At 32.2% G+C, this 72089-nt stretch overlaps 3 protein-coding genes across 4 annotated transcripts in view; 2 read left to right on the top strand and 1 right to left on the bottom strand.

The window, feature by feature from the left end:
- Nucleotides 1-26518, top strand: part of LOC132752542 (chromosome-associated kinesin KIF4-like) — a 30687-nt gene extending 4169 nt beyond the window's left edge. For both annotated transcript variants that reach the window (XM_060742874.1, XM_060742873.1), the window contains exons 2-27: nt 372-600; nt 942-1135; nt 1553-1636; nt 3536-3702; nt 3932-4026; nt 4999-5118; nt 5959-6187; nt 6532-6628; nt 7846-7982; nt 9151-9259; nt 10226-10279; nt 10991-11182; nt 13016-13119; nt 13954-14098; nt 16652-16762; nt 17061-17144; nt 17538-17654; nt 18685-18831; nt 19410-19513; nt 21786-21835; nt 22059-22138; nt 22384-22566; nt 22938-23012; nt 23537-23605; nt 24223-24336; nt 25095-26518. In XM_060742874.1, the coding sequence (XP_060598857.1) occupies nt 378-600; nt 942-1135; nt 1553-1636; nt 3536-3702; nt 3932-4026; nt 4999-5118; nt 5959-6187; nt 6532-6628; nt 7846-7982; nt 9151-9259; nt 10226-10279; nt 10991-11182; nt 13016-13119; nt 13954-14098; nt 16652-16762; nt 17061-17144; nt 17538-17654; nt 18685-18831; nt 19410-19513; nt 21786-21835; nt 22059-22138; nt 22384-22566; nt 22938-23012; nt 23537-23605; nt 24223-24336; nt 25095-25745 (3735 nt within the window). In that variant the 5' untranslated portion in view covers nt 372-377 and the 3' untranslated portion in view covers nt 25746-26518. The remainder of the gene's footprint in view (nt 1-371; nt 601-941; nt 1136-1552; nt 1637-3535; nt 3703-3931; nt 4027-4998; nt 5119-5958; nt 6188-6531; nt 6629-7845; nt 7983-9150; nt 9260-10225; nt 10280-10990; nt 11183-13015; nt 13120-13953; nt 14099-16651; nt 16763-17060; nt 17145-17537; nt 17655-18684; nt 18832-19409; nt 19514-21785; nt 21836-22058; nt 22139-22383; nt 22567-22937; nt 23013-23536; nt 23606-24222; nt 24337-25094) is intronic.
- A 3128-nt stretch (nt 26519-29646) lies between these two features.
- On the bottom strand, nt 29647-34209 carry LOC132752547 (potassium channel subfamily K member 2-like). The gene is made up of 5 exons (XM_060742881.1): nt 34036-34209; nt 33446-33607; nt 31585-31917; nt 30463-30638; nt 29647-30025 (listed from the first exon to the last, which is right to left on the bottom strand). Exons 1-5 carry the CDS (start codon nt 34175-34177, stop codon nt 29984-29986), a joined length of 855 nt encoding a protein of 284 aa, XP_060598864.1. The 5' UTR covers nt 34178-34209; the 3' UTR covers nt 29647-29983.
- A 5948-nt stretch (nt 34210-40157) lies between these two features.
- LOC132752541 (uncharacterized) lies at nt 40158-71813 on the top strand (the record flags this gene model as incomplete). The annotated part of the gene is given in 6 exon segments (XM_060742872.1): nt 40158-40246; nt 48584-50599; nt 68882-69006; nt 70634-70677; nt 71118-71196; nt 71751-71813. Coding segments are annotated over 5 exon segments (2301 nt in total), but the record flags the coding sequence as incomplete, so codon positions are not given.
- Between the last annotated feature and the right edge of the window lie 276 nt (nt 71814-72089).

Here is a 72089-nt window from a genome sequence, read left to right as displayed (position 1 = left end):
ATTTTAGGGGGAAATATATACATGTATATTTTAATTTTTTTGGCTAGGTGAAACAGCCTTTATTTGGCTGTAAAATATAATCGATAATATAAAATAAATATAAAACGATTGCTAACTGATGAAAGTTGTAATTGTTAATACTTAAAAATTCATCATTTTTATATACAAATTTATTTTTAGATAACCTGAATTTGGATATGTAATTGTAGTAATTATTGAGAAGTTCCCTTTATTTCTCAAAATTTGATAACTGCTGTCTCTATTGAACTTTGAAGGCAAACATGAGTTTCATTTAAAAAAAAAAAAGGATATGTAAGTAGCATTATTATAGAATTTTCTAAATTGGCAAATTTGTTCCTTTTCTTTTTCAGAACACCATGTCTGTGATTCCTCTTAAAGTTGTGGTAAGAGCACGGCCACTCATTCAAAAAGAGATTGACGAAGGATGCCAGACTTGTCTTAATTTCATTCCATATGAGCCACAGATTATTCTTGGCAAAGACAGAAGTTTCACATATGATTTTGTCTTCAGGCCAACTGACCCCCAAATCTCAGTGTATGAAGATGCCGTCAAACCTCTCATCCAACATATTTTCAAAGGTTTAACAAAATGTTGATAATTTACTTCAAGTTAATTTTTGTGTTTTATTCTAACATTATATGTTCATAAGTAAAAATTAAAGCAACAAATTTTACAATGCTGTAAATTAAGAGTATATGTTACGGAAGAGTTATGAAAGTATTTGTGGTACATTTTTTTGTCCCCACATTGAATGATTGATAATTTGAGGTGGGTCACATGTATGTACATATGTATTGTAATACATATGTAATACAATGTACCTAATAGTAACAATGGATGCCAATTGTGATTTATTCATAAAAGTTTGCGTAAAATATTTTTAGCACTCATTTAAATGTTGTCATTCTTGCTGTTTCAGGTTATAATTCAACTGTTCTTGCGTATGGACAGACAGGAAGTGGTAAAACATTTACTATGGGTGGTGGTTATGAAGATTCCCTGAAGATGGACCCTGACGGTATGGGTATTATACCTAGGATTGTACAGGAAATCTTTAATACCATCAGTGAGAAGGAGAACTACAAATTCAAAGTAGCAGTTTCATATTTAGAGGTAAATTATCAATATTGAATTGTAACATCTTATATTGTGTATTGCCTTTGAGGAAGAAACTTGCATGGTACAATGGTCCAAGTCCTCCATTGCTTATTCAAACCAGATATACTATTTGTTTTTTCTCATAGTAGAAATAGACCCAGGGACAAGGGCTCAAGTCACTGGCCTTGAACACTTCACTTTATCCATTGTACTTCTGAGAGATTGTATTCATTGAGGTTAGGATGCTATCCAGCTAGGCAGCAAGTCTATAGAACTACAATAGAAGGTTTGTACCTGTGCTTTGCCTGTTCCAGAAATAAACCACAAAAAATATGTGGAGAAGTCTTTCTTCATCAGTGTAAGTCTTTATGCAGTATGTAGACACCCACCAAAAATCCAGGATAATTTAAGAATTTTTATTTTTAAATTCAGATCATTAATGAGGATTTGCAAGATCTGCTTGTCAACAACAAGAAAGACTCTTTAACAATAAGAGAAGAAAATGGAGTCATAAAGGTATGTGAAAACAATTTCATCTGCATCTAGCCATTTTGTGAAATTTACTCATTTTCAAGAAATGATAGTTTCTCTTGAACTGATTGTATGTTTTCACTTTGTATACTGGACTCACCCAGGCGTCATTGTAACACTGGTTAGAGTTTCACATGAAACTTCTTGAAGATATTTGCTTGTAGCGTAACACTTAATTGCGAAAATATAAGGTTACTGTCCAAGGCATGGATTTTGACAGAATTTTTGCCCTATTTGATCTTGTAAAATTCTTGGATAAAGTTTTGCAACCAATGCAGGCAAATATCACTCTTAAAAAACTGCTGAACTTAAAGTTATTCACTCATTACATGTCTTCAGGACACTGTCCAAGATCCATAACTGACATGGATTTTGACAGAAGTATGACTGTGTGTAAACTTTGAATATTCATGGTGCTACATCAATCTTCATAATTACTGAAGATGTTCACTTAAAACATGGATTTGAAATCATAATTGAAAGTCACAGTTCAATGCCCATAATTCTAGCATGGATTTTGAAATAATTATGGCTCTGAGTTGTACTTTGAAAAAATATTTGATTTGATAATGTTTTGCACACAACATTACTCTTCAGTACTACTGTATTCATGTCTTTGGGATCATAATTGGAAGTCACTTCCCAAGGCCTATAACTGACATGGATTATGACTGAATTATAACCCCATGTGAACATAGAAAATTCATGGTTCAGGTTTTCATACAACATACAAAACTGCTGAAGATATTCTCTTAAAACTTAATACAGTAAATTCTCTCTATTAAGACCACTAACGGGACTGACTCAAAGTGGTCTTAATAGTGAACTGGTCTTAATAGTGAATAAGTCACTTTAACAGCTAACGAAGTCCAACTTAACTAAATGTATACCTTGTATAGTTTTGTGCACATAGTAAATGTACTTAATTAAATGAGTAACAAGAAACACATTTTTTTTAAACAAAAACATTTTTAATGTATGATAATATGATACATCATTAATACATGTATAATGAAAATATTAATTTACGGCTAGTGTTTCAAGTTTCCCCTTTAGAAGAAAAAATATGAGGTATTAAATATAGTTATGACTCTCATTATAATTAGTACATCAATTACATATCGAAATAAAGCACACATGAACTGATAATTTGGTGTAATTACCAATTTTTACCATACTTGATATAAATTGTGATGCACAACAAACAATTTTAAATGCTATTCACCTGTTTATTACATCCTAATTACGCCGACAAATTAATCGTTTCTCACACCATAGCTGCTTAGATTAATTAGCCAGAAGTGGTTTAAACTGATCATGTTGACGCTTGAATGCTACAGATACATTGTAAAGCAAGCGTCTAATCAATCGATATATATTAATGACCTCATTTGACCCGGTGTATTTGTTTACGCCAGAGGGAAGATTACGACAATTAATTGGGGGGCAATAAACACCAAGTGATGTCTGGCCATTATGTTGCATGGTCGTACTACAGGTTAATGTTTTGATAAGAAAAACACACAAATGTCTGACAGAAGTGGTCGTTATGCCGGATTAGAGACGTGGTCGGTATACTGGTCATTTTTCTCAATGACTAAAGAAGGCAAATATTTTGTACTTTTAAAAAGTGCCCGTAATAGTGGCGTGGTCCTATTTGTGGCGTGGTCGTTAGATGGCATTTTACTGTACTTGTCTTTTGGAGTCATAATGTTTTTATGATATGAAGCAAAAATAAAACAAACAAACAACAAAACATGAAAAAACAACAAAACTCTGTGTTATTCAAAGAAAATCATGTAATTTCCTAGAAGTTAATAAATATATGGAAACATGTTGAATGGAATTATAAAGAAAAATGCTATATTTGTATGATGTTTTCAGCTTCCTGGTTTACGAGAAGTGCCAGTAAGCAATACTGAGGAGACAATGAAATATTTAGAGCAAGGTTGTAACAACAGGACCACAGCTGCTACTGCCATGAATAACACATCCAGTAGATCACATGCCATCTTCTCTGTATATATAGAACAACAACACGAGGAAGATATGTAAGTTTATGTCAGCTAAATGTCATATCATCCCTGTTAAATTCTGGTTTTATACTTACTTCCATTGTAATAATATTTTTATCTCAACATAAAAAACCATTTACAAGTGAGTTCTACAGGTATGTTCTGAAAATCATTCAGGATTTATCCATGTGTAGATATAATTCTTACTCAGCATGGTTTTATGACTTGTATTCTACATATATCTATATTTATATTTTTCTGTTAGAAATGACTTCTGGAAGGTCAAATTACAGCTGGTGGATTTAGCAGGGTCAGAGAGGGTCAAGAAAACACATGCAGAAGGGGCCAGACTTAAAGAAGGTACAACAAAATTTTTACAAGTTTAATCTTTGGACACTAAATCCTGTATTATGTACCAAGATGTTCTCTTTTTCTACTAGATCTCTTGAATTAAGGTTGCCTTGCATTTTTTACTTGTAATTTTTGACTTTTTATTACTTTATGACATTGTCATATATTTGAAGCCAGATGAATGATGTAAATAATAAAACTACTCATTTTGATATTAAAAGTTGGTTCTAGTCAAGGTCTAGTCATTATGATGGTATAACAGATAAACATTTATAAAACAGAACTATGGTTTATTTGGTATTGAATTAGAAAGACTTAAGTATTAAAACCTTCTTTCATTTTGTCTAAAATGTATGTAACAATATTGTGGTACAACAAAGATACTGTGATAAAATATTGATTTATAATACATTTTCAGCTGCAATACCAAACTTTAAGTCGAATAGTCCAAGATAATTTTAATTCAGAAAATGCCAACCTGTTTTCTGAAATCTTCTTTTACTGAAATAGCCCTATTATCCCTACTTTTTTTTTGAAGTAATGAAAAGATGAAAATTGATGCTTGAAAAAATATTACTTCAGTTGAATTTTCTGTTCCTTGTGATTAGTAATTATAGTTAAAGAAATAATTGTTTCATTTTGTCAGTTATTTTTCATCCAGGGCATGTTTTTCAAGTATGAACAAATATAAAAGTACACACAACCTGCTGCATTAGTATATTATGGTTATTTCAAACTAATATATAAAGAAAGTACCTTCTTAAAATCAAATATCCCTACTGTGCCCTACTTTGGGATAAAGTGACACTACTCTTTCCTTCTTTTTGTTGAAGAGACAGTTGAAAGCTTGGATCTAGGCCTAACAAGGATGCTTTGATAAAGATATGATTAAAGATATCTTCATACAAACTTGTTTTCAATGTCTGTATTTTTCCCCCAAATAGAAAAAAAGACCAATAGTAAATTGTGTCTTTTTTGTAGGTATAAACATCAACAAAGGGCTATTAGCTCTAGGAAATGTTATAAGTATTCTTGGAGACGAGACAAAGAAGATATTACATGTACCATATAGAGACAGCAAACTTACCAGGATATTACAAGGTGGGTGTTTATATGTTTTAGTGTTTTACTTGTTATGAAACATTGAGAGCATTATTGCATGTGCTAAGTTTTTTGAAGAGAAAGTTGCATTTGGTTTTCTGTATAAAGTGTATTGTTTCCAATTAGTTTCTCTAGGGAGTGACAGTGAATTACTAATATGTAAATATATAATATATATTCAGGACGATTGTTGCTTCTAGGACAAAACATAAGGGGGACACTAATGTTTATTATAGGTTGAAATTTTGAGGAAGAATTGAGAGACACATAATATTATTGTTAAAACTTGCCTTGGAAACAGGTTATTGCATAAAACTGCTCCTTACTATTAGGCACACTTCAAAGCATATGAGAGTGTTTCACAAAGTTTATAGCTTGAAAAATTTGTTTTTCACTTCTTCTTGGATCCTTAAGGTTCAAAAGGAGATGTAGATTTTGCTGATATCACTTGAGAAATGTTTTTCATTTGCGAACTGTATTTAGATCCAATAAACTGGGTCAAGTGCATCTGTCTTTGCCAATTTGTTGAACTAACATGGTACCAGTTCTTTTAAAGGAATAATGTGTACAGCATAGTAAGTCGAAGCAAAATCACCAGAAAGGCAGAAAGGCTCACTACAGAAAAATATGAAAAATTAAGGGATAAATTGTGTGCATGGCCCCTGGGGTCAAATTTAAGTGGACACTAAACATTGTATAATTCCCAAGGCCAGGATCCTGTGCTGTAAAAGCAACAGTGCAGGATAGCCATTAATATTACATTCATTACTTTATGTGATAAACATAACTGTATGTTTAGATTTTAACAATTTTTGCTAGTTTTGAAAGTTCTGTCTTCAGATTCACTGGGTGGAAATAGTCATACTTTAATGATAGCTTGTGTTAGCCCAGCTGACAGCAATATGGAAGAATCATTAAATACACTAAGATATGCAGATAGAGCTAGAAAGATCAAAAATAAGCCAGTGGTGAACTGGGACCCACAGACTGCAGAAATAATGAGGTTGAAAGGACAGGTTCAACAGCTGACTATGAAGTTAATCAACGCAGGGCTCACAGAGCTTGATAGGTAATATAAGATACTGGTCAAACATTAAAAAATCTATATGTCAGTGATTAGAACTCATAACTTTAACATTGATTTTACCTAATTATTGCCATTTGTAGGTTGAGAAAAAAATAATTTATGGTTTTAAATGCAACTTTATAACAAAGGAAGGTCTTCTCAGTAATGATTAAACGTCAAACGTCACTTGTTAAGACTCGGGCATGTACTTATGTCGGTGATTTTTACCAAATTATTTCAAATTTTGACTTGAGAAAATCCCACCTGGCTTTTGTTTTACTATCTAGTTTTCAGGTTAGCTAAATGTGCTGCAAATGTGACCTCATATTGTAAATGATATATTTCAGTGAAAGTGACTTGAACATAGTTAAACCTGATTCACCTACCAGAGAAAAAGACGCTCAAGCTCTACAGAAATGGATAGATAAATGTAAAGAATTAGAGGTATGTACATGTTGTTGTGCTCTAATTCTTTCACTGCTGATGATATACTATATAAATAAAATTGCAAAACACACTAAAAATATATTTTGAAAGTTTTGTTTGGTTCAGTATATCATATTTTCATGAAACTGGAATTTTGACATTTAAAAGAATCATTTGTAGATATTTTAGCTCAGGAAAATTATCTAAAATAAAGACTAATTTTTTGTGCAGTTTTATGTCATTTTGTTCACTTGCATTTATAAAATTTGCAAATGATAGCAAGCAAACAAAATGTTATTTTAATTGTCAAAATTGTCATATGATCAGGAAATATACAATATATTTTAATACTGCACATTTGTAATGTCATTTTTCATTGGATAATCGTGACTTTTATATATATTTATATACACGGCTGCTGTCGATTTATGAAAAAAAATTTACTTTTTTCTCTAAAAATGATGCTTGCTGTATTATTACTTCATTATAAAGATTGTTGACAGGTTATATGGCCGTATATAAAGCTGTTTGCAATATAACCTGAGTCGTTATATTTACAAATAGTCGTTTATATAGGGCCATATAACCTGTCAACGATCTTTATAACTAATAATATATAGGAACGTACATAGTTTTGTATGGTGTATAATTAGGATATGAATTCACTTTTATAGGCATTGATGAAAGTGTTTAAGATGTTAATAAAATCCTTGAATGATGTTAAATTTCTACATATGTTTTGTGTATAAAAGAGAGCATAAAGTTTGATTTAGCTGGTTACATAGCCAGTCAGCACAATAACTTACCTCAACATGTCTTTGAAAACATGTAGTTAATTGCAGTACAAGTTTACAAAAGTACATTTAAAATATACTCTAGTTTTCCACATTATAGTTTATTTTATGCATACACCAGTGTTAAACATGTTTTGATACATAATTTTCCTTAAAGAAGTAAAGAAAAGAGTTGCTCAACCTTTACCATGCTAAATATCTTAACAGGACTTGTCCATCTTTCAATCTGGACAAAATCATCATTTTGAGCGAAATTGTCTTCCAAAAAATGTAGTGAATAAATAAGGAACAGTGCAGATCAGATTGAGAATTAGACAGCACAGGTAAGCCGGCTGATCTTGGACTTCACTGGTAGCAAGGGTGGAATCTGTTGCCACCAGCAAGCTAGGAGTTAAGACTGCTTTTCTTTGTTTTCTGAACACGATTATAATTATTGTATAGGAGGAGGTTATAAACCTGCACAAGGAGTTAAGAATATCAGTTGACCAGGCAGCTACAATGGGGGAGAAGGCATTAAGATGGGAGATGAAATGTGAAAGACTAAAGTCACGTCTAAAAGAGCTGGAATCTAATATAGGGTAGGCAAAGTCTTCCTTACATGGCTATCTTATATTATTTATGTTTTATATTATAATATTTTATTATTGCATTATAATCTAATTCTCAGTGTACTCTGTTTTGACTGATTTATTAGTGTTAGGAATGAGATATTTCATTTACACTTAAACTTAACACACTTGTGACAAAACAAACATGTTGAATAGTGCAAATACGACATTGAAATGACCATAACTGTCAAGGTCAAATTATAGAAATTTGATAAAATTGCCAAAACTATTAATTATTATTATAGACAATACTGATTCGTACTATAAGGAAACAAATCATATGACAAAACCTACAGGTAATTTAAGTATGACTTTACTGTTACATTTGTCTTGTAATTTTGCATAATTTGCCATAACTGTTATTTGTATACAAATTTGATACAGACTTTGACAAAACAACACTTGACAAATTGTTGAATCATTTAACTTGAGCTGAAAATAATGTTGACAATAAATGATCATCAAGGTAAAGTTATTTAAAAAATTAAATTATCCTTACTTTGTTATTTTTGGACAGATGAAACTCATTCTTTAAAGAATTAATAAATACTTATGGCAGAATAAACATGTTGAATTAATGGAAGTTACTAGTATGACATTTACATGTAAATGACCGTGACTGTCTAGGTCACATATGAAATATATTCTTCAATTCTGTAAAACTTTCCTGATAGTCATTGACTTAAGTTAATATTTTGACCAAATACCATGTTTAACATCATCATAATAATAAATGAGTTTGACCTTGAATCTTTATTGACCTTGACCATGAAGGTCATGTTTTAAAAATTAATTAAATTTAGCAATAACTTAGTTATTAAATGATAGATTGAATTCATACTTTGATAAAACAACAGTTAAAGCAAACAATGATATTGAGTACTTTAAATATGACTTTTACCTATGAATGACCTAAATCCAATAGAGATTTTTTAGTAATAAAAAGCCAAGATTGTGACCTGCTTGGGGTGGCTCTTGTTGAAAACTAGTTTTCGTGTCATCACAATGTTTATTGTTTACTCATTAACACAAAACAATGTGTTGTGAAATTACATGTTTCAATGTTGAGTTATTATAATTATGTAGAAATACATATAATTACAATATTATGATGATATTAATATTATGATATTTACAGTGTAGACTTTGATTTGCTGAGTTCAAGCATTGTTGATGAGAACAACCCTGCATTGGCTGAACAGCTGGAGAAATTAAAAGCTCTTGCTAGCAAACTTAATGATTCAGTGGTATGTGCTTTTTAATAACAGATTCAATATTTGCTTTTTTTAACCATGAGAAAGGTTAAACATATGTGTTCATAAAGTGAAATGAATGTACACGATAACCTTAGTTCTGACTACAAGCTCACCTTTTTAGATTTATTACAACAAACGATACGTAGCTGTTTCTAATGTATTTCTGTAGATTATTAGATTCTGTCATTTCTGTCATATACTTAAGAAATAATATATCCCAAACAGTGATTTTATCGCTCAATAACATCACTGTTTGGAGTTCTAATGCGGAGAATTATATCTCGAGGGCGTAGCCCGAGTGATATAATGATGCGCATCTGAACGACAAACAGTGATGTTATCAGGTGATAAAATCACGGATTTGGATATATTATTTCGATTCTAACACAACACAAACAAAGAAATGCTGCTGTACCTGATACTCGGCTAAATTGCGCATGATTTGTTTCCGTACTTATTTTCAGCGCGTCGCATTTCTAGTGGTTACGTCACGTGTATAATGTTTACGTCTCATGTTTAAAAATAGAACGTCAAACTGTGATTTTAAAGCATAATAACACACACTTTCGGTTCTTCTATGTTCAATGGGGGAAAATGCGGGTCGTATTAGAATTGCTGTTTTAAAGTATTTCCCAGAAAGACAAAGGAGGTTTTTATTTTCATTCATCTGTAATATCTTGGAATCATGAAAATAACACAGAGAGTCAGTTAACAGTTAAAATAGAAACTGATTCCCTTTCAAGAATGTGAAAGCTAAATGCTGATTGGCTGATTAAGAAGATGATAACTATTGGTGATCCTAATGGCTTAGTGTTATTTGATAGGTGACTTGTCAGACTGTTTGAATGGCCTTCTTATGATGTTTAAAACAGTGATGACTGGAACACACATTACTTTGTTTGATCATGTATATTTATTATCAGTATGTTTGTTAATTTGTATATTTGATTTATTTAGAGTACAGAGAATACAGCAGAATCTTCTGAAGACGAGGAAAATGCTGAAACTGAGGTAATTAAACATGATGATTTTACTTTAAATGAAGGTCTAGTGCATAGATGTATTAATAAAACTGTCAAGGGTTTGTTGTGAAGGATAGAACTTAAACAGGGTAGTCGGGTGAATAGACTGTAATTGCTTGATATGAAAGATTTATTATTTAATGGATGCACTTAAATTTCACTCTCCTTTGATTTTTATAGCCTAATCAGCTATGATACAATGATAATTACAAGTGAATGTTTGATTTGAAATATTTGTTTAAATATGAATATGTTAGAAGAATGTATTTAAAACATTATAAAGTGTCTTTGGGGAGCAAAGCTTGAAAAACTTGTCTGCTAAGTACAATGGGAAGAGCTTCTGATTTGTAATCAAGGGGTCACTGGTTCAATCCACGTGACAAGTGATTTTTTTCTCAGTAACAATTGATTTCAGTGAGTAATATGGTGATTTGTCTCTCACCACTGATTCAGAAATCTTATAGAATTAGTTGTCTTTGACTAACTTCATTGCCGGTTAGTTGTCCAGGAAAGCTGGTTAGGGGATAATCCACCAGGATATGATGGTAACTGTGTTCGAATCAACATAAAATAATAAAAAAACAGAAAAACTTAAAAGGACATGTAATGAGAATTGTATATGCACTTATAAGAATGTTAAATGTATATGAGTATCTGAGTTAGAAAGGTTTTGTAATGTACAAGATTTTTTTCTTCACAGGCTGAGGAAGGTCAGGATGAAATGCCGTGCACACCAGAGTCTCGTGAGATGTTAAAACAACATACATTACGACGAGCACGCATGAACAATCAACTGACTGAGTTAAACAAGATCTTAGAAACAAAAGAGAAATTAGCCAACAAATTCATCCAAAATGATACCAAGATGGTTGAAATGCAAGCAAAATATGAGGTATTCTTTCTTTTAGCTTTATTTTGATCTTCCTCCCTTTTGCAACAGGATTGTCGTAATATGTGTATTAAAATAAAATTACTTTAATAAGTTATGTTGATATACCAGATTATTGAACAGGAGATAATATGTAATGTATAAAGACACTTGTCATACAAAAGCTGGTTATTAAAATCATCTTTATACAAGGGTTGTTCAAAAGGTAATAGGATTGCAGCTCTACTGTTAACATTTTTTATTTTTAGTGCATAAATTTACAAGAAACAAATATAGGAACATGTTCTCTATATACAGTGAAAAAATCAATACAAAATGTTTTTAAAGAACAATTCTGTGAAATTTTCAAATGACAAGGGGTATAAAACCCGGCGCACGCTGACAATACAATAAATGACGTAAATGACGTCATTAACTAAATACAAAAAAAACAAGTGTCATCCATCTTTAGAGTATTCTCCCTAGTGCTCTAGTGTCTGAATCACGTGATCATGATCAGGTCTCAGATGGGGAGATTAAGCTAGAAAGAAAGAGATCACAATTTTGTTCAACTCTCCAAGAAAAATGCGTGATAGCCGGCCATTCTCCACTTTTTTCGAATATTTTGAGTAAACTGTTAACTCAACAAGCATGGACTTGTAATGTAATGCAAAAGCGCTTTATATTATTAATTTTCACATGTATGTCATTGTACGTTTTCAAAACAATATGATTAATACACTAAAATAACAATATTTATCAATTTAAAAGTATAATTTATTAAAAGTAATTTGGGGGGAAAATACTACAAATCATTAACGTTAATCATTATTATATTAATTTATTAAAACCAAGTATATCTAATGAGATACAATGAAATTTTGTTTGATAGAAAGGTCTTATATACAATCCTTTGGTGACAACTGAATAAGTAGACCCGAAGCGGACATAATAAATTTATAAGTGCCGGACAGACGTGTACCGTTTCACTGTCGATCCATTTACAGCGATTTTGCATTTAATGTCAGAGATTTTGTAATAGCCGTTTTTAAATTGATTGTACAAGCTGAAAACGAGTGTCCTAATGGCAGGCTAATTTTCCTTTCTTAATTTTATCATTTTGTATGTATCTGAAAGAATATTGCCAATTTGTTGGCACAATTTAACGATGGAACGAATTTGTGTTTGCTACAGAGTGCTGTATTTCTACAATCAACGCCATGACCACAGCTGTTCAAAACTAAATAATTATACCATTTCATGCCCAAATGATGTCAACTTTAGATATAATGTCACTTAAATATAAATAAATGTGTTGTTGGAAAATATGAACAAACAGTATAAATTATTAATAAATTAGAAGTACAATTTAGCTCAAATAACTATTTTTGTGTGCTGCGCCGTGGGTGTGTTACCATGGTTATTCAATATCACAGCAAACGCGCATTCATCACAAAAAATTTATTAACTTATGCATAAATTGTAGAAAACATTTTACCATCCCTAAATATATGAAAATATTCTAAATTGGATGAAACATGAATATGCAAGACTCTCAGTCCTATTACTTTTTGAACAACCCTTGTACTCTGATGTTACAACTGAGTTTTCCTATTTTGAACTTGCATCTTAATATTCTGTTACACACAATAATAGTGTAATAATGTTAGTGTTTACAGTTGTGATTAACTCATTTATTACACACAATTAAAGCTGAATATTGCTATACATACAGCTTGATACAGGTGTTATATCACATATGTGCGTTGTAATGAAACAAGAAATAATTACAGTAGGTTAAAAGCATAGAGGTTTTATGAAACAAACATAAACATGATTATACAAATGTTTCTATAGCAAGACATGAAGAATCTAGAGGTGGAGATAAGTTCTTTACAGAAAGAAAAAGAGAATCTATCAACAGCTTTAGAGGATGCCAAGACAAATGTTGCTGCCAGCAAGTATGTTACATGTGTATTTTTTCTCTCTTACCAATTTTACTGATCTAAATATGTAATAATGGCTTCAGATTTCAAAATCCTTATTTAATGCGTGTGTCATGAATAGATATAATGTCTGTTCAATTTATCATTGATACTTTTTTGCCAATCGATTATTCATAAGAATTATAAAATGTATATATAAATTGCTTATAAATATAATGTATAGAAGCAAGAAGCAAAGTGTCCTGTTGAAAGCTCGTGTAGTACATTACTAAGCTGTTGTTGCTTAATGGACAACTTCACTTTGCATATTTTATACCAGTAATGAGAAGATGGTGAGAAAAAAATATGCTAATGACATTTGTAAACAATATACATTATAATATTATACTGAAGTTTTGAAAACAAGTATGAACATAAAATATAGATAATACTCTATGTATAGTCAGTTTTTGTCATCCTATATCAATACATCATTGATATGTTTTGATCTGAATCAATAACAGCTCTTTGTGATTAAAATTATTGATAATGTAATTGATGAGTTTTGTAATGATATCATACATTAAAATTTATCCGGCAAACTTACGAAACAACGATGGTTCCATTTGGATGCCCTCTGCTTTATATTTCCAACTAGCTTACCGAATGTTGGTGGTTCTGCTCAGGTGCTTGCCGGTTACTAATATATAATGCATGATGGCACCTGAAGTCTTCCCTCCACCAATATAGCCTGGAAAGTCTTCATATGACCTTTACAGTCAGTTTGACTTAAAAACCAGCAAAACAACCATTAAGATATACTTTATGAGATTGAAATATTTGGGATAATCATAAATATTCATATATCAGGTTAAGTGAACAGAGAAGGAAAAGGCTACAAGAACTGGAGGGTCAAATGGGTGATTTGAAGAAGAAATTGGTAGAGCAGAAAAAAATGCTGAAAGTAAAAGATCAGTCAGAGAAACAAGTTACTCAGCTTAACACAGAAATTCAGGCAAGTTATTAGATCTAATTGTTTTATTATGCCCCCGCCATGTAATGGCCGGGGCATATAGTGTTACCCTGTTCCGTCATTCCATCCTTCCGTCCTTCCATCCTTCCGTCATTCTGTCATTCCGTCATCATTAGTTTCCGTTCATTATCTTAAGAACGGTTGCACACATTCAACTCAAATTTTACATATGGATATGTCATGAGAAAATACAGGTAAAGTTCGAATTTGGTCATGGTTCGATGATTTTTGGCAGAGTTATGCCCCTTTTACTTGTAAATATTATGATATTTCAGTTTCCGTTCATTATCTCCCCAACGGAACAACACATTCAACTCAAACTTCACATATGGATATGTCATGAGAAAATACAGGTCAAGTTCGAATTTGGTCATGGTTCCATGATTTTTGGCAGAGTTATGCCCCCTTTTACTTTGAAAATAATATGAAATTTTCAGTTTCCATTCATTATCTCCCCAAAGGTACAACACATTCAACTCAAACTTGACATATTGATGCCTCAAAGGAATGCGCAGGTCAAGTTCAAATTTGGTCAAGGTTCAATGATTTTTGGCAGAGTTATGCCCCTTACACTTTGAAAGTAATATGAAATTTTCAGTTTCCGTTTATTATCTCCCAAATGGTACAACACATTCAACTCAAATTTGACATATTGATGCCTCAAAGGAATGCGCAGGTCAAGTTCAAATTTGGTCAAGGTTCAATGATTTTTGGCAGAGTTATGCCCCTTACACTTTGAAAGTAATATGAAATTTTCAGTTTCCGTTTATTATCTCCCAAATGGTACAACACATTCAACTCAAATTTGACATATTGATGCCTCAAAGGAATGCCCAGGCCAATTTCCAATTTGGTCATGGTTCAATGATTTTTGGCAGAGTTATGCCCCTTTCACTTTGAAAATAATATGAAATTTACAGTTTCTGTTTATTATCTACCCAAAGGTACAACACATTCAACTCAAACTTGACATATGGATGCCTCAAAGGAATGCGCAGGTCAAGTTCAAATTTGGTCAAGGTTCAATGATTTTTGGCAGAGTTATGCCCCTTTCACTTTGAAAGTACATGATGTGTAAGCAAAAGCTTGCCAATTAAATTAATATGAGCAAACTTGATAAAAAAAACTACCTAAGAATGCTATATGTCAAATTTGAGTTGAATGTGTTGTACCATTTGGGAGATTATAAACTGAAACTGAAAATGTCATATTACTTTCAAAGTGAAAGGGGCATAACTCTGCCAAAAATCATTGTTTTGGAATGCCCAGGCCAATTTCGAATTTGGTCATGGTTCAATGATTTTTTGCAGAGTAATGCCCCCTTTCACTTTGAAAATAATATGAAATTTACAGTTTCTGTTCATTATCTACCCAACAGTGTTACATATTCAACTCAAATTTGACATATGGATATGTCAAAGGAATGGGCAGGTCAAGTTGGAATTTGGTCATGGTTTGATGATTTTTTGGCAGAGTTATGTCCCTTTCACTTTGAAAATAATATAGATACATCTTAGGAATAAGCAGTTTAAGTTTGAATTTGGTTGTGGTTCAATGATTTTAGACAAACTTATCTTTCCTGAATGTTGGAAAAATTTTGAACTTTCAGCTTCAGTACACCTACTGTTAGCCATTATTTTGGCTACAAATATGCAATATGCTATTTTTAAAAGGTTAAGACTGAATAATTTCAGTGCCTTGAACATTGTATGAAAATGGTTTGTGTTAACATTAAAAAGTTTTAAGGGCTTTGAACTTGAAATGAAAAAAATAATTAATGCACCATCTGAAATTTTGGCTGCATGCGGGGGCATCCGTGGCATGATGACACATTTCTAGTTTAATAAGATAATAGGAGGGTACAAGCACAAATATTGGGTTGCAGAAAAAAATAACAATTACAATTAAATCATTTAAATAATTAATAATTAGAAAAAAATAGCAAGGGCCAGACAAATAATTGGTATGCTTCTGATATCATGTTATCAAATAATCATATAAACATTGTTATTTTAACACTGATGTGACAATATGCCTATGTGTTACATACCACATAGAAATCTTTGTTCAAATTTGCAGTTATAATTAGCTTATCAAATCTTTCCATCCACTTTGGATCTGATTAACTCATGTATGATCAAAATTGTGAAAAATAGTAAACTTTTAGATAGTTATTGTTACCAGTTATTTGCAGCAAATAAAAAAAAAACCTTAGCAACACAAAATTTGATAAATTGTTTCAGCATAATTAAAATTTATGGATAGTAGACTTAATGATTTTTAATCATTTTGGAGGTGAAAAAATATCAGTAAATGTTATAGTTTCTACAGTTTAAGACATTAGTAAAGCAGAGTAATAGAGATGCAAGAAATGACACAAGAAAGGGATTTCAACACATGGATTTGTAGGATTATTTCATTAGTAATAGGGTAATGATTTTGCAAGTAACCTTTAAACAGAATACATATCGTTGAACTGATAATATTTCTTTATGATCTGATATGTTCAATGTCTGTTTTATATATATTTTATAGGGTTTGAAGACACAGAGAGTAAAGTTAATGAAACAGATGAAGGAGGACAATGACCAGTGGAGGAAGTGGAGACAAAAGAAAGACAAGGAAGTCTTACAGTTACAACAAAAGGTCAGTGATCATCACATAAAATTAAAATTTATTCTTCTTGATCACATAAAAAGTGAAGTTATTTCGCTAGGCACCATGTACGTTATTGAGTTTCTGTTTGAACAGACACAGCAACACAATTTATTGGAAATTGTACACAATTTATTGGAAATTGTATCATAAAAGCTGGATTTTTTTAACTTTAAAGTTTTTGAAAGATTTTTAGTAAGAAAATGCAGTTATCCATTATTGATCCAATCTTTTGTAACACTAAGAAAATTACTTAGTATTGTTTATTTCTTCACTCTTTTTATTTCAGGATAGAAAACGTCAGTTTGAAATCCAGAAATTACAACGTGAGAACAAGAGAACTCAAAATGTTCTTCATAGAAAGTCGGAAGAGGTACATTTTGTGATTGAAATTATTAACTCATAACCATACTTAATGTTTATAATGTATTAGCAGTGCTTTGAAGTTACAACTGCCTGTTGTAAATAATTTAAATATTTGAGTACTGTAACTAACTGTAAAGAAATCTCGGTCTGGTCAGATTAGATTTTTTATCATAACACTGGTGATTTCCTAAGTAATAATAGAAATAGTGCTTTTCTTTCAATGATATTTCACTTAATGTATACCTTTAATACCACAGAATGATTGGCTAAGTTAATTGATTGCATTAGATGGAACTATGAAGATGCTGAATGATTGGCTAAGTTAATTGATTTAAATAGATGGTACTATCCAGTTGCTATGTGACCAGGTAGATTATAAATATGTGAATCATTGTTTCAGGCTGCAGCAGCCAATAGAAGATTAAAGGAAGCTTTAGCAAAACAGAAACAAGTTATAGAGGAGAGAAACCAAAAGTTTGAGAAATGTGATAAAAATGCTATAGGAAATAGAGTTAGGGTAGGTATATGCTTTCTGTCTAGTTATGGCAGTGTTTTTTCCCTTATATAACTGATACCAGAAAATGGCACTGTTCCCAATAGAAAATAGACAGCAAATTTCCCAATTCATAACTAAAAAATTCCCAAAATAACACTGAAAATTTCCTTAAAAAATAGGCAAATTTAAAGGTAAACAAAAACAGTAATGTCATTGATCAGTGTGATATACAATAAAAAAGAACAAGTATAACCACATGAGTGATATTATTACCCAGTTCATTTCGTACTTTTAGTGTTTCACACCTTAATATTATTCATGTACAATTGTTATAACTATCAATTTTTTTTAACCTCAAGTAGCAAAAATAATCATTAAAGTTTAATAATACATGGTTTTAAAGTGTATATTATGCATAATTTTGATGTCACCCTGGATAAAAGAAATTCCCAATAAATTTTTTGCATCTTATGTAAAGTTCCCAATTTGATTCAAACCAATGGTTTTTTCCAAATTTGACCTGTACCGGCACCATCCCAAAAAAGGGGGAAAAAACACTGTATTGTTATTCTTTATATATAGAAAATATTAACGGTAATGTATGGGTTAGGGGAGGGGCAACCTGTTTTTAAAATATTGTGCTTTATGGCCCTTCATTTTGATTTTGGCACATTGGCTGCTATATGATGGGGATGTTTCTGTTGGTAGTAATTTGTTTTGTCATTTTCGATTCATAACATTGAGCTGCAAATTATACATGTATTTTATGATTGAAAATCTATTCAATTTTACAAAATTGTTAAGCAGGAAAGATTGGTGAATGTCTGCAGGCAGCTAGGTTTAAACAGTTTCTTCAAATGCAAATCTTACATTTCTCAAAGAAATTCTACCAAACTGGTACACAGGAATGTCTAAAAGCATTGTGCTTTGATCACTTTTGGCAGAGTATTGCCACTGTGTTGTTTACTTGTTGGTTTTTTTTTACATGCGATATTGGCTGAAAACTTGTGACAATGACCTGTCACTTATTAAATATAATGTTTTGTTATAGAAATGGTTGAGTTTTGAGCTAGATGTTAAAGTTGGAATAATGGAAGCCAAATACCACAGAGAAAGTCTGTTACAGGATCGTAAAATGTTGGCAGAACAACTGAAGGAGTTAAAGGAGAGTCTGAATGATGATGCTCCACCATCAAAGGTATATTTCATAGTAAACTATTGTCATTAAACGGTAACAGAATACTTTGATATTTGTAGGAATCACAGTGGTAGGAAAATCAATCGTCTGTATTGCCTAGGTTGTCTTACAGCCTGTACAGACAAGAGAATCTTTGCTGAATTTACTTAATAAATATTATACAGACAGATGAAGAAATTATGCAGATCAGACAGTGAAGGAATTGAAAATCAGATTTTGCTAGATCGGGTCACCTTACATGTTTTTCAGTCAATTGTTTAAACTGCTAAAGTTGCTATAGCTACAGTACATATAAACATATAGGCAGAATGAAAACTGTAGTACAGAGTGTATTTAAACTTTGCATGGTATTAGAATATAAAAACAGAAATATTTTTTAATTATAAGCTTTATAGCTTGATTTAAGGATCTTTTATCATAATATTATTTTATGTGCTAATATGATGTTGTGAGTTATATAAGTATAGGCCAGATGCAAAGGTGTCATCAACATACTTTTAAATTTTACTCTTTTACTGTTGCATAGATTATCTTAGTTAAGACAATTGTGTTAGGCAATGTATACTTGTTATTTATAGAAAATGGCATGGATGGATGACTCTGGAAAGAAACATGAGACAAGTTTTGAGGAGGAAGAAACTAAGAAAAAAGTTCATCATCTTCAACAGCAGATAGAATTAAGGTATTAATTATTGTCCCTTAAATGTTGTACATTTAGATCATGTTTTGGTTGATTAGTTTTATTAATCTATGTTAGTTTGATTGTGCTGAAAGCTTTAAGCTTATTCAATCACTGAAATCCACTCCTGGAACCAACAAGTAATAAGAGGAGTGTAAGGTTTTTTGCTCATAGAAACAAAGGCTTGCCCCTGGTGGGGTTTGAACACACACAGCTGGCAGTCCTTAAATTACTTGCCTAACGTGTTAACCACTTAACACTAACAGGCAGGGCTGTTGTAAACTTTAATGACAACATCTATCCATGTTGTCCTAGAGAATCTTTAGGTACAAGTGCCAAGTTGGCCTTGATATAATTTATCAGCTGATTATTCACCATATAATGTTTAAAAGGTGATGGTATGGCAAACTTAATCAAATAGGAATATAACTGGTTTAAATAATTTGTGTAAACTTATCTTTGATATTATTCTTTGATAATGTAGTCATTTTCATAATAGTGTAAAGTCTTTACTGTGTTGAATTTTAAACCTGGGGCCAGTTTCTCAAAGCTCTGTTAAATTTAACCGTCCGTTAAATCCACTAACAGACAGTTAAATTTAACCTTTGTGTTAAATTTTGTTGCTCAAAATTAACGCTCACTTTAACTGCCACTTTAACAGCTGAATATGTCTGTTAATTTAATCGAGGTTTGAACCTCCGTTAAAATTTAACAGAGGGATCATAGAAATGATATGTGTATATGTGAAATGTATTTTTATGCGTTGGCAGTCGTATTTAAATGAAACATATGCAAATTATCAAAATAGATATAATGAAAAAACAAATCTAAATTCCTTATAGGTCTAGTTCCTTTTGCTGCAATCGAGATTTCTTCTTTTACATGACATTGTTTAAGTTTTTTCACTTTAGAGAGATCTACCATAAATTATTTGTTGTTAAAAGTTTGAGTATAAGTAACACCTATGTATGTTTTCTCCGTTCAATGTATGAGCTACCTTTCCTTTTTTTCTCTTCTTTTATTTCCCTTGTGAGTTTGTTTGTATGTACATGAGTATATATTACTGTAAAAGTGTGAGGTTTTGTTGCATTGAGTATTTATCAAAACTTCACACTTTTACAATAATATATAGATAGATAGTTTATTCATATAAGACGTGTACAAAATGCACATGGTCACAAAATACATACATTCAAATATAATTAAACATCACGTAATCATCAAAGTTAACATTATTTAGTAGCAAATATATACACATGTACATAATACACACACATACAATGTACCCATGACAAGGGAAATAAAGTTAAAAAAAAATATTTGTTTTTGTTCAGCTTTAAAACACATAATGATACATAAATGAATACAGTAAGGTTTTTCAATTTTAAGTGTCTATCAAAACATTTTTGTGTGGATGTTATTCTGTAACCACATTGCATTACAATTTTCTTACTAGTGTTAATGGGCTTTCTGACATAGATCTATCGTAAAATAAAATCAATCCAAGCAAAAATTCTAATGACAATTGGTTACGACTATTTTTAAATCTATTCTTCATACATATTTATTTTTGCTTCTGACACTGATCTCTCAGAATTTAAATTACATTATATTTCCTTAATCAACTCACATGTCAAATGATCACAGGTCAAAGTTCAATGTTAATTATTGTAAAAGAATTTATGCTGACGTCATTTGGTTTATTTACGTCATGTCTGACGTCATATGGGGTCTAAGCATCCCATTTTTATGCATAAATTAATTATTAATGCACGAATAATGTAAACTGTGTCAGAATTTGAGTTTAACACATCAAAATTTCCATTTACCAATTCCTCAAGAAGAAGAGTTTTTGTTAATATTGAAATTTGTTGCTCTTATCTTTTAAACATGATTATTTTTAGACAAGATATTTGACTCAGACGCCATTTTGCAAACTACAGAATGAGGAATTATGGGATAGAATGAACCTGTTAACAGCTGGTTAAAATTTAACAGGGGTGTTAATTAACACTCCTGTTAAAAAGTTTTGAGCAACAAGTTTTTAACAGGCTGTTAAGTAACAGTCGGTTAGTTATTTTAACGGACTGTTAATTTAACAGGCAGTTAAATTTAACAGAGCTTTGAGAAACTGGCCCCTGATCTTTATTTTAATAATATTTGTTATTAATTACAGTTGAAAAATATTAATGTTTGTCACTCATGTGGAATGATTGTTATAACTTTTTATATTTCTGAAGTCAACTAAATGTTTTGTTTCTTTTTACTCTATCAGAAATGTTCAAATTGCTGACTTACAACAGAAAATCTTTGATGCAGAGCAAGGTATTTATATAATGACTTCTAATACTGAACATTTGTAACAGTGATTTTTATTGGATAATCATGTTTATGTTATTTTTTATCGTCTTCAAGTTATGTATTGGAAAACAAGTTATGTATTGGGAAAAAAAGTGGTTGTAAATTATCATAAATTAGTTAAATGCAACAAGTATGTTTTGTGTTAATTTGATAAAATAGCTAGTTTATATTTATGTATATATTACAGAGGGTAAAGGCAAATCTACAAAGGATAATCTTCATACAATGATGGAGGCTAAGATAGCTCTCAAATGGCTTTTAGATCAGGTATTTATATATAGATGATAATAAAAGCTGTAAAATTGTTTAATTAACCCTTGTCCACAATAGTATCCAGGCATTTTACTTTCACCTAATTTTTGTTGCATTGTTAAATAGAAATCTATCTAAAACAATGGACATTTTTAAATCCAAAGAAGGATATGTCCATTTATCAGCATAAAGTTATAAAGACTGAAAAGAAGTTGTGATAATTTGTATATTAATAATGTTAATATTGTGTATACTTGCAGTCGGTGTCATTTAAAGCTGACAATAATCGTATACGGCTAGAGATGGAGGAAATGAAACATTCTGTATCTGACAGGAACAATGATAATGATGAAATTCTGAGTGAACTAGAGGAGAAAATAGAGCAACTGAAGAAGAAATATGAGAGAGATATAACCAGACTACAGTCTGATCATCAACAAGAGGTGAGTTGTGAGAGTCCATCAGTAAGAACTGAATTACATGAGAATATTATTTTAGAGATGGTGTTTTAAATCAGAGTCCACACATGAGGTTACATAACAGTGTAGTCATCCAGTCTAACATACTTAGACAGGTCACCACTTTATTGTAGTTAATTAACTCCTGAAAAGATTGTTAGGTTACACACTACCATATTTAAGTCAATGCAGATGATGCATACAGCTTGATAAATGTTTCAATTTTGTAGAATGGGAAGCAATGCAAACAATATGGCCATATTTTGAACGAAAGAAATATTCACGGAAAAGCTTTGATTACAAATGTACAAACTTTACTGGTGCTCTGCTGACAAAAATAATATTTTCACTTTCAGATAGAGATCTTGCTGGCATCTAGTGCTAATGTTGCTACAACCAGTACAGACTTGAAAGATGAACTTAAATCACAGGTACATACATCTATATAAACCTTATTTATACATGCCAGGAGAAACATGACATTGAACTGCATTGGTCAAATAATTTATGCCATTGATATTGGATCACCTGTGCTGGTGGTTTCAATCATGCTGGGTTATTTATTTCATTCATATAAAGAAGTATTTTTTTTAACTTCTGAGATGTCTGTGGTTGTACATTAGTGTTATCCCATGGCAAAGAAAATACACAGAAGGGGACTAGGCTATTTCTGCCAATAAATTGAGAAAGTTTCCATATCCTCGCAGCAGTGTCCCAACAAAACACCCAGCCAAAGAATAAATCTTGGAGAAAGCATTTAAATACTGGTGTGAAAGAAATTTTCCAAAGTTGGTCAGAATTTCGATATTTTGTAGCGTAATATACTTGCAGTAGGTAGTAAGTCTTGCATAAATAATCAAAATTAGCTAGATTTAATTGTAATGTTTTAATTAATTGTAGTTGAGTAAGTACAGTGTTTGAATTTTAAGACAAGCATTTCATTTTATTATTTCAGAAAAAAGAAATAGATGATCTGAAGAAACAGCTCAAGAAAAAGACTGTGGAATATAATAAAATGGAAAAGGTTTGTTGACCAGTCAATGTGGAAATTTAGCAAATCATAAGAATACTAAGGGTTTTAGGGTGTTTTTCTAAGTCAAAAAGAATAGAATTAATAAAGTTTCTGTTTAAAGAATACCTTTGAATAAAGATCTAGTTTATTTGCTTTTTACTACAGTCATATATGAATATCAGAATTGTTTTAATATCCATTTAGAGTGCTTATCATATGTATTAGAATTTTTTAAATGTAAATTACACATTTTCAGTTGGTAGCATACTGTCAAAGTATAGACTGTATATATCTTTTACATAATCTTATACTGAGTGTTAAAGTGTTGACATTATTTATCACATAAACTGCAACTAGTGTAATAACAACTTCACACGATCTCATTTGCTAGCATTAATCTATAGGCACTTAAATGAAAAATGACTCTTTAACAGTTTGCCGTTCTTAATTAAAAGAATATTATATTCATATAGATTCCATACTAAATTTATTGAAAAAAGTTTGATAAAAGAACATAATAAAACAAAATTATGCTCGCCAGAGGCTCGTATAATATGATTTTATTCAACTTGTTCAATAAATTTAGTATGAAACCTACACTCACTCAACATCCTCTATTTATTATATAGCACCTTACAAAGTACATGTACCAAGATAAGAAAGTTGCCTTGATGCCAGAGTTAACCGATGACGAGAGTGAGATTGCAGAACCCAAATCTCCATTTCTAGCAATGAGACCAAAGGTATTTGAGCCGCGTCACGACAAATCCAACATAGTGCGTTTGCGACCAGCATTGATCCAGACCAGCCTTCGCATCCGTGTGGTCTGATCAGGATTCATGCTGTCGCTTAACAACTCTATTACAAGTAGAGAAACTGATAGCGAACAGCATGGATCCTGGATCCATGCTGGTCGCAAACACAGTATGTTGGTTTCGTCGTGACACGCCTCATTTCTGCTTGTCTTGTTGCTTATTATCATGTTATGTTTTAAATGTTAAAATTCATATTGCTTATTTATATTGTAAGATATGTGTATGATAAACTGAGAAACATTATACATGTATAGGATCTGACTTGAGAAAATTTTATTAAACAAGTTCATGAAAATATTAGCGAGTAAGTCTCTCTCATAGGAGTAAATTAAGCTAAACAACTCGTTTACATCATTATTTTGACTGTTAACAGACACTTAATATGATACAAAAGTGGTGTTATATTACATAGAAAATTAGAGAGGTCATGTGACAAATTTTGAATGGAGCAATTGACAATTTTGTTACTTGCTTTGTTTGAGACAGTATCTTCAAATTTTGTTTTAAGGAACAAAGCTAAGAAACTTAGCAGTAAAGATTGAATAAGAAAAAATACACCTGTTTATAGAAAGTTCATTTAAACTCTTAATTAATGAGAAAGATTGCTAAGGATTACCTTGGTCATCATTATTGTATACCAGTGTTAATTGTTAAGATATAAAACACAAAGTTGGTATCTTTTACAGAGTACAGCTGCTGGAAGGTCTGTGTTTGGCCTGATTCAGACGGATGAATCTATCCGAAGTTCAGATGAATTTGAGAAACCACCACGACCTCCAATGAGAAAATCCGTATCGGCAGGAATGCTGGCCAGCAAAAAATCAACAAGGTCAAGCTCTAAATTTAAAGGAGACAATGAAGGGGCAAAGAAAACTCTGAAAAAGAAAGGTTCTAAGTCTGACCTAAAAGTTGATGAAGACGATGATGATGAAATTGATGAGGCTCACTTACGAAAGTTGCGAAAAAGATCATCAAGGTTTGATTTAAAACAGATTTTAGCAGAGGAGAAAGAAAAAATGGAAGAATTGCCACCAAAGAAAACACGTGCGTTACGTAAAAAGTCATCAAAAACAGATTTGGCGCAAATTGACACAAGTAATGAAGAGAACGTGGTTGTTACACGAGGTTTAAGTAAAAGATCGTCTAAGACAAATTTAAATGAAACATTTACTAGTGAAGAGAATGAGAAGTCCTCATTGAATGAAACATTTACCACTAGTCAAGAAGATGACGATTCCCAAGATTTGATGGATGGTGGCCTTAAAAAGAAAAGGAAACTTTTCAATGTCAAGGAAAGTTTCTTTAGCCCAGTAGAATTTGCTGACAGTAATGTTTAAATGTTATTGAGTTTCCTGTAGACATATATTTTTAGCTTATATTCATGGGAGCTTTTAGGATCAGTAGCTGACTTGATGACAACCTTGATAGTTTGTCCATACAATAGCAGTTCCAATTATTTTTTTTTATGAAACCAATTTTGCTTAGAATTTACACCACAAATACATTTTACAATGTAGTTTAAAAAAAATGTGGCCTGATGGCATCCTACTTTCTTAACTTAAAGCCTATGAATTGGCGTTATCTCACATGAAATGTAAACATATATTGTTTATGAATAATAACTGGAATACTTCCACTAGTCACAAGAGTTATGTTCAGCTTGGCTGTATATGATATTTTTCTACTTTCTTTCATAGAGCCATCATGTATCTTGACAATATCCAAAAAATATTTGTATGTAGGTACACAATTGATGTTACCGAGGTCAAGGTCACGCTGTTGAAAACAGGTTTTCTACCTTTCTTCTTACTGTTTGTCGGGTGCCCATGCCTGAAATAATGCATGGAAGGAAAATTGAGGTCTTCCTCCACCAGTAAAACTGGAATGTGGCCGTATGACCTGTAATGTGTCGGTGTGACATAAAACCCAATTAAACAAACAAACAAACTTACTGTTTATAATGATTTTCCTTTTCTTAAGCTGAAGAGAAGACTATAAGCAGTCTTCACTCGGGTGAAAAATAAAATGACCATTATGGCCCTCTTGTGTAGCTTAAAGCCTTGGTTGAGGTAAATCTCTAAAGCTTTTAAAGGATTTTGATCTAAATAAATTACAGGACAAGCCAAACCTGAAAAATTATTGTACATTTTGTTTGCATGAGCTACATATTATTTTGGTTGCTTGAGAGAATAAAAGGTTCAATGTAAGCTGTGATGATTTAGCCAAGTCCTTATGTGTTGTAAGAAACAGTGTTTTTCTGAATTCATGTGTATATGTACATATTGCGCTTTATAATAATGCATTTCCTGCGGGCAAAATATGCTAAAATTAGAAATACATTTACCTTTACTTAAAATGACTTCTCATGAATCATCATTAAGTTTGATTGGCAGCAACTATAGGGTGTTCTCAATTTAAGTAACAAATAAACTACTTATGAACCCATTACAGCCAAATAACTGTACCATAAAATATCTCCTCTATAAACCATCTCCTATTATGGTGTTTTAACTTCTTAAAATTATCCTTATAATAATTCTAATCATTAAATTTGGCCATTTTAATAGGGACCTCTGGTGAAACAATGTTCCACTGAAAAAAATAAATGAATGATCCTTCAAACAAGTTCTGTTAATCAATATACATGTACCATTATTTCATTATGATGCAGGGCCATCACAAAATTATTGCTACAGAAGTACTTTCTGACATGTCTTAATTTATTGCTTCAAATAAGTTTCCATGATTACTAAATATCCTTGGATGATAGAGTAAACATTTACTTAAAAGAAAATTTAAAAAGTTTACATGATTTTTTTTGTGATCCATTTAAATAAAACCGTGTTTAATGTTCATTCTCATAATGTTGCCAGTGCAATATATGATTACAGTCTATCTAGGATTGGTTAGTTATAACATAAATGTGTTAACTTTTATACTACTGGATTTGTGCAGTAAATCTGTCCTTTAAAATAAGAATTGTTGATTAATTTAAGGAGATTCCATATTACACTGCTGCTCAAATAGGCAGGGAATGTTACAGTATCTAATTTTGTTCGCTTCAAAAGTTGAAGCTACTAATATACAAGAGAGTTTTACATTACTAAGAGATCTCTAAATACTAAATACGAGTATGTTTCTCCTAACTGCTTGCTGTCTTTCACTATGTTAACAATAATTCTTTGAAAGCTTCTGAACTACTATTTCAGTTTCCTGTAACCATGCCTTTATGTTCATGTATTCTTAATTTTTACAACAACTTGTATATTACTTCATGTACATTTCCACGTTGTTATTGTAGTCTACTCTACATGTTTGTACAGTTTTTGCTATGTGTTGTAATTTATTGACGCAATGCAGATTAGTTTTAGTCAATTACTATAGAAAGCATGTCGATATAGAAACTATCCATACAGATTGTCAACACAATGTACTGATATCTTCATTGTAATCCAAACAAAAGTTTTAACATGAACTTTTGTGCTAGAATAATAATGATCAGCATAATTTTGTTTGTTTGTTATAAGTCATACCCCACATAGTTAAAAAGCATGTTTCCAACTTAAATTCAGACATTCCGGGATGTAACTACAGATTTAGAAGCTTTACATTAACAAGGTGGTAATAATTGTTGTTGATACATTAAATACTTTATACTGGCCCTGTGTCCACTAAGAGAAAAAATCAGATCAAATGATCCTGATTTTTGTTTCGCCTGCTGCACAGTAGTGCCAACATTTAGGGATCTATTCTATATCACCGTCTGGCCGTCTAGTTGTGCATATCATTGGCATTTTCCAGTTCAATGATTTTTTCAGAGTTATGGCCCTTTGATGATTTTTATTTTACAAGTTTGTCCGGACTACTTTTCTTATACCAATGATGCAATTTGAATGAAACTATAAGATTGGTAACATGTGCATATTACATGGGTTATCCGTTTGGAAGACTACTGAGTTATGGCCAAAGAATGTAGAAGGTGTTTTTGGTCCGTTAGTTATTTTGTGTTGCCTGCTATACAATAGCTGATACATGTTGCAAAGTAGCCAGAACTGATATAGATCACTTTCCATTGCCTGTCTGCAACAAAACTTGTCCGGGTTACCCAAAAACAACTAGTGCAATTCCATACAAACTTAATAGGAATGATCTGTACCAAGTTATGTTGTACATATTGTCTAGTTCAGAGTTAACAGGTTTTCCGGATGAATGATTTTTGGATGAGTTATGGTCTATTGATTTTTGTGTCTCATGCTACAAAGTAGCCGCGACATATAGGGAATAAACTCTCCTCGATACAAGTGCTTAATTGACTGTCATCAGGCGACACATGTATTTTCATTGTTTTATAAAACTAAAAATGATCATAAAATGGCACATAAACAAAATTTGAAAAAATGCTTGTTTACAAAAAGAAACAATCCTGTTCTGGGATAATATAATAATCGGATCAATTTTAGGATTTGTATCGATTGTGTATTGCTTGAATAAACTTGAATACCTTTAGTCTAAGATGTCATTCAGTTCAAGTTGAGTTTTTTTTTATTTTTCCTGATCTTTAAATCTTAGTAAAAAATGTTATCAAAATGTGCGTGTGTGACCGTGTGAGCATAAAAATCAGTTTCGCTGTCGAGTGCGGACCCGAATCATGTTACTATGACGCCCTTAAAAATTTAAAGCACAAAGTGGTGATAATTTTCAATCCATGCAATTTCCACGGAATATTCGCCAAAGATATGAATTTTGTGCCAAAAGTAGTTTACTGTACGGCGGTCAATGAGAACCTAAATTGACAGGTACCTGAGGCAATATGAAAAGGATGTAACCCTTTAACGGGGCTGTTGGTACCAAGCTAAGGCCTTGCCTTTCAATGCACGTTTCTCTGTGCAAGGGGCTCACGCACTCTTGCACACTTGTCATCCCTGCATCCTTTGTAGGGCCACTACCTCCCCGGGCTTTAGTCAGGACATCGACAACAAGTTTGCAGATTTAAGTTCTGGTCTTTGTTTATATTCGCCATCCCAAGATCTTCATATCTCCTGCCTGTGCCTTGCGACGTGCAGGCACCTAGGGTTGCGAGAAGTTAACCAGTATTCGTACTTGACGGGAATAGTTTTGGACTTTGCGCTAAACTTCTCCGATAAATGCTCTTAGGTACCCAGCTGCCCTTGAGAAATCTACAAATGCTTTCAACGGACATTATATATAAGACGTTTTCCTTTGTCATTTTTTAATTTGATTTATAACAAATATAAACCAGTTTATAAATGTCATTCATCAACAGTTTATTTAGAAAATAATTTTGTTAAAGTGTTGAAAAGCATATTTATGCCATAACAAACAACCACAAACAAAAACGAGAAGCAGGAACACTACCTTTACACGAATCATTTGTGTCACAATTAAAATACATTTTGTATAAAACGGAATCGAGAAAGGTAACGTTTTTCTAGAAAAGTGTTTTAAGTTTATATGATGGTTAAGAAAAATAACATTGTACATGTAACCCCGTTTTGTGACGTACTGCCTATTGTTCTCTTGAGAAAGGATAACAATACCATCAATAAGAACTTAATCAAGATACTTCAGTGAGAACAGTAACATCCTTGTCATCTTTCTGAAATGAAAGAAAATGGATCATATATCATAGCAATAGAGGTAAGTCATAATAATCTAATAAACATATTTTAACAATTCATCTTCTGTAGAGCAATGCCTTTTAAGAGACAGATTAATTTGGTTGTATGTGGACGCTGAAGAGAGGTTGGGTGTCTTGTGAAGTCCTACTATAGGAAGTATTGGTACGTTTAAGAGGTTTTTGCTTTATATAGAGACAATCTGTTGAGGTTACACTATATTTCTATTTAAGATGACTTATATAAATTGTTCAAATAAAAAAAACGTATGGGAAGTACATTTTAAAAAAAAAACCTTAAAACTACAATGTTCACGTCAAACGGTATCTTACAATGACTTTCAACAGATAAGACAAAGTAATAGACAAGCATAAATAACGTGTTTTGTATACCGTTACAGCACTGTTATATAACTTACATTTTTACTACTGTTCTTGTTTTCTTTTTTGTCCTCGGCTTCGTCTACTTTACTGGACTGAGCTTTAAAGAAGTCTCCTATAAGACTTATCAACATAGAAAGCCAAGCCAGGCCGAAAAATATCCACCAACAAACCATAACCTTGTACAACCCACGAGCGTCCGATTCAGTTTGACCTATCAAATTCAATATAAATAAAATATTCAAAAAAATTATATTCGCTTCGGTCGTTACAGCCATTAAAATTAGACGTTATGTACAATGTAATGCAATAAAGAAAAATATTTTAAAGAAAGCTGGCATGTTCTCCGTTAAACGAGCGTCAACGGTTTAGTTTTACTTTGACATGGTGCATTTGTCCTGCATAGCCTCATTGCAACTTGTACTAGCCTGTCTTGCATTTGGATAAGTTGATCTAATTAATGAAATTCATGATACATGTATTCAACCAAAGTTTTATGCTAAGGAATATGTGTAGCAGCTCAGGTCATATAAGCGAACAACCGTTTGTACTTGGTCATACAATCTGTCAAGACATATAACTATGTAATGCCGGTTTTCATTGGATGATCATGACGTATGCCCTCAGCATTAACGGTTATATACTATGACATGACGCATCAGATGAAAAACAAAAAATTTAAAATGCGGCTTATAAAGTTTTGGAAGCCAGAACTATATGCACAATTTAACTGCTGAAATCCAATGAATAATGCTTTTATCCACCGCCCCTCCCCATAAAAAGCGTTGTGCTGTAGTATAAATGCTTTGGTTATATGTAAGTGTATAACCGATTGTTTACCATATAACTCTCTCCCAGCAGTTCAGGTTATATAAGTTTACTACAGTTTTCACCGGACCATAAATGAACCGTGCCATGACAAAACCAATATAGTGGGTTTGCGACCAGCTTGGATCCAGACCAGCCTGCGCCTCCGCGCAGTCTGATCAGGATCCATGCTGTTCGCTTTCAGTTTCTCTACTTGTAATAGGGTTTGTAAGCGAATAGTATGGATCCTGATCTGGCTGCGCGGACGTGCAGGCTGGTCTGGATCCCTGCTGGTCGCAAACCCATTATGTTGGTTTTGTCGTGACACGGCTCAAATATAATCGTGCATTTACCTGGTACGTAGTCACCGAAGCCTACAGTAGTAAGAGTTACCATGGTATAATACCAGGCTTCCAGGTACGTCCAACCTTCTACCTCTTTAAATATAGCCGCTGGTATCAACGAAAATAACACAAAACATATAGTGGCAAATAATGCCCTCTTTCCGACAGCTTCACTCTTTGGATATTTTGGAAAGAATTTTTTTGCCTCCAATTTCTTGTATGGAGTGGCCAATCTTTCACCAATGGCAGAAAGAAATAACGCAGTTAAAGGAATGCCAATGATTGCGTAGAAAACAAAAAATACGCGACCTCCTGTAGTAGTTGGGGATATGTGCCCATAACCTGCAAGAAAATAGACAATATTTACCAGATTTTTATTATCTCGTGTAACTTAGTCTTTTATTCTAGAAAAATGCATTATGCAGAGTTTAAATACCATTATTTATGAACATTTTAAAGTCTTTTTCTCAGGATATTAAGAAATAGAAAATATATTTTCCATATAATTACTTTAATGGTCAGATGAAAATATTATATTTATTATTTATATAGTTCTTCCATAACATTATTCTTCAATTTCCAAATAAGTCAGTTTCCTATAAATGAGCCGCGTCACGACAAAACCAACATAATGGGTTTGCGAATAGCATGGATCCAGACCAGCCTGCGCATCCGCGCAGTCTGATCAGGATCCATGATGTTCGCTTACAAACCCTATTACAAGTAGAGAAACTGATAGCGAACAGCATGGATCCTGATCAGACTGCGAGGATGCGCAGGCTGGTCTGGATCCATGCTGGTCGCAAACCCATTATGTTGGTTTTGTCGTGACGCAGCTCAAATGTATTCTCAAAATACATCGGTGTCGTAGTTATAATCCCTTAATAATGAAATGTCTGTTTTGTCTTTGCAAAGAAAGGAAATTAATTACCAGTTGTGTTATGTAGCAATTAATGATAGTTTATGCTGGCCTAATAGCTTACCTTTACAACATACATTTACTTGGATTTAATTAAGATAAAGATATAAACAAGAGGGCCCTGAACATAAAACTCTCCATGAACAATAATAATTGTGACCCTAGGGCTTTTATTTGACCTAACTTGTTAGACACCCATTTGAAGATGTTTCATGCTAAATTTCTAAGAAATAGCTCTTTGGGTGTTTTAAAAGAAGATTGTTTTAAGTTTTTACTATATTCATATAAGGAAAATCAATGACCCCCGGGGGGCGGGGCAAATTTTGACCTCAGGTTTTTATTTGAACAAACTTTGGTAGACACTCACTAGAAGATGTTTCATGCTAAATATCAAAGCTATAGCTCTGGGTTCCTTAAGCAATGACCCCGGGGGGCAGATCAAATTTTGACCCCAGGGCTATTATTTGAAGCATATTTATTAGATGATTTTTTTCAGTTTTTACTTTATGCATACACATGGCGGGGCCAATTTTGATCCCAGGGCTTGGGCTTGGAACTTGGAAGACTCACTAGAAGATGTTTCATCATACCAAATATCTAAGCTTTAGCTCTTTGAAAAGAAGATATTTTAAGGGTTTTTTCTTTTTGTTTCCATGGCAACCAGAGTTCTGCATTGAATTACATTCTTTGAACAATTTCCAAAGGTGACCGTCAAAGAAACATTCCAGTGAAGTTTGGATGTTTGCTTAGCGGTTTGTGAGGAGAAAGTCGTTTAAAGTTAAAATTAACGGACGAAGGACTGACGGGTGCCGGATGAAAAGCGATCACAAAAGCTCACCTTGTCACTTTGTGACAGGTGAGCAAATGAAAACCGGGATATAGATAGAAATTAAAATCGGGATATGCTAAGTAGAAAGAAATAATAACCAGTTGTTTAAAATAATGAAATACCTATTGTTGTTATTACTGTTGTTGAGAAAAACACAGACGGTCCATATTCCCAGTTACTAGAGCTGGACGTGTCCGAGGTTGCTATGACACCGGAGTCGTATGCTTCTATAACAGCAGCCGCGAAATCTGATAATTCACTAGATGTCACACAGGTGTTGTCAGCTTAAAATATAAAAAATACATTTTTTGTGAATAGGCCAGATATTACTTTCGGCTGCTTAACTTTTATATCCTAAAGGGATACATGAAGTAAATTTTTGACACTATTTAAAAAATCTGACTTAGGAATTGCTTCAAAAATAAAAGACATTAACGGTTAAAACAATATTAAGTTATAAAACGTCTGTGTCTAATTAGCTGATATTAAATAAGGAAACGTCTCTTACATTTTCTTAGATGAAGAACTTTAGGACATATTTATTTATTGGCTGAATTAATGTTGAAAAAATACAAACGGAGATATGTTTGAACGTATGACTTCGCTTGTGCGGATGTACCACATATTAATGCATGTATGTTAAAAATTATTTAAGCCCTGTGACATTCGCTTTTGCCTGCTGTAAAACACACATATATAATTGTAAACTTACTTAGAAACTGGGAAAATTTTGCAGATTGTGAGACAGAAATTTCCTCCTCGGTGTCCTTCTCTAGAGCCATAAATATTGCCCCTCCTACCAGTTGATATATTATAATGACAACTGCGAGAATACATAACGTCATCCAGTGCATCTTGTAACTTACATATAGTCAATGCTAGTATCATCTATAATATAAAATAAATATATTATATTCTATGGTATGATCGTGTATGTATATATATCATCTAACATTTAGTGACTGATCAACTTCCAATTTTGAGGTATATTTGTGCAAATGGGCGTGCTCTGTCGTGAAAATGGAACTTTCCCTTGTAAATGTACGGATTTCAATGGCTAAAAAGTAAAATGAACTTTCAACAGTTCAAAAACTGGCCTATTTATAGGCTGGTTGGTCTGTATCCTGGTAAGTCCCAGCAGCTAAATTGTTGAGGATATTTTTTGACTTCCCTTATGTTTCAATTATATAATCATTAAGAATATTGCTAAGCAAATAATTCCATGATGAATAAAACACATATACTTATATATGCAGTGTAAATGATATTAGTTAAATTAGATAATTACAGTAAATAAAGAAAGGTTAAAGCACATAAAAAGTAAGCTGTACAAAAGCATATTTATAGTCAATCAATAAACACGCGAATTTTATTATTTTAGGCAAACATTACACTTATATATTATATAAACAAAATCAGCCTTTGTCCGATTGTCTTACATTATAACAATTCTCAAAACATATCGAATTTACAGACAAGAGTGGTTAAAACAGTACTGAAATTTGACTTTCTGCAATGCCATAGCGTCTCATTAGCGGTGCCGTACTATATATCATATATCATATAAGTCATTATGATGAAACAAAATATGTCATGAATAATTTATATAATCTAAAACCGCATTATCTTCTTTCAGTTTTATGAATTATACTCGAGTATTTTAGCTGTACGTGAATGTAAAAATAGATATTTTTATGTTATAAGTTGCTTCGTTATTTATCATTGTATTGAAGGTTACAATAAAAAACAACAACAACAAGGGTTTTGTCAAGTGTTATATTTTTGATGAACGTCATTATCATTTCACTTCATTGGCAAAATTTGTATTTTAGAAATGAAAATGATGAAAATTATGGCACTTGTCTGTAAACTATGTTACTAGTACATAATCTTTAAACAGAACTGTAACGTAGCAGTGTTTGTATCTACTGTTGTAACAACTAATCATGACGCTGTTGCTGCTGCTGATGATGATGATGATTATGTAGATGCTGCTGATTCTGCTGTTGCTCCTGATGATGATGATGATGATTATTATTATTATGATTATTATTATTATTATTATTATTATTATTATTATATATCATGATAACAACAGTATCTTACAAATATAGTTTTTATATTTTTTGAAGTTATGATAAAATGAAAAAAAGGAGTGCAAGAACCTAATTTAATCTGAAGATTCATTATTAGAGAGTCACAACATGTTGAATTTGGATGTTTTACTGGGAATTGACACATCTTTTGAAAGTTGTAATAGCAATAAATACTCTTTTTAGAAAAAAATGATATGAAAGATAAGTCAGTTAGCTTTTATCAATACACGTATCTGATTTATTCATTTCTTTCCGTGGGGTAAAAAATAATAATTTTTTACCAAGATTTCATTGAAAATTCAGTTTCGGCTGGGAAAAAAAGGTAACTGTAATAAATAGATAGTACACATATTCCTATATTATCCGGAAATATGTAGGTAGCGTATACATGTACATGTATTATACTCGTTGTTTAAAAATATTGAACGAAATTAAAAATGATGGCATACATTTTATAATGTAATAATAATAATTAATAAAGTTCTTTTTTTCTTACATATACTAGTTTTATATAGAAATTTATAGTTGCTTTATAATAGAAATGTTGAAGATAAATGTGTTATATACATACCTATTTCAACTTTAACCACACCGTTAATATTAATACATCCAAGGTTAATTTTCCTCTTGTGTACAAAATTTATAAAATGAAATTGTATGAAACAGAAATACCAAGCACTGTCCGGAGTCTGAAACAGTATCCTAATCTGTTTAATGTACACTATCGTAGTTAAAGTGAATGTACATTATCTAAGTTGAAGTGAAAATATGAATAATAGATTAATGAATTTCAAAGTTTTGCATGATTTCCTTCAGTTGTACAATGGTACACTTCTAGTTTAAAAATCAATTGTTATTTGTACATTTTGTTGTTAATTATTAAACTCTGTGTTTGCTTCAAGTTTAAAGTAATTATGTCATGAGGGAAAACATAATTTTAAGCTTTTAAAGTGATGAAATTGAGTATTATAGAATTGAACAAGCATTTCTTTACCTAAGCTAATCAAAACTCATGATGGTGATTTAATTTTACCATTATATGGTAAACACGTAGTCAAGATATTTGATTAGTAAAACAGGTAAAATAAATGAAACCATAAACTTTTCATCAGCAACAAAAATTATTTATAAAAATCAAGACAAGAACTACCATGAAGCAACTCTGATCTGATTAGTTTAAAAATAATTTATTTAAATCATTTGTACAATAATTTATAGCGTGTACGAACTGGACAGACGGACAGACAGCTATGAAATCTTAAATGTGTCCTTTCTGTATAAGAATATTGTACATGTATATAAACAAATCATGGCATTTGATTACAATAACATGTTCATGTAAATTTTACAAAGCATAACAATTCATAATTATCTAAACAGGTCTAATAAATGAAAATGTTCATACGCACATATATGTATGTTTATATTTAATCCGAACCACGATGGATGTGCATTATAAATATGAACATAGATCTATATATATTTTTTTTGGTGAAATCTATTCAATATATTTACATAATAAACTCCGTTTAAACAACTGAACATGATTTTTAACTTAAGCCTTAAACATTTCGCTAAAGGATTATATGTTCTAATCTATTTAAAAATTTGAAATGTGATAGATCAAAAAGTTTATTATCAGGGTCGAAAATATTCGAATTGTTTTGGTTCTGTTTAGACCGGTGCTAGGGGGCGAGGACGTTGATAATGGTACAAGAGTTGTGTAACGGACTCCTTACAGACGGACGCGGGTGCCATAACAAAAAAGCACTCAAAAAGAGTATATAATTGTAAAGACGAAAAAGGTTAATCACATGTATTTAAAGTTGTATTAATTTGGCAAATATAAAGTGTCAAATGTACAGTGTCATTACGCATGGAGCTTAGGAGATAGTATTTCGACTGCAATGTATTATTTTGAAGCCAAACCTCGATAAATATTTCAGTAAGAGTTTGATTGAATGTCTAGCATCGTACTGTCGTCTGATTTCTTGAAAACGTTTTGTGATACTTTCTTTGTTTTTGGACATTATTTGGAACCCACGACGGAAAGAATACCTCCACGAATACTGGATATGAAAATCCCATACAAAAATTGGCAAATACAGTGGAAAATCTAAGGGTGAAATTACAATCAATTTCCTTAAAAGATATATTTTGCCACTGCATGGTACGTACATTATAGATGTACATGTATATACAATGTGTCGGCTTCCTTCAATGGTCCAGACATTTAATTACAATAACATGTTCATGTAAGTTTCACAAAGCATAAAAAGCATTATTATTTAATAATATTTAGACTAATAAATAAAAATGTTCATACACACTTATATGACTATATCTAATCCGTACACGATGGATGTGCATTTTAAATTTGAGCATATCTAATTAATATTTTTTGTCAAGTCTATTCAATAGATTTACATCCCCTTTGTTTAAATAACTAAACATGATTTTTAACTTAAGTTTTAAACATTTCGCTAAAGGATTATATGTTATAATCTCTTTAAAAATTTGAAATGTGTCAGACTTTAAATATATAAATAACTATCATGGTCTTACTTTACAGATCAAAAAGTTTATTATCAGGGTCGGAAATATTCGAATTGTTTTGGTTCTGTTTAGACCGGTGCAAGGACGTTACCCGACACTTATGATTGCCATGGTTACATGACTCCCACAGTCGCTAAAATGCGAATTATACTAGAACATGATTTTGATAACTCATAATAAAACAAAAAATGCTTGTGAAATATAAATTCATTTTTCTGTATTTGTTGTCATTCTTCTGATTAAATTTCAACTTGCAGTCACAGTGGCGTTATCTTTCTGTCATGGACTTAAAAATGCCACAAAACTAACTCGTAACAAAACGTTTTCACTAACTCTGACATCACAGTGATGCAAAACATTAAAGCAAACCCTAATTGAAAATTTATTGGGATTTGGCCCAAATGAAGGAATCTGCGGCAACATGTCCGTCTGAGCTTCGTATGACATCAATAGTGATCTATAAAGAAACCTATATAAAAATTTCACAGCAACAGTATCGTAGCTTACGGAAACAATATTCATTTCTGAGGCATAATACGCCTATAAGCTATGATGGTATCATGTAATTTTTTTCTTCATACTTTTGACTTACTGATCACAATGTAGTGAATTTGGGGTTTGATTATTTGAGGCTACATCGCAATAGCAGAAAAGCTATAGAGAAAAAAAGTGAGTCTTTGACATGTAACTGCGATAATGGCCTTGACGTGAGCTATATAAATATTATGCGCTGATATTTCTCGATGTGGTTAATGATTAATTGTGCCAAGTTTCTTTGAATTTTCACAATGGTATAAGAGTTGTGTAACGGACTCCAAACTCCTTACAGACGTACGCGGGTGCCATAACCCTAAAAAAACACTCAAAAAAGAGTGTATAATTGCACGGATTTAATATAAATCCGTGATAATTGTAAAGACAAAAAAGGTTAATCACATGCATTTAGAGTTCATTAATTTGGCAAATATACAGTGTCAAATGTACAGTATCAGTACAATACTAGTAAATAGCTATATTGTATTGATGTGATCCGAAATTATGTTGATGATCTTTATATCCTGTCTTTGGATCTCTTCAGCACGCATGCATGCATGGACCTTAGATAGTATTTCGACTGCCACTGTATTATTTTGAAGTCAAATCTCCATAAATGTTTCAATAAGGGTTGGTTGGATATATCTAGCATCGTTCTGTGGTCAGATTTCTTGAAAAGGTTTTGTGATATTTCTTTTATTTGTTTTGGACACACCTTTATTTGGAAACCCACGACGGAAAGAATATCTCCACGAATACTGCATGAGCACTGCATGGTACTTACATTTACATGTATCACGGATTTATAAATCCGTGCATGTATATATATATATACAATGTGTCAATGACCTTGAAAGTTATAATTATATAATACGCATAAAGATCCATGTACACGTAAGTGTAGACCTCCAGTTTCTATGTTACTTAATTCATATAAATTACACTTTAGAATAATGATTGAACCTTTTTCACAGAAATGTATACGTGTCGCAAGTAGCATCGAATCGTATCATTTATTCAGGGTATTATACATAAATACATAGTTACAATTTTAATAGTATCATATATAATTATATCAACTTGCATAGATATAAAAACACAAAAAATGCAACAAAAATAATTATAAGATTACACATGTATAATTAATTAGTATGCCCATTAAGCTTAAAGCTTATTCCAATAGGGTCCATTTACTGTAAAATTATCACACTTACTTATAAAATTATAATAATAAATGAATTATTAAGAAGTTGAAAAGTTTTGCAAAATTGTTCAACAATCAAGACACATCAATTGATTGATAGTTTGACTGATGACTATAGAAAATAGATCATTATCTTAGTCTCTCGTTTTACTGGTTAATAGGAAGAGTGTACAGTAATCTATGCGACAATTAACTTTAACAGCTACATGTATAAGAACCAGTACTCATGCCAGTACTGTACTGAGTATATGTATAATTATATAGATCTGCAAATACATTATTGTATTGTTTTATTTTACCAAATCTTGTGGTGCAGCTCTTGTGATAATTTATTTTGATCATGTAACAGATGCCATTTATCACCATCACAATTATTGATAAAGTTGCAACAGAGAAATGAAAATCAACGTTTTTCCAACAGCTATAGTGCGATGATGACGTCACATGATATATTCGTTAAACATTTTAGTCAGCCAAAAAACAAGGAAGTGAGACAAGTTGTTGCTTTTTTATTTTAAAAACATATTTTAGAGGTAATATATTTATTTTCCAAGGATTAACATGTTCAAATATTAAAGAAATACTAATTTAGACTGTGACTTTTTTCAAAGAATGTGTTTATGAATGAAAAAATAAATTAGTATCAGTTTTCGCGAGTAAAAATTGAAAAAATAATGTCAACAATAAAACTGCTTCGAAGAGTGCCAGGTAGAACATATGAAGATAAAAGTTTAAACAATAATATTTATCGGCAATCTCTATTTATCAAGTGTCGGGGTTATCTATGCATCGGAATTATCTTTCCAACCAGTATCAATTTATCGATAGTCAGACTATTCTCTCCCTTACCAGTTCCTCCCCTGACGCTTCCTCCCTCACGGTTCTCTCCCTATTTTGGGGGAGAACCGTCTGCATATTTGCAAATAAGCAGGCAGTTCCTCCCCAACTTTATTTTTATTTATACATTATCATTGAAGTATTTAGATGTTAAAGTATCTCTAAAAAATCCCAAGGGTGTTACACAGGATTGGACCTGGGACCTCAGGAGTGACAGCCAGTGTACTAACCAACTGAGCTATCGTGCCACCTAATATAAGGGTGTAATGGTATGCCATTATAAGGTTACATATTAAAGGTCTTGATACAATACCTATCACGTTACAGTTTACATCCAAACTTTCTTAAATATTATACTCAAGCATACATGTATTACTTAATTTAACTAGGGCCAGGTACATGTATTGCTCAGACATTTTTGATAAGGTAAACATGAATTACAGTCAAATTGGTGTCAAAACAGCCCCAAAAGTGTCAAATTGGCCTCAAGTCAAATGGTCTCATAAGTCAGATCAGCCCAGTTTTTAAAAAAATTCTTAAACTATTTATTTTTTTATAAACATTGCATTCTATTCTGTATAGTATATTGATAATAACCAATGGGGGTGATATGAATAATCCTTACCAGTAATATATAGTTATGGGCAGAGTTGACCCTTGCCGAGTTGGTATAGGGCTAGTCCAACTAATTAAACTTGTAAATCAGACATCAAGATAATTTTGGACGGGCAATGTCTTTTTTCAACGTTTGACAGTATGAAATTTTTTTTTTGTAAAGTAGGTCAAACCGTTCACGCCAAATTAATTAGGCTAGTATTGGGCCAAAATACATTTGTAACTTGGGCAACAAGTTATTTTTAGGGCTGAGTTGACCCAAATTCCTGTGCCACAAACCAACAATAGTCGATACAAGGCACATATTCATGGTATTGCTGATACAGTTAAACATAATAATAGAGTAACATGGAATTTGTGATTAGGATCATAGCAGTTCTGACCTACATGTATGTAAGAAGGCTAAAGTTCACCTGTATAGTAAACTTTTCCAAGGTGTTGAAAAACTTGCATAAATGAATTTGAGATTGAGAGGTCAGTGGATCAATTTGCCATATTCATTTTGATTTATGTTGCAAAGAATACTAGAAATTGAAGCTTTTGTGTTACTACTTGAAGGTTTCAATGTAAAGATAACAGTTTCACTTGACCCAAACAATAATTTGATATACATGTACATGTAAGTTTGACTTTGTATTATTACAGCTAAAACCCAATATTGAATAATCCCACTAATAGTGAAAAATGGAAAGCTGTTAAAAATGCTGTGCCAGCCCTAACTAAAATAATAAAATTTAAATGCTATTGGTGTTTGCAAAGCACTTGCACTAAGTTCCTCAGCCATTAACTTAAAAAGTAACTTTGCAAAAGCATAATGCATTAATTAGCAAACTTACAAGGAAGTTGTAACTAGTATTGTACATATTTCTCATTCTCAATTGCTGGGATATGTTTGAGTATCATGATATGCCAAAGAATGTCTATATGGTGGCCAACTTAAAGGTGTTTAGTATCAGTATAATAAATGAAATACATTTACCAACAAGGTATTGGGTAGAAGGTGAATTCTTTGTCTAACATCTTTAAAGGCTGACCAGACTGTATATTGAGATTGAAACCCCTCATACTTTGAATGGTCAGTTCTAAATAAAAACATGGGCAAATTCATATAAATTCAGCTGGTTAAGGGTAAACATCACCAGGTCAAATCACTCCCATGACTTACACGTTATATGGTCAAACACCAGCAACAGTAAGTTTTTAAAAATACACCAGTTTGAACATCACGTCTGATCTCAACTGGAACAAGAACATATATATATAACAAGTTACCTCTACATCCAATCAAACTCGCCCTGTTCAGCAGTGTCATTAAAGGTGGGTTTGTTGGTGTTCCAACAAGAGTAAATCACAGATTACAGGGTATTGATGTTTTACAAAATCCTTGATTGACTGGTTGCAGTACCAATGCCTGTGCATCTATGCATCCTTTTTCCTAAAGTTAAATTCATACTCCAGATAATTCTTTCCAAACAATCATTACACTTTGAAATTCTTTGACAGCTCTCATTACACAGGTCACCCTGGACAAGTTTACCGGTAGAAAAGAGGTAGCTAAGCTGTCCCATGATTTCTAAGTAGATAGGCTGTTTTAACCTGGTAACTGTATATCTCATCTTTTATTAATACTATCAACTTTGTTTTAATTTCTCCTGTAATATGATGAATAGCAAATTTGAAATAATTGAATTTTGACAAGAGAAATATTAATTAGGTTCACTCATCATCTTTTACTAATGTATTGTTTTATGAAATAAAAAAGAAAAATTATACTGAATGTTTTTTTTCTACCACCACAGTGGCAAAATCATCAGGAAAGCCTTAAAATTATCTTTGTTTCCCCTACCGTGACCCATGCCAGTTTGGGTAGGGTAGATACATCATAATTTTTTTTTATCCAAAATGTTTTTGTTTTTTTCTAGCAAAATTGTAGGAAGTTCCAACAAATTGTGAATGTTTAGCCTCTCTTGTTGTTTATGTATTGAAATCCCTAAATAACTTTGAATGAATGAACTGTTCTAACTTCAAATCACGAAATCAGTATGACAAATTCAGCAGGTTTAGAGTTTATAGATGTTATCTGGGACATAGTAAATATGGGGGTTTCCCATCTATTCCAAGAGCACAAACTTTCACAATGCACAGCCATTCACAAAAGAGTGTTCAATGCATTGTACCTTTTTATACACCAGGATAAGATGGGAAAAACACACTTGCTTGGTTCCAGAGTATCTCCATTAGGTTTTAATCAGACGTTCTGATAAAGTATAAATCAATATTATATTTCCACCCAAGTGGTGCTTTTTTTCCACCTGTCATAGATTTAAAAACATGACTACTCAGTAATTATTTTCTTGTAAATAATCTCTATCAGAATCCCTCTATATTATTTGATTACTGTTATGTCACTAGCTTAACCAGTGTCTCTGACTCTCAGCAGTCAGTTACACATGTCACAAGTCGCAAATATCTATTAATTCATTGGTTTAAAAAAATTATAATTGAGCTGCGTCATGACAAAACCAACATAATGGGTTTGCGACCAGCATGGATCCAGACCAGCCTGCGCATCCGCGCAGTCTGATCAAGATCCATGCTGTTCGCTTACAAACCCTATAACAAGTAGAGAAACTGATAGTGAACAGCATGGATCCTGATCAGACTGCGCGGATGCGCAGGCTGGTCTGAATCCATGCTGGTCGCAAATGCATTATGTTGGTTTTGTCGTGACACGGCTCATGATATACAAATGATGACTATTACCGGCTTGATTATCTTTCTATATGAGTGTTTTATAGATCAATAGTTTATTTATCAGCTGATTAGTTGCACGTTTTCTTACTACCAGGAAGTTAAAGTTTATTGTGAACAGTTTATGCTTACAGCACATTGCAGATATTATTTATCTCTTTCATTTCCTATGAATAAACTACACAAACTTTTTATCTCTACAAAATAATAAAAAAGACATTTTGCCGTGGAATGTGTATTTATGTGTTTACACTCATTTTGTAAATGTATTTCTGTTTGGAAAAAATTGTAATTGATGACTTAACATATCAAATGTGAACTTCTTTTTGGTTAAATTTCTTATATTGTCCTTCATGACTCTACAGCTTATAGAGTTATAAATCTTTAGTTCTAGAACAATAAGAAGTAAAGAAACTGACTTCTATTTATATATTCACAGAAAAAAACAGGGGTAGTTTATGTTGTTCAACTTTTTTTGACTTTTGACTTTTTTTTTACAGATTAATTCTTTATTTATCTGATGTGCATTTAGGGAGAAATAATTAAGTAAATAGCATCTTTATCACTTGAGTTTTACACATTTAGTTTCCTGATATTCCATTTAGGTTTCGAAAGTTTCAGTTTCACCATTGTCATATTGTTTAATTTTGGTGGTTGTAATGTCGTCCTATTATGGATTGGTTTACTAGGTAATCATTTATACAGAAGTAAAAGATTTAAAAATAAAATAAATTTTGACAAAGCATTTCTATATAGAGAATAAAAGATGAATGTTTTGACATTAAGCTAACTGCATTTATATTCACTTAAAGTGATAAATAATTACATTTTGTAACATACTGATCAGTGTACAACTGTTAGGCAGGAAAAACTCTGTTTATAAATATAAGTGATCTCTTCATGTATCAAGTATCACGAGTATGATATTGTTTTAGTAGGGTGTTCTTTGTCTTCATTGATAATTTAGCTGTGGTTTTCATTAACATCATGGATTTTCTGTTTTCTTAATTGACAAATAGCTGAATGATTGTATGTAGTATTTACTTTATATCGGAATGTTTGGTTATGATTAGGCTTTTATTGTATTTCTTTGGATTAAATTGAAAGAGGTGCAAATGCCTTTTATAAAATCTCTTGTCCATTACGGTCAGCGAACCACAGCCCGTAGTAAGAACCATTGTATGTTAAACAATAAATTATGCACTTTCTTTATTTTGTTTGGGTTAATATTACAGATAACAACAAAATACTAGCTGTTTAATCTTCTATAGCTATCATCATGTGAGATATAAATGTTTACTTTACATTAACAATTGCTATTGTTTATTCCTACTGTATGGTTTGCATGAATCATTCCATTTTAATGGTGTTTATATTCAGATTGCATCCATGTTGGATTAAGAATAGGTGATCTGTATGTACTTTTTAACATATTTAGTTTCAGTATATTGTTTCACTTTTTATATTGTGTACAAAATAATGTACTTGTGTAATATTCAAACTTTATTAAGAAATTTAAGTCTTTTAAGACTTTAGCAATGCCTCCAGATTCATGGTAATTTTCATGAAAATTTTGAAAATGTATTTATACAAACATGTATTGTGAAGTGAACAAAGAAAGTAATTGACACTTTGCAAACAGCACTTACAATCCACCAAAAAGGTCAAAAGATGCTTAAAAAAGCACTAGAAATATGGTGATAAATAATGCAAAATAAGTTATAATAATGGCACAAAGCATGTAAATTATTACTTGAATCTTCAGTTGTTTTACTTTGTTTAAAATCTAATTACATTTTTCTCAAGTTTGATTTTCTTGAAATATTTTGGCTCATCTGGATGCCTTCAGCTTTAAATTTTAATAAGAGTTTTATAAATAAATAGAGTGATATTTTTACTCTGACACAAACAAATCCAGAATTATATTTAAAAAATGTAGCATTTACATATTACCGTTTTTAACCTGCTGAGCTTGTCTTTATGTAAGTTCCATCCACTTTGGGAACTTAGGGGGATAACATGACAAAAATATAAAGTCAGCCAATAATATAGAGCCTGGTCAGGCAGCCATGCACACTGGTATAATTATATCATGGTACTGATTTCAAAGGCAAGTAATTTGATTGAAATGTCTGATAAAGGCTGAAAAACCCAACAGTTTTCTGATAATAAAGATACAGAACAAACTGTAGGTTGGAATATGTCTTTGTTTAAAGTTATCAATTTTCATGTTATCAAAATGTCAAGTTATCACTCTAGAGCAGTAAAAAAGGTGCAGATTTAATATTTTGATAAAAAATAAAAATATGAGCAAAGCATGATGAAGAAAACATGGATCAAACAATAGTTTCTATTGTTCTTATATTATACAATAAAATTAAAATTAATTTTGGGTGATAAAACTAATATGTAAGTCATTTGAACATTGTGAATTGAACTAATTTAGTAAGTTACATATAGGTATTTTTTTCAGGTATGAATTTCATTATTTTTTAATCAAGTTAAAGAAATTATGACTACTTGAAAACTAATATATTTAATTATTCATTAATAATAATTGACATAACAAAACTGAGCAGGAAATTGTAATCAGCTGGATTGTGCAGAATAACATGAAGGTCCTATACTAGTTAATAACAGACTTTAGACAAGTTATTATTTCTGTATAAACACTTTTAAAATATATAGCGATTTTTAAATCATCATCATCATCACAGTGCTACACAGAATAACTGACTAATAGATAGCAGGAATTAGGATTTTAAGACAGATTTCAACAATGTTCAGATGTTTTTACTACCTGTTGTCAGGGAACATAATTATAATGTATTATGATTATTTATGTCATTTGTTTTGTTTGTCATTTATTGTAACATACTGAACTCAATTTTTAACCATTTTATGAAGGATAGAAATATTTCTTCTAAGAAGTGACGAGGAGTAACTTAAGGTTTGTATGTAATTTCCATGATGTATACAGGATTGCATGTCCTGTTTGATCATATTGACATCATTTCCTTTAATAATTAGGTTTTAATAAGGTCTACTTACTACTTTCTCCAGTCACCACTACATATGTCAGTACATTGTTATATATATTAGATTATCTCCCTTCTACTAAATAACTTACCAACAAATACTGCCGTTACTTGTACATTCATCAACAGTACTCATTATCACCACCATCATCACAAGACCATGACCATAGACTATAAAATATTGTAAATACATTGTAACTACATGTATTCTGAATCGAAGATTTAAATCAAGAAGAAATAATATTGTGAAAAAAGACAAAAGACCGTACTGATGAATATTTTAGATAACAAATAATTTGATATTAATAAACATTACAAACTTAGTACAATATTGAAACATAAAGGTTGTAAATTGTTTGGCAATAGAAGTTTTATCTTTAAGGTCAAGCAATTAAGTGTCAGAAAAATGCAATTAACCATTCTGTCTACTGGTTACCAGTATCTACTTGCCCAAATAAGTTTGTACAAGCCCAAAACACTTCTGAAGTTACATGTATTAGTAGAAAGTAAAGTCAAGTAAAATTATTGCATTTAATTAATACAGTTGTTTTGTAATTTTATTCTGTTTATATAGGATAGAAACATATATATGTTTTTATTTAAAATGAGGTCACTTCGTTTTCAGGAAATAAGATGATTGTCTGTTAATTTATTACTGTCCAGTTGAACTAGAAACTACTGCCTTCGAAATTTACGAGTCTGATTCTTTGTTCACCTATTTTTGCACAAATTCTCTTTAAGATTTCAAAAAAAAAATTTAATAACAAAAAAAATTGTTATCAGGCTCACACAGTGTAGTTTTGTGTTTCTGTATACACTAGGAGTCTGTTTTTATCTCCCATTAATAAATAAAGACAGCACTGTCTTTGTCAGTATTGTAAATCATGTTTTATCAGTTGTAAATAAATTCTTAAATTAAGAAAAGGCTACAGCTGTTTTACACTTTGTCTGTGAGAATAAAAAATACAGCACAAAAACCCAACAATATCATGTTTAATTTGAAATATCTAGCAAGACATGCACGTTTACATATTTGACAACAAAATTATCTTTGATTGTGAAATATGAAGCAAAACATGCAGATTTACATAAGAAACACTTCCTGGATTATAATGTATTTTAGTTAAATTTTAAGTTGTTTAGCAGAGTAATTATTTTACTAATGTCTTCAAAAAGGGGAACTAAATTAGTACTGAATAAATGATAATATAAAAACCGGAAGCTTAAACTAACACTTGTCTGAAGGAGATTATAGTTTTTGAGATTATTTGTACATTTGCTGATGTGATAATAAGAGTATTTGTTAAATTCTTTCATGAAATAGGTTACCTTGATGTAACATTCACAAATCTTGGAGATTAAAGCTATTTTTGTATACATAATTTTGATTTAAAATATTACAAGTGGAATACATTGAATAGCGGTGAAATATTACAACCAACACAAATTAAAGGAATATGTTAGTGTAAATCTTATATGGAATACTATATGTGAGTTTGAATATTTTGATTTATTAAGTTGTTTTGTTGTTGTTGTTTTTTGGTGTCTTGATATAATGCTTTTATAAAAAAAATAAAGTGTGAGATTATAGTTTTACTTTTTAACTAACAGTATTTAACTTTATTTCAGATTGATGAGGGCTAAAGAAAAGGTAAATGGCTGAACACCATTCTCTCCAGTACTGGTTGGAAAGTATCAATTTACCTCAGTATTATATAAACTTTATACAGGAAGGTCTGATCAGTCGCGAACAATTTGCTGGCATTGATGAACAAACTTTAACCAGCATTGGGGTAACACTACCAGGCCATCAAAGGCGAATTCTTACACATTTACCAAATGAAAGTAATTGGATTGAAAATGAGACAACTTTACCTAATCTCCCGCCAAAAAAGAAATCAGTGAGAGACTCTTTCTTGTATGAGGATCATAAACCACCTGATAGTTTACCTCTTCAGAAGAATTCAGGTAACAGTGATATGAACACAGCAATAGATCCTCTAAAAGTTTCTCCACGTCCTGTGCCAAGACCACGACAAAAATCTGGCCATTTAAAATCTCCACCCTCAACACCAAATGAAGCATGTATGCCAAACGAAGAAAAACCAAAGCCCACAAAGAGACCTACACCAGCTCCTCGTAACCTTGTGTCTCCAAAGGTCAAACCACTTGAACCTTCTCTGTCAGATATTCATGAACAAAAACCTTCCCCGGACACAGTAACTAAATCCATAGACAACAAATTAAAGTTTGGAAACTTAACTTTTAATAGCAATGTTACAGAAACACATTCAAATGAACACGAAGTTCAAAATCGTAATGATTCTGTGAAATTAAAGGATGTTTGTGTAGAAGAAACATCAACAGATGACACCTCGTTTTCAGGGTTGTATAGTTTTCCAGTGAAAGAGAACGTATCTAACCATAATACCAAGTTAAATGATCCAGGATATAGTGGGGATGACAACATTAAAGATATGAAGGATCACAATGACTCAACTGAAGCTGAAGAAGATGACCTATATATAAACATAGACAGTTCAGGGGAGAGTTTATTAAAAGATCTTCCTGCTAGAGAAAAGGCAAAAGAAATTGCTGAAGCAAGTCTTTGTGCTTCTTTTGTTACAACTGAAAAATATGAAAATGCTGACTTTGATCCTTTGTCTAAGAAGTACCAAGTTAAAATTGAAGACATTGAACATGTTAGTGATAGAACTATTATAAACCATGAAACAAAACATGAATTACCTGAAACATCATCAAGAAATTCTCCTGAGTTATGCAAAAGTGTTGCTGCTGAAAATGAAGGTGATGATGATCGCATATATGAACCTATATGGGAGAATAAACTGGAAGAAACATTGACTAAACCTAGTGATAATACCCAAGCTTCAAGTTTGATGCAATTTTCTCCATTAGTTACAGAAAGTAGTTCATCTGTTATAACAAGACCTAAAGATGGATTGGCTGCACAAATGTTACAGAATAGGGTATCATCATATGGTAGAGATTCTGCATCATTTGATATGCCACCACCCCAGTTTGCTCCACCACCATTGCCACCAACAATGACTAACATGAAAGATGTGATATGTGACTTTGATCCCCTGGCAGGTACAGGAGGACATAACATGCCCCCTGTACCACCAAGGCCATCCAACTATACTCCACCAAAGATGTTCAAACCATATGAGAACGTGCAATTTCCAATGGGTGCTGAATCAACAACTTTACCTGGGCACAATAGTGACATGGAACCTGATGTGCCAGTCTTTTCATCTGCATTGATATACCAAGATGCACGTGCATCCTGTGCAGATGATCCTTTCAAATATGAAGACCCATTTGGACAGTTTAAACCTGATTGTGATGGGTTTGAACCTGAGAATTTACCACCATCATCTTGTAACACAAATACTCAAGCTGTTCATGACGAAAGTGCTATATATGAAGCTGCTAAGGATCCTGATGATTTTGATCCATTTGGATTGAAAAATCATAAACCAAGCCTGACCTCTCTACCAAGGTCTATCTCTAGTGGGAGCAGTAACAGCCAGTTCCGCCTCAGTGAGGTTCCTCCAGCACCAAAGACCTACAATGCCTCACCAGAATCAAATAGAATGTACTCAGTTGCTGGGAACTTAAGTAAGTAATCTTTTCTTTGCAAGTTAGATTAATGTTGCATTTAAGAGTTAAAAATCCCATTGTTTTAAATATTTTTTTCTATATTTCAGGACATGTTAGTAATAGACAATATGCTAATTTGTTTCTTACTTAAGAATATTTGATGTGTTAAAATCAGTGTAAAATGAGACGGACAAATGATTCCCATAATTATCATGTATAAAGTAATGAGCTGATTTATCAGATCTATTTATGAAAGCATACAGACTATAAAAAATAACATGAAATTGAATGTATAAAGTGAAAATAAGTTTTTGAATTATAATATATGTCTAGTTACAAAGACTATTGGGATATTGGAAAAAGTGTTACTGGAAAAGACCAAATGACATTATGTCTTAGGCAATGCGTTACTGCAAGGGATTTTATGTTGTATGTCTAGTGTTGTGTTGGTATAATGTAACTTGAAGCAAAATTTTGTCATGATGTTAAATGTGATATGAGTGATACACTGTATGTTACTGAGAGTGACATTATGCCATATCTAGTTTAGTGTTGATATAGTATGTAGTAGGGTAGCATTATGTCATAATGTTAGTATTTCTCGGAGCAACATTACTGTGTCATGTTGTCAGATGAGAAGTTGGTTAAGTGTAACTGGGAGCAACTGATGTCTTTATACTATGTCTGATGTTGGTAGGAGTTACTAGGAGTGATTTTATTATATCATTTTATCTAGTTTGGTGTTTGGTATAGTGTTACTGAGGGTACCTTTCATGTCATTATGTTTACTGTGATGTTAGTATAGTGTTACTGGAAGCAGCTTTATTCTGTCATGTATAGTGAGATGTTGGTGCAGTTTTACTGGGAGTGACTTCATTATGCCAGTATGTTTGATGTGATGTTGATATAGTCTTACTCACTTGCTCCCTCACTCACTCCATCATTCACTCGCTCCATCATTCACTCACTCACTCACACTCCATCACTCACTCCATCACTCACTCCATCACTCACTCAATCCATCACTCACTCACTCACTCACTCACTCACTCACTCACTCACTCACTCACTCACTCACTCACTCACTCACTCACTCACTCACTCACTCACTCACTCACTCACTCACTCACTCACTCACTCAACCAATCAATCAACCAATCAATCAACCAATCAATCAATCACTCCATAACACACTCTATCAATCCATCCATCAGTCAATCAATTAATCAATTAACAATCAATCACTTACAATTACATTGGTATGCAGTAGCACTGTGTGTTGCAGTAGCACAGTGTGTGAGAAGCTGTTACTATTTAAGGAAGTAACTTATTCAGAAACTAATTGTGTAGGAAATTAATTACTAATGAATTCATGAACTCCTCATGTTAGCTTGTTTCATAACACTGACAATTATGTGAATTTGACACGGAGACCTTTTGTCTCTCTTAAATGTTGTTTAATCTGTGTTCTCTTAAAGATTTGGAAAGTTTTTAATATATATCATTGTTTAAGTTATATAGATTAATCAAAATACTTTAATCAGTTTAGAGTCTGGTAATAAGTTATTAGTCATTGAAGTTGTTAAGCTCATTTACATGTAGGTAGAAAATCTGGGTACATTAATGAAATTTTACTGATTTGATATTTGATATTTCATGTGTATAAGAAATTCATAGATTAAATCTTATAAACAATTGCACTTTATTAAAGAAATAACCTGACTAGGAAAGCAATTAATCATGCATATGTTTCTCTTAAATATGAGCCGCGTCACGACAAAGCCAACATAGTGATTTTGCGACCAGCATGGATCCAGACCAGCCTGCGCATCCGCACAGTCTGATCAGGATCCATGCTGTTCGCTTACCAACTCTATTACAAGAAAATGATAGCGAACAGCATGGATCCTGATCAGACTGCGCTGGTCGCAAACCCATTATGTTGGTTTTGTCGTGACGCGGCTCAAATTATGTTATATAATACCTATTTTAACTTTTCTTGTGAATCTTCATCAAGTGTAACTTAATGTTACCAGGGTTGTTGATGAACATACAACAGGACTGTTATGAACATTGTATGCAAGGTATAAATCAGGACTTTTATTGAACACTGTAACAGAATATTAATGTTATTGATAGATGTTCAAGGTTGTTAATGAAGATTATATAAACTGGGCATAATTTGGGTATTTTGTGAACACCTCACATTTTAGAACTTCCTGATTGGACGTCCTCACAATTATTGTAAGATAGAGAAAAACCTTTAATGAAACTACCTGTGTTTGGTATAATCTTTATATTCAAAATGTAGTGTAAATATTATAAAGTGTTTCACAAATGTTTACCCTATGATAAATTGAAGAAAATCAGTTTATATCTAGCATGCCAGTTGTGTTCTTGTTTGAAGTTTCTAGCTTTAGGCACAAAATCTCCAAAGATTCTTCAAATCTTTGTGTTTTAAGTGTGAAGGAGCATTAGTATCAAAATTTCTCTTCCTGTACAACCAGTAAAAACCAAATTGTATAGTTTACAGTAATAATATCTGTTGAGGTTCTGATCTGAACTGCAAATACATCAGATATTTTTGCATTCATATTCTATCAAATTTAAAACGGTTAACCTCAATGAAATAATTTTTCAAGGAAATTAATGTCATTTTATCCATAACTATTTCTTACAATAGTGTAAGAATTTCATTCAGAATGGTGAATTTACAATATCCTTGACACACTGTTTCATTTTGTTATGTACCAAATGATGTCCATTTAGTGCAGTACATTCATAAAATGTGTTAAATTGATGTCATTTTAAAGCATTTGACTCATCTAGCAATGAAATCGCATTGGTAAATTTGAGGCATAGGTAAAACTAACAGAAACGCTGATACGATATGCAAGAAAAAAGTTTATATCACTCTGCTGTTATTATAATCTGTAAAGTCACTATGACTGTATGATATTAACATTTTTAGCTGGACTGTTTGAATAATAGGGAAGGCTATAATTGTACTCACCTCAGTGTCAGCATGGCCATCACACTTTGGTTAAATTTTTCCAAAACCACTAAAGTGGAATGGGTTGAAACTTCACACACTTGTCCTCTGTGATTATTTAACATGGTAGGCACATGTCCTATAACTTTTAGTTACCTTTTACAGAGTTATGCCCCTTTTCTTACTGTCAGATACTCAGAGAACAGTCAAATTGACAGCCCTTGTTTATTTTTTACAATGCCAATCACACTTATATGGTTGTAATGCCATTAAATATATGTAAATTTGGTGAAAAGGAACTCTTCAGTGTTAGTCATGTGCAATGTTATGTTTTCATGGTAAACAAAACTATATGCATCAAGATGAATTAATTTTAAATTATTAAAAAATATGAAGAGTTTTATGAAATTTAACAATTCATGTTATGTTTTGCAAGTTTTATATTTACCCTTTGACTACTGGTGGCAACAGATTCTACCTATATGACCAGTGCAGACCAAGATCAGATAGCATTAGTAACACCATTTTCCATAGTTCATAACACAGCCAGTTTAGCCCATAACTCAGCCAGTTTAGTCCATAACACAGCCAGTTTAGTCCATAACACAGCCAGTTTAGCCTAAAACGCAGCCAGTTTAGTCCATAACACAGCCAGTTTAGTCCATAACACGGCCAGTTTAGTCCATAACACGGCAAGTTTAGCCCGTAACATGGCCAGTTTAGTCCATAACACAGCCAGTTAAGTCCATAACATGGCCAGTTTTGTCCATAACACGGCCAGTTTAGTCCATAACACAGCCAGTTTAGTCCATAACACAGCCAGTTTAGTCCATAACACAGCCAGTTTAGTCCATAATGCAACCAGTTTAGTCCATAATGCACACCAGTTTAGTCCGTTACACAGCCAATTTAGTCCATAACATGGCCTGTTTTGTCCATAACACGGACAGTTTAGTCCATAACACAGCCAGTTTAGTCGGTAACATAGCCAGTTTAGTCCATAACATGGCCAGTTTAGTCCGTAACACAGCCAGTTTAGTCTGTAACACAGCCAGTTTAGTCCATAACACAGCCAGTTTTGTCCATAACACGGACAGTTTAGTCCATAACATGACCAGTTTAATCCATAACACAGCCAGTTTAGTCCATAACATGGGCAGTTTTGTCCATAACATGGCCAGTTTGTCCATAACATTGCCAGTTTAGTCCATAACAAAGCCAGTTTAGTCCATAACATGGCCAGTTTTGTCCATAACACAGCCAGTTTAGTCCATAACACGGCCAGTTTAGTCCGTAACACAGCCAGTTTAGTCCATAACACAGCCAGTTTAGTCCGTAACACAGCCAGTTTAGCCCATAACACGGCCAGTTTAGTCCATAACACAGCCAGTTTAGTCCGTAACACGGCCAGTTTAGTCCATAACACGGCCAGTTTAGTCGTAACACAGCCAGTTTAGCCATAACACAGCCAGTTTTGTCCATAACACGGCCAGTTTAGTCCATAACACGGACAGTTTAGTCCATAACACGGCCAGTTTAGTCCATAACACAGCCAGTTTAGTCCATAACACGGCCAGTTTAGTCACATAACACAGACAGTTTAGTCCATAAACAGGGCCAGTTTTAGCCCATAAACAGCCAGTTTTGTCCATAACACGACATGGACAGTTTAGTCCATAACACAGAGTGTAGCCCACAGTTTAGTCCATAACATGGCCAGTTTATCCATAACACAGACAGTTTAGTCCATAACAGGGCCAGTTTAGCCCATTACACAGCCAGTTTTGTCCATAACATGGACAGTTTAGTCCATAACACAGACAGTTTAGTCCATAACATGGCCAGTTTAATCCATAACACGGCCAGTGTAGCCCATAACACGGCCAGTTTAGTCCATTACACAGCAAGTTTAGCCCATAACACAGCCAGTTTAGTCCATTAGGCGGCAAGTGTAGCCCATAACATGGCCAGTTTAGTCCATAACATGGTCAGTGTAGCCCATAACATGGCCAGTTAAGCACTCACAGGAGAGGGACAATAGGTAACTGTTCTTTCTCTTTGATGACATTCATTCCATAATGCTTTTATGTTGCTATTTTCTTTTTTGTGGCTAAAAAGAACAATAGAGAGAACAATAGAGTAGCCATAATATTATTACTCTCCTGTTAAAACGGAAGTCCATAGCACTGCTAGTGTAGCCCATAACATGGCCAGTTTAGTCCATTACACGGCAAGTTTAGCCCATAACACGGCCAGATTATTCCATAACACAAGTTTATCTAGGTAGACCATAAAGGTTGAAGTTCCTGCTACATGTACATGACAATAATTATACACACACTGGATAATTAAGGAAATGATCTTGTCTATATGTCCACCTTATAATTCTCAATGAGTTTCCTTAACCTATAAGTTTTCTGTTTTTGAACATTATTTTCAAAATGTGAGATGTTGAAATGTGGTACTCATTTTGATCCGGAATTTCGTACATGTGGATTTCTTTGAAAACAGCTGATCTTGTTCTTTTTGCATTTCCTGATGCTTTGTTGATGATTAAGCTCATTGTACTGATGAGGCAAAATAGAAATTTTCTCACATCATTATCTTACTTGAATATAATTTGTTTAAAGAAACTTATATACATGATGTATGGTGTATCACGTAGCTGCTGTTGTTTGTTTATGTTTGTTTTAAATTTGGTTAAAATTATATTAGTGGAAACAGACAATTAAGAGTTTTAAAAAAAATGTGGAATTTTGAAGACTTACTGACAAATTTGATGTAACATAAAAAATGGAAAGGAGGCGAAAGTTGAGGAGAGCGGTAAAGTCACATGACCTAGGAATAGTTGAAAGTCATGTGACTTACAATGCTGAAACGTGTACTGTTGAAGTTCATACCAAATGTGAAAATATCTATGTTTCGGAACCTTTTAACGCAAGAGTGTTACCCACGTTGATCAGTGTTGATCCTGGTAGCATTAAAAAACGGCCAAGGTCATGTCTAGATTTGTCGTCAGAGGTTAAAGGAAGTCAAACAACTAGAACATCTTGCTCACTGCCACAGTTTGAACATAGTCAGTAGTATATTTATGATTATAGATATTTTTAATGAAAAAATGCTTTGGTTTATCTTATACAAAGTTTGTCACATAAGCATAAAATAGATACATATGTAAAAAGTGTTTTTTTTTCCTCAATATATTAATACAATTAGAAATGGTTTTTATTATTAGTCCATTGATTGGCAATCCATATCATTGGTTGAAATGCTTTTAAAATCAGTTGTATTTTCAAACTGTAGATTAAAATATCCCCCTTGACCCTTGGCCAAATTTGTTGTTTTCGTTGGCACATCAGTCTGTTGCCTCAGATAGAAATGAAAACCCTGAGTAAAATGCTGTAAGTTATAACTCTTTTTGGGTTATTCCTGGAACATGATTGTGAAAGTTACAAACAAAAATCATCTATAACTCTTGAGTTAAATCCTTAACAAGGTGGAACCTAAAGTGATAAACATTTACCTTTAATTTTTCAATTAACCAAATTTTATAAACAGAATGTTTAAATATGCAATATTAAAATAAACTTAACTGATACATGTATGTTCATCTGGGGCAGTGAGGAGCTGTCAAAATGTGAATTCAATCTTCTAGATGACACTGAAGAGCCTTCTGAAAGTGTTTCTGAGAATGGTGATAACTTTAATTTGATAGGGAGTGATTTACATTATGAGATATTTTTAGAGTTAAAGAAAAGAGAGAATTTAAGAAAACAAGTGTTCTCATCAGATATACTGTATGATAATGGAATAATTCATTCATGGAACGCAGACTATTTTTTAGGTAAACATTTTTTGTTTTGTCTATAAAAATTACTTGTTAGCAGGGCAGGTAATGGGATAGATGATGGTAGTGATTATTATCATTATGATGGTAATGATGATGCTGATGATGGTGATGCTGATGATGGTGATGATTATTATCATTATGATGATTGTGGTGGTGGTGATGCTGATGATGGTGATGATTATCATAATGATGATGATGATGATGATGGTGATGATGATGATGATGATGGTGATGATGATGATGATGATGATGGTGGTGGTGGTGATGATGATGATGGTGATGATGATGATGATGATGATGATTTTAAATGGTGCTTATAATAATCACTTCTGGAAAACTGTAGCAAATGCATGCATGATATTACTTTGTAAAATGAGTATAAATTTAAGCTACAAGGTGGTATATTTAAATTATTTACATAAAGAAATTTGACAGTGTTAACTAAAAAGCACTTCTTTTGACAGTGTTAACTAAAAAGCACTTATGACGTAACAATTTTTTTGCTCACATATTTAAGTGTTCTTGAGTTTGATTCTAAATTGGTGATAATTTATCATATTAAGATATAAGTTTTGATGTAAGTTCTTTTTTACTGCAGATAAAAAGAATAAGTTGATTTAATTCTTGATTGTAAACTGTTGTTTTATGATATCTTAAGTATAACAGTTTGAGTGCCAATGTTGTTCATAATATCTCCAGTATACAGGAGAAACAACAGTATAAAGCCAGATCAGACGGGCAGAGAAATTCAACTAAATCCCCAAATTTGATAATGGACAGTGTTTTTTTTTCCAAAACTTAATGGATAGTGTATTAATCATGACTGGCCAGGTCCATTTTCATGAAAGAAGTGGGGGAAAATTTGGTAACAACACCAATAATGTTTGGTTAAGGAAGCAGGGTCAAGTATATGTTGAATTAAATCAGACATAAAATCAGTTTGTCTCATTTCCTACCAAATCTAATGAATTATTAGGATAGAACAAATAATATTTGCTTCTTGTGTTTCCATGTTTCATATATTTATTTTACCACTCACCTTTAGAATGTACAGGTATATCTTAATTAGTATGTAATTAAGAAAGTGGCGACATGGCCGAGTGGTTTACACGTTGGACTAGTAACCTAATGATCGCTAGCCGCATGGGTTCAAACCCCATCAGGGGCAAGACGTTGTTTCCTAATGAGTTAGAAACTTTACACTTGTAGCTTCCTACACAATCAAAGTAAAATAAATTCTGTATAAACCAATTAAAAAAGTGTGGAGTTTCTTGTTACATTGAAAACAGTATTTTAACAAAATAAAACTAGAACTGCCACTATCTTGGCGTGAATACCCCCGCATACCACTTTGTCAGAATCAACAGTGGCCATTTAGAGCGCAAGGACAACCTCCCTGCCAAATCTGAGGTTACTAAGCCAGTGCATTGCTAAGTTATGTATTCTACATGCTTCAAATGTGAAAATGTCAAAATCAATACATTGCAGACAGGACATTCTTTAGCAATTGAGAAGAAAAGCCTTTTTTTTTGTCAAGGTCCCTGTGACCTTGAACTTTGACCCAGTGACCTCAAAATCAATAGGGGTCACCTTATAGTCATGATCAACATCCATGCCAAATTTGAAGACTGTGGGTCAAAGGAATCTTAAGTTAATGGGTGGACAAACTTTTTGAAGTCAAAGTCCCTATGACCTTGACCTTTGATCCAGTGACCTCAAAATCAAAAGGGGTCATCTACTAATCATGACTAACCTCCATTCCAAATATGAAGACTGTGGGTCATAGGAATCTTAAGTTATTGGGCGGACAAGCTTTTTGAAGTCAAGGCCCCTGTGACCTTGACCTTTGACCTGGTGACCACAAAATCAATAGGGGTCATCTACTAATCACGACTAACCTCCATTCCAAATATGAAGACTGTGGGTCATAGGAATCTTAAGTTATAGGGCGGACAAGCTTTTTGAAGTAAAGGCCCCTGTGACCTTGACCTTTTACCTGGTGACCTCAAAATCAATAGGGGTCATCTACTAATCATGACTAACCTCCATGCCAAATATGACGACTGTAGGTCAAAGGAATCTTAAGTTATTGGGCGGACAAGCTTTTTGAAGTCAAGGCCCCTGTGACCTTGACCTTTGACCTAGTGACCTCAAAATCAATAGGGGTCATCTACTAATCATGACTAACCTCCATGCCAAATATGACTACTGTAGGTCAAAGGAATCTTAAGTTTTGGGCGGACAAGCTTTTTGAAGTCAAGGCCCCTGTGACCTTGACCTTTGACCTAGTGACCTCAAAATCAATAGGGGTCATCTACTAATCATGACTAACCTCCATGCCAAATATGACGACTGTAGGTCAAAGGAATCTTAAGTTATTGGGCGGACAAGCTTTTTGAAGTCAAGGCCCCTGTGACCTTTGACCTAGTGACCTCAAAATCAATAGGGGTCATCTACTTATCATGACTAATCTCCATGCCAAATATGACGACTGTAGGTCAAAGGAATCTTAAGTTATTGGGCGGACAAGAAAAAACCGACGGACGGACGGACAAGCTGATTCCAGTATACCCCCCTTACAACTTTGTTGTGCGGGGGTATAAAAATGGATACATTTCACCCTGCTGATTTGCAGTCAGTCAGTTGATGCATACAGCCTCAGGTCTGGCTGTATATTGAATGTATAGATTATTGTTTAAGATTGAAATGGAGACAGTATAAAACACCTATACACATGCTATATTAATGTGCATTTTTTGTTTCAGGAAGTAAACCTTTTATGAAACAATGCATGTGTAGTCTTCATTATCATAACTAGAGTACATGATTCAACATAACTTCATACACTGAATTAACCTAATATGTTATATTGTATATGAGCAGTATTATTGTTTTTTGATGACTAGATATAAGGAATTAAACATTTAAATTATACAAAATGACCCTGCTCTTGCCTAGTGTTATTAATTCTTCTCTCTTGTAATTTATAATTTCTACTACTTCCATAATTTCACATATTTGCATAAAATAAACAATAACTGTTTTCCGTTTCATTTCACCATTTATTCATTTGAAAGTGTCCTAAATTTTTAATCTACAATATATATTTAAAGTTACAGAGTTTTTCTTCCTCACACATGGTTGATAAGTCACTGAGAATTTTATATCTAACTCTTAAGATCTCATTCTTGAAACTTCAATCTCGAATCCTGAATCTTGACTCTAGCTCTTACAATCTTACTCTTGCATTTTGAATCTTGTTCTTCAATCTTCAATCTAGACTGCCCCTAGAAAATCTTGTCCCAGTATTTATATGAAATACCTTGACTTTCCATATTTGGAGGTTACCTTAGTGTTAATTGACAAATCTAAGCCTTCTATATTTATGACGACAAGTGTTGATCAAGTAACTGTACCATAAACAAACGGACTGATTCCTGGAATATTTATGATGGTAACCAATGATTGAGTTCCCTAAACACAACAATTGCAGGCCTCCTGTCCATTAATTTATGCAGGTACCTGTTGACAGAGTTACCATACTAAAATCTCCCAGACTGATACACAGTCTAGCCCAACAGATTTATAGTAATAAATAATGACAACAATTGAGGTCTCAATTCTCATACAAACTCAATCATTAAATCAAACCTTAACCAGGTGCCTTGCTAAAACTACAACACTAGTTAAATAGTGTTGATAAAGTTGCAATACACATCTAGGTTATTATATTCTTTTTTTATTTATGCAGGTACAGATAAATTAAACTTGTATCAAATTGTTATTCTTTATTCAATGTTTGCTCTGCAAACAATTTGCAAACAGTTTTCTCTTAAAGTTGAACACCTATGTTAAGTAAATTTATGGTACAAAAAGTTGAGTGATAAAATGTTTAGTAATAGAAATTCATATGTATATACTGTAGTTTACAGTATAACAATGTTTTGCCTTGAAGACATGTAAAACAAAGAATACATTAAACAGCATTGCATGTTGGTATAAAACAGTGACTTTTGATATAGAAAACACACTCATACGAACCCTTAATATAGAAAACACATACAAACCCAGCGTTCTGCATTATTATAAAATTCAAGTTGTAAAGAGCTGTTAATAATGCTAATAAAATTCTTGTCATTTCTTTGAGATTACCAACTGTAAACTTACATTTGTATCTCAATCTTAGATGAATTGGTAAAAAAAGGCACATATTAAAGAGTTTATAAATGGTTGTACAAATAAACTGTATATAAACACGCATTTAACTAATCCGGCCAAGTATATTTACCAACTTTTAAATTTTCAAAATGAATCAAATTAATTGAAAATATTATCAGAGAATACCATGACAAGAAACTGATAATTTAGGCCAAAATATTTTAACCTGAGTGGATTCTACCAATTTTGATTTTCCCACTCAATGTTTATTATCATTTTTTTGGGGGAATTACTTGTATTATAGTGTTTGCTCATGTGTAATACTGAATTTATGTGAGTTAGCTGGGATATTTTATAGAGATATAGTGAGATTAACAGACAAAGAGATGTTATTTTCAAATGTTTTTATTGATAAAGAAACTTTAAATAGATGAAATATTGACATTTGTACATTACTGATGTTTTATTGATTTAAAAAGTGATTTAAACAAACGGATAAAACAACACTTTTGTGTTAAGTTACTTCATAAAGTTTTATAAAAAATGGATCAAAAAAGGATGTTAAGTAAGGCACTGCAGACTGTACGTTCTAATGTAGGCAGAATATCAGTTTTCATTGAAAATGTTTCCAGGACTAAAGTGAGGAATAAAACCATAACATTGATTCTAGATGATGCTCACTTTGAGAGGAACACATTTATTTCTGAACATTTTAATTTAAAAAAGCTGCCAAGTTTGATTCACATTGACAAAAGTAGGTCACATCGAAGGTCAAGGTCACTACCTCAAGTTGACCATGTGGATTTACAAGAATATGAAAGTTTGCAAGATGTTGACTCAAGGTGTAGAAATACCTATAGAAGGTCAAGGTCTCTGCCTCAGATGGGAAATTCAGAATGTACTGATTAAATATCATTATAAATATTTAGCTTTTAACATTTATAAATAAATAATATTATTATGTCATTTCAGTAAATTAAAAATAAATAATGTTAATGTGATCAGATAATGTATTATTAATATAAAGTTAAATGGCCAATATAAATTTCAAGTCACGTTTGTTAAGTAACTATGTATAAATGAATTATTTGTGATGTTTCGAAAAACAGTTAGTTAAAACGTTTATTCAAGAACACATCAAGAGCTATCAAATCTTCCTGGTTAAGATTTATCAATTGTATATAAAGATAGATATATAGTTTCATATTTTTTGCCAGTGACAAATTTCCATCAGTGAAGCACACTTATTAAAGTTATGTATTTGAGATGTTTAAGCTGAACAAATAGCAAACCTCAGTCAGCTGATCACACAAGAACAGTCAGGCAGTCAAATACATCCTTAGGGTTTTCAGATTTAACAGATTGGCATCCATGTCTTCGGTTAAAATGCTGTTAGAAGCTGTTGTATTTTCAACCTGTAGATTGAAACATCCTCCTAGATCAGTTGTTTTTGTTGGCACATCTAAAATGTAAATCCTGCATCCTTATTCAAATTGTTGTATTCCCTAACTCACATTGACTGTGACTTAGTTTTTGATTGGATGGTGTGCATCGAAAGTAACATTAGTTCTAAATTCCATTTTAAATTGAATATTTCACCACTCCACACCATGTTGGCTTCATTTCTATGAAATATACTCATATTGAATGCACCATATGCATCTTGAATGGAAAGAAATTTGAGGGAGAGTGTCCTAACAAAAACAATAATTACAATGTTTTTGTGTTGCATTTAATTGAAATGGTGAAAACTTGTCACCAGAAAACAAGGTTGAAATGTTATGGTAAGACTCCAGCAGGAGGCCAAGCAATCAGCAAAAACAATTTGCTTTGCCTTTTCTGAGTGAATGAAAAGACAATGATAGTTTACATTCTTGGCGGATATAAGAAGGTTATTGAATATAGTAATTATCATTAGGAAATAGGCAATAAACTTTTCCTGTCAATTTAAGGTATAACTAGTAAAAGATAATGTGGATACTAGTTGTATATGATTATATTACTATGCCAGGACTTGTGGTCGTATTTCAGGTCAAGATGAAACAAGGGAGATAATGAATGGTCCCTGATCAAAAATTTATAAGGTCAAGTCTCATGGCATTTTTTTACCAACATTGTGAAGGGTCTCGGTCCTATTTATTTTGTGAAAAGTAGTTTCCAGTAAATTGTGAAAAAAGACAATTTTAATTTTTGTTTTTTTATGTTAAGATCTGCTATTTATTATGAGTAGAGAATTGTTTAGTATTATACCTACCATTTCGTGACATGACTTTCAAACAGGAAATCAGTAACCTTGAAGAAGTTTACATCAACTCGATTAACAAAATATTTTTGATTTTATAATCATATTAAAGTCAAGTTTATCAAAAAAATGAACGTAAACAATAAAACTTTCTTTCTTTTTTTCTCACCTTTGTGACCCCCCTCTCTCCCCCCAGAATTTTAAATTGTGGAGGGGCCCATGATGATCATCCCCCTTTGCATGGCAAAAAAATGCCCTGTCAAGGTTATGGAATTAAAAAAGATACCATATTACTTAGGCAAGGTGAAGAATTGTTTACATATCTTAGGTTAATCAGCTCACAAGTAAACATCAACATACATTTCCTGGTCTAGAGATTATAAGGTGAAGGTTATAAGGAAAGAAGCAAGTTACTATGATACTTGTGGTCAGGATTTAACAAGGTGATATTAGGAAACAACATGTTATTGGTAGGATGAAGATCAAATGTGTACTTTGCTAGATATTGAATTATCATATGGTATATCATAAACATGTCACACATATATTGTTATATTCAACATGTCACATTATATTATTATTAACGAACAATGACCCTGCATTCTGTGTATATAGATAAGATGTAAGTAAAACTGATAAAGCATTTCAATCAGGGAAGTTTATAGATAAAAGTTAATTTGATTTGTATTGTATCTTAAACAAATTGATAAGACCAATACGTTTTTGTTTGTTTTGAGGTCATTACTACACTTGTATTTTAGCAGTTGGATTATTTTTTACATACAGGAAAGTGTTCATAGGACTGAAATGTTTGAAAAAATTCTGAAAGTTTTTTTTTTAAGTGTGCTTTAAAGTTTTTATAGCATGATTTAATTTTTTTTTTTTTAAATTATCTACCGGTATTCTAAAATTTCCAACTGAGGAGGCAATGATCTGATTTGTTTCAAATCATAAAAAAAGGGAAGAGTGATGGAATAACTGATGAGATTGACCATTTTGTGATTTATGAGAATCTTGTGAGTTACAACAGTTTAAATATGGAAGATCCTATGTATGAAAATGTGTTTGAATTACAAAGGAAATCTGAAAAATCCAACAGGTCAGGTAACACACATAGAAATATAGATTGCTATGATTCCGATGATGATTCGGGGACAGGAAGTTATGCTAGAGGTAAAGATTATTTTAGCATATAGATATGCTCTAAGTATATTATTTTATTGATTAAACTGTTTGATAATGATTTATGAATGATGTATTTTATAACCCCCTTGAAGTACTTTTGACATATTGCTTTCTCTTGAAATAGTATATAATACATACAAGTGTTATTTCTTCTAATAGCTAGCTATAGACCACTGTCTAACCAATTTGTGGTATTCTAGGTTAATAATTGTTATGTTATTTAATTGTATTGAACTTAAAGTAATTAAAAATGATCTGAAGCACCTCTCACAGGCTCTTGTTAGTCAAAAGATTTTGTCATGGCAAAGCTAGACTTTGAGATTTTTTTGTTCTGGGTTAGAATCTAGCTTTAAGAGGGGTGCACAAAATAACACAATTTGTCAACGTGAAGTCTAAGGTTCCTGTAAAATAGAGAAAATCAGAATCCCTAAAGAAACCCCAATATGGCAAAATTTGAAAATTGAAAATGTTTCAGGGTCGGTTTGATTGAGCCATAGTGGCAATAGAAGTAGGTCAAGGATAAAGAATCTCCATTTTGACCTTTAACCTTTTATTGCTTATTGTTTAGGTAAGTGCCCAGGTGTGGGGCAGAAGGGAATTGGAGGTTTAAAAAAAATAGATCATTTTTATGAGTTCTTAAGCTCATAAATTAATGGAATAAAAATAGAAGTAAAAATAACATAATAACATATAAAACACCCCAAATAATTATAAAAAAAACAGAAGGTTAGGATAGTAACATGTCTGTAAGTTTGTATATTGTCCACAGTGATTGATTTATGTTCAATAATCGATGACTTTATGTCATGTTGGCTTTTATTACACTCAAAATGTTAGCCTGCAGTAAATAATCTAAGGGGTCTTTGTGGCTGAGTGGTGAAAGATTGCTGCCTCTCACAGCTGTGGGTTTGAGTTCTGCCAAGGACTTTGGATGATTCATTTGAAGAAACTGGCAAAATGGCTGAGGGGAAAGGTCTGTTTTCTATTTTGGTGTATCAACCACCACTTAAACTTCAGCAAAGTGCCTTTGCAAATGTCTTACAATTCCGAATACTTTATTATATAACTTAAACAATTCAATCAGGGGCTACAACTCTTTTATGATACATTTTTTGTTCTAAGCCTATTACATGTTATAATGTAAGTTCAAGCCATATAATTATATAATAAGTAAGATATACATGTTATCTTTCAATTACAACTAGGATATACTTGTATCTTCCTGTTTTTTTGCCACATTGAAATCTGAGAAGAAGCACTGATGATAAGATTATTTATTTCAAGTTCTCAATTGTTATTTACATGTTTTGTAAGTAATGCACAATGGATAGTTTACATCATATTGTTACTATTTTTAGAAAGAAACAACAGTTTATTGTACCATTAAGACATGTTTTATAATCACATGACAATTAAACAGGAAGAATAGATAGGCTATTTACCTTTACAAGTGCTGGCAGACATGATTTACTTGTGATTGTCTCCATGATAGAGACAGGACAATCTGCACATCCTTGTAGTGTAAACAATATTGTACTGATCACAGCTTATTTTCCACATTTTCCAAATTGAAAGTAGGGCAGGTTCATTATATATATTAAGCTGTGTAACAGTTAAGGTGCTTAATTCTTGTCCTCCGCCTTTTCGGTGAAAAAAGGGGATATAGAAATGGGCTTGATTGGTCTGTCCGCCCACCTGTCTCTCTGTCCTAGCAAACATTTGAATACTTACATGGCTACAGGAAAAGTAGGTAATGGTTGTTTCCCTTTGATATCATTCATTCTGTAAGTTTTTATGTAGCTATTTGCCTTTGTGTGGCTAAAAGGAATGCTAGAGAGAATGGAGTAGTGCAGAAGTACTGTCTCATTAGAACATCCATATTCTCATTTCATGTCCAGTCCATAACTCTGGCATAAAAATCAAGGGATTTTGGAATAACTTGGCAAAAATGTTCATCATATTAAGACAAGATGTCATGCGAAACAATCAGACTCCTATATGGAAGGTCAAGGTCAAAGTTTGTGAACAAAATGTCAACATTGTCTGCAAAGGGTATACCATGACTTTTTAACATTTTGAAATAAGTTTGCATAAAATATTCATCATATTAATACAATGTGTCATCATTTGCAATTATCCGAGATCCTGCCAAGGTCAAGGTCACACTTTGGGGCCAAATCTAAACATGGTCTGTATTTTCCTTGGCAAGAGAATAAATCTGAAAGTATCAGAGAGATTCCACTGAAACTTGAAATATGATAGATGATATTGAGAGGGAGTGCCTTACAAAAATTCATAAACCCATCTTAAATAATCTTTTTAATTATCTCCCTTTATGTACTTATTTTCATTGATAACAGAACTGCACAAATATATTTCTGTTTTACAAGTACGTAAAAGTTATCTCATTATGTTTCTATAGTGAATTTATTGTTGCATGTTCAAAACTTGCATTTATGAAGGTTTTGTATAAAAAGACCTGAGATCCATACCTACTATTGTGTGTTTCATGGAAAACTTCCCTTAGGTAAGGGGCATTATTAATTCTTTTATTTTAAGCTGTCAATAAAGAATTACTTTTCATCATCTTTTTTTTTTAATTTTCTTGAATCTGAAGAAATATTTTACTCATGAGATAAAATAAACAAGTACATTTAGGAGTTTTCTCTTTTTGTATAGATTGATTCATACTTAATAATGTGAGGTGTTGTGTTCCGGGTACGAATCAGTACATAATTAAATTATCATTATTAAGCATGATTTTACAATATTATAATTTAGTTTCTAATATCAAATAAATTTTCTTCCTGTTTCAGCAGTATTGATCATTATACATTATAACATTAAACTTTTATACATGTTAGAGATATCAATTTACATTGTCCCAATATTGATTTGAATAAAGTTTGCTCTTAATTTTTTTATCATGAGTAACAAACTGGATGAATATCTAAGTGTTTCTTTCCAGATAAAGAGACATTTCACACACAAAGCAATAAAAGAATGGTAGTTACAAGGATATGTTATTTTATGTGTAAATTTAAGGAGAAAATTACTTGTGACCATTACCCATCGGAGAAATAATAAAATGCAAAAGCCCCCATCAGGAATATGCATTACTTTATACCAAACTTTTATGACGCAATCCCCCATACCCTTCCCCCCCTCTGATAAAACTCCCTGGATCTGCACCAGTTTGATAAACAAGTATTTCATTTTCTAATTTTCTTAGGAAATGCTATAAAATTAAGTATAGGGTCTAGTTAAAATGCACATTTAACTTATTGGTATAAGGTTTCTAAAAAAGCAATTCACATTGGAGTCAGAAATATAAAAAATGTGACTTTAATTTATTGCTTTAACTGCTAGAATTGATTCAGGCAGTGGTGTTTAAGTTGTTGTTTATTTCAAACAATTTTGATTTATGAAGTTAAGATGATTGCAGATTTCAATTATTTCAGGTGAGGGTTGTTGTATGTAAAAATAGTTGTGATTGCTGTTGTTTATTTCTGATGATTGTGATTCTGGCAGTTATATTATTGTTGTTGCTTTCCAGATGATTGTGATTCTATCATTCTAAACAGTAATGTTGTTGTTTATTTCAAAAGATTGTTATTCTAGAAGTAGCTGTTATTGTCATTTTTTCAGATGATGGTGTTTCTATCATTCTAGCAGTAATGTTGTTGTCTATTTAAGATGATCGTGATTCTAGAAGTAATGTTGTTGTTGTCCATTTAAGATGATCGTGATTCTAGAAGTAATGTTGTTGTTGTCCATTTAAGATGATCGTGATTCTAGAAGTAATGTTGTTATTGTTGTCTATTTAAGATGATTGTGATTCTATCATTCTAGCAGTAATGTTGTTTATTTCAGATGATGGTGATTCAAGCAGTAATGGTAGTTTAGATGATTTAATTGATGGTGGTGATCATAATGATGAGGACACTAGTTCTGGTACAATGACTCAAGTAGAGATACTTCCCACAACTGCATTATCTGTAAGTATGATAAGTTAAATAGAAACATCATCAAAATACGAGGCTATCTGATTTGTACAAGGGAGCATACCCTCAAGTATAAGTCAGATTGCAGAGTGTTTTGATGTTCTTTCTCTTTTGTATCATAGGCAAACATAATAACACTTCCCTGTTGTCATATTTATATGAAACCCCAGAAAAAAAGTTACCAATGAACGAGCATCTGAATATGATATTTCTATCGCTGTCTCTTTGTTTGTTGTCACAAATATGTAAACCAAAGAAAAAGTGAGCCGATCAATGGGCATGCTCTGGAGTTCGGGTAACTGATACCTGCACTACAGTTATAGCACTGTGCATGTATATGCATATGATTTAAATCTGACAAATTAACAGCAGAAAGGTCACCAGTTGATTTTATCCTACTATATTGTCAATAATATGTGCTTATATAGATAAAGTCATGTTGTGTAAACTTAGCTATCTCCTGTCATAGTCATTATTACTGGTCACATGGTTAAGCTTTGTGTATGAATATAAACAAAAATATTTTATATTGCTGATTTTGTTGTATGTTAATGTTAATTGTTGTCTATAATTTTTAATATAAAAAAAGAACAAATGTTTGATTGGAATATTAAAATTTGAGTTTTGCGTATTCTTTGCAAATTACTGGTCTAGGAATCTTCTATGAACATTAGATATATACATGTTCAGTTTTTAAATTTGAATGCATTTTTATGAGCAGGTAACTTGATCATTTTTTCTCAGTTAAGCCCCCTGTTTGACTTTAAGATTATTGATTAAATCTTTCCATAATATTATGACCTTTACAGTGTTAGGATGACTGAACACCCAACAAGCCATGTCATTAACATGTACGCCTTTCGGAAAGAGAGTGATTAAGGAAGTAAACAATTCAAAACATAATTATGTAAATTGTAAACATTGTGAAAATGAACATGTAGAACCATTCTGATGATATTGATGATGTAGGCATAAAAATATTGCTTGATTAACTGTAATTTTTTATAATTTATGCTTCAGCATGATACAAATAAGATACTTATCCATTTCAGTGTTAAGATTTGTTATATCTTTACAGAAAAAAAAAACACCACTATAAAATCCCAATTCATTTGGCTGTCAGTTAACAGTATAATAATTTTTTTGTTTGTTTTAAATACATTTTCTTAATAATTGGGTGATAACATTTTTACCAGATTTTTGCATAGAGAAATAAAAACTGTTATAAGATTATATTATATGTGTAAGTCTGGGGGCTGGACATACAGTCATAAATGGAACTATAATTTTTATGTACTACATTTCCCAAGGAATTTCATCCAAACTTTTCAATAATAATGTCACAAAGCTAGCTAGTGCCCTTGTGAATATTATCAGGGATTTGTGATTTGATCAGTTTTTGCAGAGTTATGGCCTTTGTTGTTTTTTTCTCACTTTATGGAATAATTGGCAGAAAACCTGGTTTTGTGACTATATTCCTGTCTGTTATTTGCTGATTTAAATCTGACGTCCAGACAACGTTAACCAATGTGATAATGTCTGTTAGTCTAATAGATCTGTGAATTTTTTTCCTGTTATTCTTCATTTATATATAGACATGTACATGTTTGATTTATTGCAGCCAAGAAGAAAGGAGAGAAGTGGCTATTTGTATAAACAAGGAGGGTAAGTCTATATGTGCGCAGTCTGATCAGGATGCGCAGGTTGGTCTGGATCCATGCTGATCGCAAACGCACTATGTTGGTTTTGTCGTGATGCGGCTCATATGTTGTTGTAATATTTACCTCATTCATGCCCTGTTCTCATATGAATATATTATTTCAAGCTTAGGTCAGTTCACCTAAAATAATGTATTGAAGATTAATAACCAGACATGCATATAAATTATTTGTCATTCATTATCAACATATCTTTTTAAATTTTAGCCGCTGAAAATTAAAAATTCAATAGCAGTTCTTAGTTCTGATTGTTTTTATAGTCATTTAGATTTTATTGTTGGTTTATAATGGCATGTACAGATAAACGTTTAATGCAATATTTTCCCAGATAATGTGTAGTTATTTAGTTTTTGTTGGTTATATAAATAAGTAATTATTATATTTCAGAGTAAAACAGAATCGTGGCTGGAGGAAAAGATGGGTTATATTTGATGGTAAATCCCTGAGATACTACTGCAATGCTAAGGTTGGTTTCTCTATGTTTCTATACATTATATTATATATCAAACTTTCCAGTCAGAGCAGCAGTAACAACTTGCCTTGCAGTATGTACTGTCATACAGTGTTGTCAGAATCTATATACTTTGCTTAAAATTTTCACATAGGTATACATTTATGGAGAACAAAACATGAATTAACAGATACATTCACACCAGCAATCACCTAAGTAGCATATTTTTTTTAATATGCATGACTTAGAGCGCTGTGTAAAAATAGCTTACTGCAAAGATGGGCTTGGTAGTTTTATTATAAAAACATATGGCACTAACATCTGAAAAGTTAGCTAAACCAGTCTCTTAATATGAAAAACAAGTAACAGAAAGTAGAGTTATCCAATCACATATATATTTTAATGCAACAATAGTGCTTATGCACTTATTTTCATGCATTAACATCTGAAGAAGCTCTTGCAAAGTGACTTGCACCATTCAGGAATCAAACCTGGGTCACTCAATCACAGTCCAATGCTGTACCTATTGGGCTAACCGGATTTATTTCTATGATTGTATACACTTTCAGGATCAAGTATCGAAGAGGATAGTGCCATTGTCATGTATGACCAATGTTGAAATGGATGTCAAGGTATACTTACATTCTTAAATACTAATGCTTCATTCATTGTTTCAAACAATTTCCTTATTTGTCATAATGATGTGATATTTATATAAAAACTGTATATATAGATAAATACTAATAGCACAATACACAGAAGCTTATGGTGATGATCAATGTGTGTGGCTTAATATGTTGATGTGAACACTTCTAGTCTAATCATCCGTTTCTTTTAATCAAGTAGAAACCATGCTTTTAGGTTACTTGCTTGTGAAAAGGCATTCATAATGAATTTGGTGATGAAAA

This window comes from Ruditapes philippinarum, unplaced genomic scaffold (genome assembly GCF_026571515.1).
Source record: "Ruditapes philippinarum isolate M1 unplaced genomic scaffold, ASM2657151v2 ctg2461_1_1_1_1, whole genome shotgun sequence".
NCBI lineage: Eukaryota > Metazoa > Mollusca > Bivalvia > Venerida > Veneridae > Ruditapes > Ruditapes philippinarum.
Note: the sequence above shows the minus strand (reverse complement) of the source record. Positions and strands in the feature narration are given on the sequence as shown.

Coding starts and splice junctions, on each gene's coding strand:
- LOC132752547 (XM_060742881.1), bottom strand. CDS start 34,177: ATGCACTGGATGACGTTATGTATTCTCGCAGTTGTCATTATAATATAT. Junction 33,608..34,035: donor AAAATTTTCCCAGTTTCTAA/GTAAGTTTACAA, acceptor TTATATTTTAAG/CTGACAACACCTGTGTGACA. Junction 31,918..33,445: donor AACAGTAATAACAACAATAG/GTATTTCATTAT, acceptor ATTTTCTTGCAG/GTTATGGGCACATATCCCCA.